At 37.4% G+C, this 70,070-nt stretch overlaps 8 protein-coding genes across 15 annotated transcripts; 4 read left to right on the plus strand and 4 right to left on the minus strand.

Annotated features, from left to right (window-relative positions):
• Positions 1-426: 426 nt before the first annotated feature.
• Positions 427-10,650, plus strand: LOC121777188 (dual specificity protein kinase YAK1 homolog). 2 transcript variants are annotated; one of them, XM_042174361.1, is made up of 18 exons: positions 428-1,071; positions 2,252-2,451; positions 3,181-3,334; positions 3,425-3,534; positions 3,634-3,703; positions 3,814-3,896; positions 3,983-4,061; positions 4,146-4,186; positions 4,731-4,853; positions 6,076-6,226; positions 7,281-7,395; positions 7,496-7,578; positions 7,665-7,739; positions 8,403-8,477; positions 8,563-9,335; positions 9,492-9,650; positions 10,073-10,248; positions 10,330-10,650. In XM_042174361.1, exons 1-18 carry the CDS (start codon positions 874-876, stop codon positions 10,407-10,409), a joined length of 2,745 nt encoding a protein of 914 aa, XP_042030295.1. In that variant the 5' UTR covers positions 428-873; the 3' UTR covers positions 10,410-10,650. The 2 variants fall into 2 exon arrangements, with proteins under 2 accessions (XP_042030296.1, XP_042030295.1); XM_042174362.1 differs by lacking the exon at positions 10,330-10,650 and having other exon boundaries at positions 427-1,071; positions 10,114-10,249.
• Positions 10,651-12,185: 1,535 nt separating this feature from the next.
• On the plus strand, positions 12,186-16,313 carry LOC121776281 (dnAJ-like protein slr0093). Of its 2 annotated transcripts, none has more exons than XM_042173449.1 (6): positions 12,186-12,423; positions 12,492-12,569; positions 12,635-12,710; positions 13,194-13,267; positions 13,367-13,450; positions 15,983-16,313. In XM_042173449.1, the coding sequence occupies exons 1-6, from the start codon at positions 12,391-12,393 to the stop codon at positions 15,998-16,000; spliced, it is 363 nt and encodes a 120-aa protein (XP_042029383.1). In that variant the 5' UTR covers positions 12,186-12,390; the 3' UTR covers positions 16,001-16,313. The 2 variants fall into 2 exon arrangements, with proteins under 2 accessions (XP_042029383.1, XP_042029384.1); XM_042173450.1 differs by having other exon boundaries at positions 12,188-12,423; positions 13,382-13,450.
• A 66-nt stretch (positions 16,314-16,379) lies between these two features.
• Positions 16,380-19,500, minus strand: LOC121776280 (uncharacterized sugar kinase slr0537-like). The gene is made up of 5 exons (XM_042173448.1): positions 19,065-19,500; positions 18,477-18,739; positions 18,137-18,254; positions 17,113-17,321; positions 16,380-16,994 (listed from the first exon to the last, which is right to left on the minus strand). Exons 1-5 carry the CDS (start codon positions 19,401-19,403, stop codon positions 16,535-16,537), a joined length of 1,389 nt encoding a protein of 462 aa, XP_042029382.1. The 5' UTR covers positions 19,404-19,500; the 3' UTR covers positions 16,380-16,534.
• A 102-nt stretch (positions 19,501-19,602) lies between these two features.
• LOC121776279 (probable inactive leucine-rich repeat receptor-like protein kinase At3g03770) lies at positions 19,603-23,258 on the minus strand. 2 transcript variants are annotated; one of them, XM_042173447.1, is made up of 7 exons: positions 22,703-23,258; positions 21,238-22,607; positions 21,030-21,163; positions 20,558-20,801; positions 20,262-20,473; positions 20,060-20,182; positions 19,603-19,985 (listed from the first exon to the last, which is right to left on the minus strand). In XM_042173447.1, exons 2-7 carry the CDS (start codon positions 22,592-22,594, stop codon positions 19,746-19,748), a joined length of 2,310 nt encoding a protein of 769 aa, XP_042029381.1. In that variant the 5' UTR covers positions 22,595-22,607; positions 22,703-23,258; the 3' UTR covers positions 19,603-19,745. The 2 variants fall into 2 exon arrangements, with proteins under 2 accessions (XP_042029381.1, XP_042029380.1); XM_042173446.1 differs by having other exon boundaries at positions 21,238-23,258.
• Positions 23,259-39,650: 16,392 nt separating this feature from the next.
• Positions 39,651-43,559, plus strand: LOC121775736 (putative ankyrin repeat protein RF_0381). Its single transcript, XM_042172770.1, has 4 exons — positions 39,651-40,059; positions 40,899-41,174; positions 41,425-41,562; positions 41,774-43,559. The coding sequence occupies exons 1-4, from the start codon at positions 39,724-39,726 to the stop codon at positions 43,301-43,303; spliced, it is 2,280 nt and encodes a 759-aa protein (XP_042028704.1). The 5' UTR covers positions 39,651-39,723; the 3' UTR covers positions 43,304-43,559.
• Positions 43,560-46,611: 3,052 nt separating this feature from the next.
• LOC121777021 (nematode resistance protein-like HSPRO1) lies at positions 46,612-47,064 on the plus strand. Its single transcript, XM_042174154.1, has one exon. It carries the CDS (start codon positions 46,752-46,754, stop codon positions 47,046-47,048), a length of 297 nt encoding a protein of 98 aa, XP_042030088.1. The 5' UTR covers positions 46,612-46,751; the 3' UTR covers positions 47,049-47,064.
• Positions 47,065-53,549: 6,485 nt separating this feature from the next.
• Positions 53,550-55,878, minus strand: LOC121776189 (kelch repeat-containing protein At3g27220-like). 5 transcript variants are annotated; one of them, XM_042173341.1, is made up of 7 exons: positions 55,530-55,732; positions 55,215-55,385; positions 54,915-55,112; positions 54,640-54,810; positions 54,249-54,354; positions 53,964-54,170; positions 53,550-53,884 (listed from the first exon to the last, which is right to left on the minus strand). In XM_042173341.1, exons 3-7 carry the CDS (start codon positions 55,076-55,078, stop codon positions 53,720-53,722), a joined length of 813 nt encoding a protein of 270 aa, XP_042029275.1. In that variant the 5' UTR covers positions 55,079-55,112; positions 55,215-55,385; positions 55,530-55,732; the 3' UTR covers positions 53,550-53,719. The 5 variants fall into 5 exon arrangements, with proteins under 5 accessions (XP_042029275.1, XP_042029274.1, XP_042029273.1 ...); XM_042173340.1 differs by having other exon boundaries at positions 54,915-55,097; positions 55,188-55,385; XM_042173339.1 differs by lacking the exon at positions 55,530-55,732 and adding an exon at positions 55,822-55,878 and having other exon boundaries at positions 54,915-55,385.
• A 7,698-nt stretch (positions 55,879-63,576) lies between these two features.
• On the minus strand, positions 63,577-64,460 carry LOC121776725 (phosphoglucomutase, cytoplasmic-like). Its single transcript, XM_042173901.1, has 2 exons — positions 64,255-64,460; positions 63,577-63,940 (listed from the first exon to the last, which is right to left on the minus strand). Exons 1-2 carry the CDS (start codon positions 64,458-64,460, stop codon positions 63,577-63,579), a joined length of 570 nt encoding a protein of 189 aa, XP_042029835.1.
• Between the last annotated feature and the right edge of the window lie 5,610 nt (positions 64,461-70,070).

Below are 70,070 nucleotides of genomic sequence, written 5' to 3' on the forward strand. Positions count from 1 at the left end.
AATATTAAAAAGGAAATTGCCAAAATATCAAGAATTTTGTCAAAACTATAACTAATCCCACAACTTAGAAAAATTCAATCATATCATAACTTCGTCATTTTTCTTAATTATTCCATTAATTTAGATTAGGAGGAAATCATGTACGTAAGATTTAGAAGGCAAAAGTCTAATCTCATACCCTTACTTTTTGTACTAAAGTCAATGGCTTTTGCATATACAAATTTGCCAAAAAATTATGGATTTCAATTTTTAAGTCATATCAGTATAATTATGGAGTTGCCCTATATTAATACAGCTGAAGATTCCTGTAACATTATTGGATTTATTATTTAAGTAATTTTGACAATAAATATAATGTGAAAAAATTGGGAGAAGAATGTTGAGACTGTAGTTTTACTGCTAATCCAAATAGAGTAACAGACACAGTAGTAGTTGTTCAATTACTGATTACCACAAAACACCCCACCCCTCACAGCGCCTTCATCCCTTTCCCCTCCAATTTTCTTAATTAATTCCTCCAAATTCAGATTGATTTCCTCCGATTTTCACTTCATCGCTCTATCTCTTTGATTTCTTCGTTTTCTCCCCCTTCTGGCCTCAGCTCGATCGATTCCCTCGTTTCGCCCTTCCCATTTCATTCTCTCTCTTTTTTTTTCCAGAAAAAAATAAAAAAAGAAATTTGTGTATTTGTTTATGTGCCTGATTTTGAAGATTCTTTCCTGAGTGGAGGAGGAGGATGGGATTACAATCTTCCGGTAAATTCCTCGAATTTGCTGGAGGAGTAAACCATACCATCCGAGTTTCTGACTTTCAATTCAACTGAATCTTTAAGCTATTTTTCGTCAATAAATTTAATTGAGGTAGGATTGAGTTATGGAGGAGGTCTCTGCTGCTGCTGTTGCTGCTGAGGAAGCTGAATCCCCGCAACTAAGCGAGAGTTCAACATCTTCGTCTTCCTCATCATCCAGGATAATCTCATGGCGCCCTAGGCTACTTGCCTTCCGACCTTATTCCCCAACTCTCCACACCAATACCAAGCCCCAACATCTTCGGGTGGTCGTCAAGAGACCGGTATCGTTTTTCATCTCTCATTGCATAGCTACAATCACTTAATCTACGATTTCAGTTTCTCCAAGTGCCTAATTTTTTAATTGGCTATGATCTGTCAAAGAATGTGGTTGTTGGTTTGGTTTGGTTGTTATGGTTCTTGTTACATTTCCTGTTTCACTATTGATCATGTATGCCGAGCATTTCATCCAGTTGATTATAATAGATCACATAAATTTATAGGTTGCATATGACATTAGGCAGCAGATGACAGTTGACTAGAAACTAGCCCTTGAAAGTAATTAGGAAGAGACCAAAGTTGGAGAACACATTAATGATGCTTCATATATTAACAGGTTACCTTTAGATGTTGTTTGGTTTGGTTGGTTTTAGATGATGTTGGCATCTGCAAGTGCTTGCTTATTCTGTTTTGAACAAAACTATGTTACATTTGACCATATAGATTCTGGACCATCTATGTATCATCAAATTATCAATACATAAATAAACTTGTATCAACCAATTAAACTTGTTGAGATTAAGTTGTCTCTGTATCAGTATAATATTTTAATTATTTATTGATAAATTCAAATGAGTAAGTTTGTAACGGCTGTGGTTGTACAAACACAAGAAATCAGGATATATTAGTCCTTTATTCATAAATCAATTCCAAAGTATAATCGCATAACTATACCATGCTATTTGAAGAGGATAAAAAGTAGTGGTCTAAACTTGGGCGTGGTTTGTGGATAAAGCATCACTTCATTTTGTGGAGACAGGTGGAGTAAGAATGAATTTCAGAAGCCTTAATAGTCAAATTCTTATGTAAAATTGTCATTGGCTTGTTGACTTGAAGAAAGGAAAGATTGTTTTTGGATAAGACAGAAAGTTCAAGAAACTGCCTCAATATTGTTGTCACTGGGAAGGAGGCCAAAAGATCAAGATATTCTGGTTATATATATGAACTGTGCATATATAATGACTGGTCATGATTCAGTTTTATTGACGGGGTGAATCGGGTGATATTACAATATATCCTCTATCAAGGAATTTATCTCCTTTCTGGCTTTGCTTTTGTTTTTCCCGACAAACTATTATTCTTATTGACATGCTGCTTATCTGCCATTCTTTTGCTAGGACTTCTTTCTGTAACCTTTGTTTGAACTTGTAGGTTCATTTTAGAAATTTTTTTTTATGGTTGCAGTTGGTTGCCCGCTTGACTAAGGATATTGTTGAGATATATCAATTATGCAACCCTCAGTTCTGTTATTCAGAAGAATTGAATCTAAAGAGGTTCTTGACGTCACCATCTGTTGGACTTTTGAATGATGGTTGCGATAATGAAAACTCAGACCTGATCCTGACCGTAAATTATTCCCTCGTTAACTCAAACTTAAATCAAAGGTATGCCTATCTCAATGTCTGGGGAATTTGCTCAAGGATTTGAAGGAATGTAAACCTTTTTTGGTAGCATTAAGCATTACGTCCTACTTTCATGTTTAAATCATTGATGTTACAACTCAGGATGATACATTTTGAACATATAGTGGTAATTAATTTAGTTAATAAAACAGGGGATTTTTATGAGTAGTGCACTGACCTTGTAATTTAGGGTCTATATCAAGATTCATTGGGTTTGACAGATACTATAGGGTTTCTAATTGTTACAGTTAGTTTATCTTGGCATGCCACTGGATTCCCATTTTAATATATTTCGCATTGATCAACATAATTGTTTGAATAAAATATCTTCCTGTCTGGAATTCTAAATAAGTATCAACCTAATGTTTATGGAACGAGGAAATGGCTAAATAAATCAATGAATGGATCCCAATGATATAAGTTTTTTTGTAAGAAAAATCTCACCATCTAGTCCCCGGTCAGTAATGAAGAAAAAGTAACAGAAAAACTGGATAGATCATCTTGGTTTTGGCATTCTGCCTGTATGAATTGCAGAGAAAAGTTTTACTACTTTATTAAAGTTTCTTTATCACGTAGTTACATATTATAAAAAATTATTTGACATCTGCCTTTTTACTCCTGCTCTTGTCCTCCCTTGCTAGGCTCTCTGCTTCTCACTTGTATGTAACATTGGATGTTGGCAAATGATTTTCCATCTACCTTTGTATGCAGGTACGTTGTGAAGGATGTTCTTGGCCAAGGCACCTTTGGGCAGGTTGCCAAGTGTTGGGTAGCAGAAATGAACAGTTTTGTTGCTGTCAAGATAATAAAAAATTTACCTGCTTTTTACCAGCAGGCACTTGTTGAAGTTTCTATCCTAACAACAGTAAGCCTGCTCTGGACTTGGTTTTGTCATTTTTTTGATTCGCCTTGAACTCTTTGTGGTAGGTTTTCAGCCTTTTGTTTCTTTATGCAGTTAAATAAGAAGTTTGATCCTGAGGATAAGCACCACATTGTCCGGATTTATGATTATTTTGTGTACCAGAATCACCTGTGCATTGTCTTTGAGCTGCTTGATGTTAATCTGTGAGTTCTTGGTCCACAAATAATCCATTTAGAGATAAGCCTTTTTTGCTTGACCACACCTGGGAACTTAGCTGCATTGCCTTGAGAATCTTGTATCAGGTATGAGCTTATCAAGTTGAATCATTTTAGAGGGTTGTCGTTGAGCATTGTGCAGCTATTCTCAAAACAGGTGATACTTTTTCCTTTCTCCAAGCTGGTGTGGATTTTAAGAAAGTTTATTCATGGAATGGACGGTTGAATTTGTCAATGTGTTATAAAATTGATTTCTTATTATTCTAGATATTGCGGGGTTTGGCTCTCATGAAAGATGCTGGCATAATTCATTGTGATCTAAAGCCAGAGAATATTCTGCTATCTACAAGGTGAGCTGCTCGATGATTTTGAACCCAACAAAGGTATGCATCTTATTGATCTTATATATCTAAAGTATTAAGTCATAAAATTACAGTGTGAAGCCAGCAGAAATCAAAATCATAGACTTTGGATCAGCTTGTAGAGAAGATCGTACTGTTTATTCTTATATACAGGTAAGCTTTTCTCAATTGGAATTTATAAATTTGTTGATACCAATTTGAGCTTGGTTTGATAAGCTAGTAACCTTGTTTTTGCAGAGTCGGTACTATAGATCACCAGAAGTTCTTCTTGGATACCAGTATCCTTGAAAATGATATAAACCCTGACCCCCTACCCCACAAAAAAATTGTCTTTTGTTGGGATACCCTGGACCTTGCCATAATGGAGAAGCTAGTCTTAATCATAGTACTTCTAATTGAGTAAAGGAAAACAAGTAGTCCCTCCGTCCCACCATAAGTGAGACGCTTCTTTTCTGCACAGGATTTAAGAAATTGATATTTAAAAAGTTAAGTGGAAAGAGAGTAAAGTAGTAGGAGAGATAGAGAGAGAGAGAGAAAAGTAGAGTGAAGAGAAAAAAAAAGTAGGTGAGAGAATAAAGTAAATGTATTATATTTTCTAAAAAGGGAAATGACTCGCTTATTGTGGGACACCCTAACAAAGAAAGTGACTCGCTTATGGTCGGACGGAGGAAGTATTTAATAGTCACTTACTCAGATTTTGAGGAACTAAATTCTTGGGCTACATTTGCTTTCTTCTTCCTCCGCTCTTTTTAGATGATTTATACTCATTTAACAAATTCTTTATGATGCAAAAGATGCTTTTGTAGACCTTAACCTGCATAGGTACACTACAGCTATTGACATGTGGTCATTTGGGTGCATCGTTGCTGAGTTATTTCTTGGGCTACCATTGTTTCCAGGAGTTTCAGAGTTTGATCTTCTGCGGAGAATGATTAAAATTCTTGGGTATGGTACATCCTTTTTCTTTTTCAGTTTTTCTGGAATTTAATTAACCGATGCTTTTAGGCAATCTTTTGACAAGTGGAAAGCGAAGGTTGATGTTAATGTTACTGGAGATTTTTATCTTAGTCCTTACCTCTTTGTTTCAGTTATTATCTTTGTTTGGGCATATTTCATTTTATGAAATGAATGCCAGTGTACTCTTCAGTTATTTGATACAACTACCCATATGTCCTCCCTTAAGGTTTGGGTTCTACTGTTTTTCTACTTGCTTACTCTAAATCACTTCCACTGTTTTTTATGCTTGCTATTGTAAATGACCCTGAAGGCCTGGCTGTTGATCTTTGTGGTCTATTGTCTAACAAAATAAATTAATGATATCTAATCCTGTTCTTGGGACAAAGATAGATTTAGTTAGGAAACTGGACACGTCTTGAAAACATAACGAGAAGATAGTTCAAATGATGTTAATTAAAATTTTGTACTTATTGGAACTGTTCTAATTTTGATAAGCTTTATATACTCATAAGTATAAGCATAGATTGGGAAAAGAAATTTGTCTAGTTGAGAAAAAGAAGGTTGACATGCTGTCCAATAGATAGTTACACACAGCTTAGATGATGCAATACACACTCCTGAAATGGCTGTTAGTTCTGTTTCCCACCCCAATGCGATCATAATCACACACTACCTAATGGCATTTCCACAGTCACCGTCATCCACTGCCATTTTCTAAACCTACAAATTTTGGTTAGCTAAATCTGCTCTCCAGCCTTTTCAGATTCAACTTTCTAAGATATAATATGTATTATATGTTATATGCCATGCGAGTAAAGGTGGTGCAGAAATGCTCCAGGATTGTCTACCACGAGTTCTTCTTTTCCTTGTTCCCATTTTAGAAATCTTTATATCAAATTTGCTTCAGATATGGTTCATGAATGAATTTTAACTCCATTATGAAGATGCTACCTTCAATCTAAAATTCAATGCTAAAATCTCCAAGTTTAGATATTTAGGCATATTCTCTTTACTTTATCTCTTGGAAAACATTATCAAGTTGAGCATAATCAAAGGTCCAATTTACCGTGCATTAATTTGATCAGAAACAGACCACCACAACATCTACAACAATAAAAACATCACATGTGGTGATCTCTGCTTTGTACAAAGTTTACTTTGCTCAGGTGTTAGCTATCTTGCAAGTTGACTTACTCTGCTAAATTGGCAGGGGTCAACCTCCTGATTATATTCTCAGGAAGGCAAAAAACACTAGCAAGTTTTTTAAGTTCATTGGGAGCATCAACCATGATGACAGAGATCAGAGTCAAAGAAGCAATTACAGCATGTATCAGGTCTTGACTGAAGAAGAATTTGCAGCTGTAAGTGCCTTTTAACTCGTAAGTTACAGCTTGGTGATTTTTATTGTTAGGGTTTTTTGTGTTTTCAATTAGGGAAAAATTGCCATTAATCATAACTTTTGGTTGACTTCTAGTTAATCCCATAACTTTCAAAATTGGCCAATTAAATAATGACTTTGTACATTTTGTACATTTCTTGTATACAATCAAAATTTTCATGAAATTTGTTGTGACTTTTGTACTTTTCATCATTATATCTTCACCGCTTACATAATACTCCCTCCGTCCCACTCTAAGTGACACAATTTCCTTTATGGGATGTCCCACTCTAAATGACACATTTCTAAACATAGAAACATCACTTTCTCTACTTTTCTCTCTCTTTTACTTTATTCACAAAACAACACTACATCAAATCTCGTGCCGAATTAGAAATGCTCCACATAAAGTGGGATGGAGGGAGTAATAATCTAGAAATCGACCACCATAGAACAATGCTAAATTTATCTAGAAGTTAACCAAAAATTATGATTTAATTGTATGGGACAACTGAGAAATGTACAAAAGTTATGATTTAACAAACTGATTTTGAAAGGTATCTGTATTTGTGTGCACAATAATATCTATGCATATACAAGTATGATATTTATTTATGGGTGTGCAGCTCTCTATATTAATTTTGAGGCCTGCTTCTTAGCTTCCTATTATCAATTTTCATTTGTACTACACTTTATTTTTTTGATCATATGTTTATTTCTTTTTATACCTGTATGTAGACAGATTGTTGTTTGAGATTTTGTATTATTTCACCATTCTTAGTTTCTCATGTTTATCCACAACTAGGTAAGGGCACATTGCTCTCTCGAACCATAGTAACGAGTTGTCAGTTGCTCTTGATGCATTTCCATGAAAATAATGATGCTTATGATATTACTTGCATCATACTTATGGTGGGTCCTGGTGCAATATTGAACTAAGTCTGCTGTTTTACTGATTCCCAGCCCTTGAATTTTATTTATGCTTTCACTAATTCTTTATGCTAGTTAATAGTTATTCTAATGCTTCTTTGATTCAGAGGGAATCGAAAAAACCTTCAATAGGAAAGGAGTACTTCAACCATATGAACCTCGAAGCTATTGTCACGAAGTACCCTTACAGAAAGAATTTGCCAGAGGAAGAAATTCTTAAAGGTTATCATGATACTCTTTCAAGAAGCTACATGGGGCATATTGACTGTATTTTTTTTATACATTATTTATTTGGATACATTATTGACTTCTACTTTTACAGAAAGTCAAATACGATTAGCGCTTATTGATTTCTTGAAGGGGCTCGTCGAATTTGATCCGGATAAAAGGTGGTCGCCTTTGCAGGTATTAATAACTTTGGCATCTCAATAAATATGGATCTATTAATTGATCTCTCTGTCTAATAGGATTTGATTATTAATGTGTTTTAGGCTTCCATGCATCCTTTTGTTACTGGGGAACCTTTTACAGGCCCTTATAAACCTGCTCCAAAGACCTCGCACATGGTGAGTAAGTATGGCTGAATTGCCTTCTATAATACTGTGTCAACATGGGTTTTTTCTTTTTTTGTTCTAGAATGAAACTTAGATTCCGTGTTTGTACTGAACTTTTTTTTTATTCCGTGTTTGGGAGAGACGCATGACCCTCATGCGTCTCCTTTTAATGAAACGCATGACGATTATGCGTTTTTGTGCAAATCACCCGGTCGGGTGTTTTGCCACTTGCAATCTCACAATTCGAAAAAATTGAGAGACGCATGTCCCTCATGCGTCTCTCACAAAGACGCATAATCGTCATGCGTTTCATTAAAAGGGGACGCATGAGGGTCATGCGTCTCTCCCAAACACGGAATAAAAAAAAAGTTCAGTACAAACACGGAATCTAAGTTTCATTCTAGAACAAAAATAGAAAAAACCAGTGTCAACATGCTTCTGTTCTTTCTTTTACCTTTTGGAAAATAAGAATTCTACCATTTTTGTTTGTGTGAGTTAAGGGTAGCCCATCAATGAAAATCCTTTGGTATTGATTGCGAGTCTGTGACAGCAACTGATAAAGATCTTGCTTGATACAGTCATTCCTCTATGTTAGCAATGTCCTGAATCATTCATTGATCTGTATCTACATGACCCTTCCTGGTTTCATCAAATTTTGTAAATTTCCTTTTTCAGCCTGTTACTCAAAATGCTAAGGTGGACCACCATCCTGCTGGGGGTCATTGGTTTGCAGCTGGTCTGTCCCCTAATGTAAGCTATTTTCATTCAATATATTCTGCACTCACTTTTGTTTATCTGGATGCAAAAAATTGACTTTGCAGGCCTTCTTATGTAGATATCAGGAAGGAATAGAGCTATGATGCCCAACAGCCAACATTACCAATTTGTGCCATATGGGCATCCAGGTAGTTATGGCAGTTTGGGAAGCCACGGCAGCTACAATGATGGCCTGGGGCTTGGAAGCAGTTATGGAAGTTTTGGTGACAACAACAATTTCCATGCATTTTATTCTCCGGCTGGTCCTTCTGGAATGAATCTCTACGCACACGGTGGTAACTCACTTCTTGGGAATAGTCCTGATACTAGGCGCATGATGCAACTACCGCACGGGAGTGGAATTGGTTTTAGCCCTGGAAATTTCGCACCTATGTCCCTTGGTTCTAGCCCTTCGCAGTTTACTCCTCCTAGCTCCTATGGTCAGATTTCAGCAGGTTCGCCCAGACATTACGGTCCTCCTTCTCCTAGAGGTAGTTGTCATGGATCTCCTTTAGGAAAGATGGCATCTGGAAGCCATTACAACAGAAGGAAGAACTGGTCCTATCATGGAAATTTACATTCCCAAGAGACTGCATCATCTTCTAACTGTCAAGGAAATATCGCCGATATGAACACTTGTCAGCCTGAGGGGAACTCTCCTGTATATGTAGGCTCTCAATCTCATCGACAGCCCAACTTTAATGCATCAACATGGAGACCTCAACAAGGAGGGAGGAGTGTAGCATCTAGTTACTCCTCTTCACACATGCAAACTGTCCAAGGGAGTGCAGTTGAAAAGCATGAGGCTAGTAACTCACTGCCTGATCCTGGAGACTGGGATCCGAATTATAGGTACGCATGTAACTGCAGTAATGTTATTTTGACATAAGAAACTTTAGTTGTTTGATGGTTGAGTTCTATTAATATAGATGTTCTGATTATCAAATGGATCTTCTTGTTATATGTTCATTGTTTTATACTACTATTACATTATTTTGTCTTTTTCAGTGAAGAACTTCTTTTACAAGAGGATAGTTCAGATGTGAACAGCATGACAAATCAATTTATCAAGGGGATGGACTTGGGCCAACCTTCAATGTCCATTGAACCACTGATTGGAGCTGGAAATTCAAGTCACATCTCCATTGCTGCTCTTTCTATGCAAAGGTAAGCTTTATATTCGCAGAATATATAAAGGGGACAGTCTTGAAATTTGTTTGATCCATTTTACTGCTTTTCTAAGATCATATTCTCCAGATGTACACCTGTTTCATCACTAGTTAAAAAATAAAATTGCAAATTATCTTAAATTTTTAACTAAAGATAATTGACAATATTATCCATTGACATGGCCTATGTGGACAAATATCTTCCACTATGATCAAGAATATCAGAAGTAAGAACTATGCTTGTAAGTTGTAAAACTATATAATTGATAATTGAACTACAAAGCCCTTGTTTTGACATCATTTGAAAACCCAAGCTGAATGGAACTGTTTAAAGATGATTGTGTTTTTGAAGCTTTCTTGTGCCTGGTGGTTGTTAATTGAGGCTCAGTTTAGTTTTTCTGTTGTTGGATCACAATTTAGGCATGACGGGCCTATTCAGTCGTTTTCTCTTGGCGAAGCAGGGAGTAATCCTGCAATCCATGGTTATGCCAATCAATCATATTTAACGCCTCATTTGGCGCCAAATTCTCCCAGCCGTTTGGGGCAACAGCCAGCTCAGCGACACAACATAGGGAGATCAACTCAATTTCATGAAGGTAAGTACCCCAATGATCAGTTTGAACATCTTGTCACCATTCCAATATGTTTTAACACAAACTTGGTATATCTACTTGCAGGAGGACATAGAGGGAACTACTCAGTCTCCAGCACACCTCCGGCTTTTCAAGGAAGAAAAGATTACAGAAGGAACGCGTGATGCATAATGTGAAATGAATGGTATAATGGGAGAAGTCCTTGCATCGGACCGGAGAAAGTCTTCATTATTTATACTAGTATTGAATTTCCTGGACTTGTGATTTTTTCCCTTTCCCTTTCCCTTTCCCTTTCTATTTTTTTTTCCTGAGTTTGTTGAGAAAAAAAATTACTATCGACATACATGTGTCTGTGGTTTCAAAAGGTTAAAAGAAAGAAGTTGATTTGAGGGTTGATATTGCTTAGTTGATGGAGCATAATATATTTTTTGTTTGTTAGTTATAATTGTTGGCACACGAACTGAACCTCGGACTGTTACACGCCTTTTTTCAACTAATCTTATTTTCTTAAGAAGTTGAACTGAACCAAGCACAACTTGGGCGTGCGAGTGTGGACATCATTTTTGCCCGATTCTAATTATAAAGAATCAATTCTTTTACTAAATTTATATTGTGGTATATAATCCTTCGTACTTCTCGGGTCCGCCATTAATTGCGAAAGTTGACTTGGCTTAGATTTTAAGAAATATTAAGAAAAATGAGTATTTTTTTTGTAGAATATGAGTTCTATTTTTATAGGATTAGTTAGTGAATGTAGGTCCACTACCATCATTAGTGGCATGACAAGTATTTATGGACAGATGAAAGGGAAACTACCGACAAATAATAACGAACAGAGGGAGTATTAGAGAAGTGAATTTTGCAGGGTAATACATTACACATAAAAATGTTTCACCTTTGTTTCATACTCAAAAAGTTTCATTTGTGTTTCAGGTTAGTACATTCCGTTTTTTGTTTGGATGCCGTTAACTCTTTGCCTAAGTGAAATACAAAATGTTTCATAATTGTTTCATATTGATACAAAAAGTTTTATCATTGTTTCATATAGGTACAAAAAATTTATCATTGTTTTATGTTTATGCGTCACATAAGTAAAAACTTAACGCCGGTTAAACAAAAATAACGGAAGGTACTAAACTAAACATGAATGGAACTTTTTGTATAATTTGTGTAAACTTCAAACATTTTGTATTAATATGAAACAAATGTGAAATATTTTGTACGAGTTATATATTTAGCCCGCATTACTTGTAGGTACATTGTAGGACAATTAGTTGTGCACTTGAGAAAAAAAATTACTGCTTTATATATAAATTTGTTGAGGTTCACTACAAAATCAATGGTAGTCTAGTGGTAATGTATTTGGTGAAACCTAAAGGTTGGATTAAAAATCCTACTTTATCAATTTGTTTTTATTTTCGATCTTTATTGTATTTTTTACATTTTATTGTATTCATTTTTCTTTTTTACTTTCTTTTTTCGATTAACATATTAATAATTGTATTATCATCTGATTTTCATTATTATAGAATTTTAATCCAAATATTACTTTATATTTTATTTCAATTTAATTGCAAAATAATTTAATAAGATTTCACAATAAATATTGAAATAAGAAATGAATAAAATATAAAAATAGGAAACCTATAAATATTAAGTAAAAGAATAATATAAATGGTTAAGTGAAAGAATGATGAGTTGTAGTTGTTGATTCTAAGATAATACTTCCTCCTATCTCCATTAATTGTTTCATTTTAGATTATAGTAAGAAAATTGAAACAAAAAAGTTAGTAAAATGGAATGAGATAATTAACAAGAATAAAATGAAATGATAAAATTGGACAACTAAATGGGGCGGAGGGAATAGTAAATTTGGTTAAAAAAAGTATAGCAAAAATAATAGTGAACATGGGCTGCGTTGGGTTGTATAGGCCACCTTTTTTTGTCTTTATCAATCGACAACCATTTCTCTCTATTTTCTTCTCCTCTCCTCTCCGATCCATTTTCACGTCTCTGCTTTTATTTACAGTTTTCTACAAAAATATCCTAAAAAAAGGAAAATTAAAACTCCCCAATATCCAGCTTCATTACACCTTGTGGTTGTTCTTCCATGAAACGAAATTATGAATCTTTCTCCATCTAATCATGGACTCCAATCTCAACTCCTCTTCTCACAAGGTTACTTCTACCCTCTTTTCTCTATTCATTTCCACCTCTCAATTTCATTTACTTGCTTCCTATTTCAGGATTATTACAAGATCTTACAAGTAGATTATGATGCAACCGACGACAAAATCCGATTGAATTACCGCAAGCTCGCTTTGGTACACACTTAACTCATCTTCTATTCTCTCTATTTCCTCTTCTAATTTTACTTGTTCATTTGCAGAAGTGGCATCCTGACAAACACAAGGGTGATGTTGCTGCCACCGCTATATTTCAAGAAATTAATGAAGCTTATTCTGGTAATTTTGTTTACTAATCGTTCCCATTTTGGAATTTTTGGGATTTCATCTCCAATTTTCAATCATAAGTCATGTTGTACCCCCTCCGTCCACAGTTAATTGAGTCTATTCGACTCCGCTCGGGTTTTAAGAAATATAATGTAAAGCAAGGTTGGAAAAGTTAGTGGAATGTGGGGTCCACTACCGAAAGTAGTAAAAAGTAAGGGTGTCAATTAATTATGGATGGACGAAAAAGGAAATTGGTGTCAATTATGGAGGGAGTAATACTCTACATCTAAGATCACCATTTAAGCATAGTTTGTGGGCAGAGCAAACAGTTAGTTGTCTTGTCTTTGCAAAATGGAATGGAATCAACTTTCCTTTAGCTGACCTAAAAATCCAGTGCCTTAAACATTATAAAGATATGTTGATTGGTAGAGAGAGCCCTCTTGTTTTCTGGGGTATAATGTTGTGAAGTCTCATTCCTATGTATATTCCTTGCAGTGTTGAGTGATCCGGATGAGAGACTCGAGTATGATTTGAATGGAAACTATGAGATTGACAAGTACAGCCTACGGGTTAGTATTTTGTGGCGTTGTCTTATCCAAGTTATGTTATGTAAACAGTTTGTTATTATTGTCAAAACTTTGATGCTTCTTAGCTAATAGTTTGATCAGCCTCTCCCTTTCCAGGAGTATTTATCGAGATTCAAAGGAATGATACTCACCTGCAGGTCTTGGCATCAGCCAAACATCAAAATGGTAAGCATGGTTATCTGTTTTGATGCTCAACTTCTCTTTTTCTTCTCAATTACGTTATGAAATTGCATGCCTGCATATAGCATGGCATGCTGCCAGAGTGTAGAATGAGAGAAATTAGAGCATCCACATCTGTGCTCTTGTCAACGACCACGGATCCGTGGGCCCGGACCCACTTTTTCGGCATGCTCTTAGGCAATAGCACAACACCCACATCCGTGCTCTTCCGCAAGGACGAGCACAAAGTCCCACCATTCCATTATTCAATTTAAATAAAAGCATTTCCACAAAATTAAAATACATTAAAAATACCCTGAATAATATTACAAAATACATTAAAAATTACATAATTAAAATCCTAAAATATAAAAATTACATAATTAAAATCATAAAAATAAAAATTACATAATTAAACTCCTAGTCAATAAAAAATACATAATTCAACTCCTAAAATCAAAAAAACCACTACGCGTGACCGAATTTCGCCTAAATGTGTTTGATTAGGTCTTCTTGTAACTCAACGTGGGTTCGAGTATCGCGTATTGTGTGCCTTATTTTGATCCTCTCACCCACCGTCGTATGCACACCTCGGTGTGGGGGAGACCTCGCGCTTGAGCTTCCGACTTCATCCTCGTCGTAAAAGCTAGCCGCCCTCGGTCCTTCGTCGGCTATAATCATGTTGTGTAAGATAATACACGTATACATGATGTCGGCGATATTTTTCACGTACCACAACCGAGACGGGGCCTTCACAATGTTGAATCGGGCTTGAAGGACCCCAAACGCTCTTTCGACGTCTTTCCGCGCGGACTCTTGACGCTGCGCAAAAAGAACTCGTTTCGGGTCTTGCAGGTTGCTGAGCGTCTTCACGAAAGTCGACCACCTTGGGTAGATACCATCGGCGAGATAGTAACCCATGTGGTATACATTTCCGTTGACGGTGAAGACGATCGCCGGTGCTACATCATTCAACACATCATTGAAGAGGGGTGAAGAATAGAGCACGTTCAAGTCGTTGTTGGATCCGGCAACACCGAAATATGCATGCCAAATCCATAGGCGGTAGTCGGCGACCGCTTCAAGGATAAGTGTTGGGCCGCCGCCTTTGTGGCCACTTAAGTGTTGCCCCCTCCAAGCAGTCGGTCAATTCTTCCACCTCCAATGCATGCAGTCAATGCTGCCAAGCATACCGTGAAAGCCATGGACTGTTTCGTGAAGACGAAGCAACCGTTGGCAATCATCGGTGGTGGGTGCCTGAAGGAATTCATTACCGAAAGCTGAACGAACGCCCTCGCAAAAATTTTTAATATAAAGGATTCCAGTGAACTCACCGACATGCAAATACTCGTCGAAGAGGTCGGCCGTTTGCCCAGTAGCGAGTTGTCGGATGGCACACATACACTTCTGCAACGCCAAGAGACTTTGCCGACCGGCTGCATCTGGACCTGTTTGGAAGTATTCAACACGGGCGGACAATGTGTTGACAATACGCATAAACAAGCGCTTTGACATGCGAAAACGGAAACCGCGGCTGGTCGGAAAAATAGTCGGCAACGAGCCTTTCGTGGGCACTCTTCCGGTCACGATGAATGTAGCGGCGAGTTGATCTAGTTGGTTGAGGAGGAGGGGCGGGGGTATTCGCTGCGACATATGCTTCATAAGCGGTACGATGTTGTTTGTAGTATTCTTGTTCTTCGCGCTCCGCCTCCCGCAATGAGATGGGTGAAATCCATTTGAGGTTTTGAGTGAGAGATGAAAGTGTAGATAAGTTGTATGAAAAATATGAATGAGAGATGAATGAACGATGATTTGATGTGAAAAATGGATGATGAATGTGTGTATTTATAGATGATTTTGGGGGAAAAAATCAAAAAATAAAAAAAATACAGAAAAACGGGCAAAAAAACGGCCATTTTTTTGGGATTGTGAAAATATTTTTTTTTGGATATTATTTTCGATTTAAAAAAAAAATTCCAATGGATATGTTGTTGGCCAATCAGAACGCGCCACGTCGCCTGCTCGCTGGCACGGACGTGCTCGATGCATCGAGCAGCGCTGTGCCAGCGGCGGACAGCGTCTCCGTGCCGTTGGCACGGACGGACGGACGCGTCCTTGCTCGCCGATGTGGATGCTCTTAATATGAAAGGGGAATGAAAAGAATATTATGTTTTAGTACAATAAAAACATCATATGAAAAAGGGATTTGCTTTCTCGCTCGAATTCAAGACATCAACTACTACATCTCACCATATGTGACTATTGAAGACAGCTTTGTCCATACACTTTTGTGTGTTTGCTGTGAATTTATATTGATGGCCTTGTTTATTTATAGTATTTGTTAGTGTTGCATGTGCTTCATCCCGTGCGTAGTTCCTTTGCCCTTATAGTTGAGCAAAACTAGAGTCGAGCGACAGTAATTGTCACAATAATGGAATAGCAGACTCAGAATTGAGTAGAAAGTAATACATAATCTATTTGCAGCTTGGCCAAAAACTCTTTTAAGTGTTTGTGTTTTCTTTTTGTTTCCTCGTGCAGGTCACAGCCACTTGTTGAACTTAATGATTCAAAAGAAAATTGAGGTTTGGAGGGGAGACATTTTATATCTACACCATTCTCCATCTCAATATTCTTTTGATGAGACAAATATTTGTATCATATTGTTAAGAAAAGCAATGCAGAAAAGTTGATGAAAACGCCATTCCGGCTAGTTATGCTGGCCTATTCTTCTTGTATTTCTTCATATGCTGTTGTTGTCTGTTATCGAAGAACAGGTCTAAGCAAACGAACAATAGGTTGAACTATCTGTGCAAAATTAACTAAACGACTATATAGTGGTTATGCAATTTTTGTTATTTCGCTGGTTGAATCGATTCGTTACTGTCACATATCAAGAAGCCAAAATCAACTCTCAATTAATAGACTGCTACATATCTGATGCTAGTAGATACACTGCTACATATCTCTCATAGTAGAAGAATAATACAATGTCATAACTAATTACTAGTTCCAAGATATACAGTGGGGTTATAAACAGCTAAAAATGTTCAATGGATCAACAAATTGGCATGAGATAGATTTTTCCTTAGATCACAAGCTGGAAATTTGATCAGAACCTACATCAGACCACCTAGCTGAGCTCTTGCCCTTGCAATGGAATGCGAACGACTCAGCCAACTTAGCAGCATCTTCTATCCCTAGCCGAGTTCCTTGCTGTCCAACAACTACAGATGCGACCTTCGAAGCTAAAGTACCAATACTTCTCAAATCAGATACACCACGTGACAAACCATATAATATGCCAGATGCATAGGCATCCCCAGCCCCACAAGTGTCCAGTGCTACGCAAGGGTTTGGAGGTATGTAAACAGATTCTCCCTTCACACCAAGATAAGAGCCTCTAGGACCGTCTGTCACGGAAACAAACGGGACAAAATGGCTTAGGTACCTAGTGGCTGAGATGGGGCTTTCTTTTGAGGAAAAATGACAAAAAGTTCTGGCTTCATCGCTGTTGGCAAAGATTATGTCTGCATAATTTGCCATGATGTCCCTAACAAATAAGTAGAAACTAAAAGTTATATCTCAGGCTGACAGATTGATTATATTACAGACAAACCTCAGACCAAATGAAGAGGATAGAAGAGTTAGGTAGGTCGCAAAATATTTACCAGAAGTCATCATAATGTCTTTCAATGCAGGTGACATCTGACGCTGTAATGGCGACAAGAGCACCACATTTGCGGGCCTCCTCACATGCCATAGAAATTGTTTTGATTGTGTCAGGAAATTCAAATAAGTATCCTTCAACAACTAATATACTTGTTTTGGACATCAAGTTAGCCAAGCATGAATCATAATTTACTCTTGACGATGTACCCTGATATCATTGACAGAACAATTTTAGAGAAATTCATGAAGCTATCTTATATAAAATTGAAGAACTGAAAAGAAAATTTGGGATAATGGATTAAACAACTATGGTAATATAGATGTTCCTGAGAAGGTCAAAATGTCAAAATGAAGAAAACTTATTTACAGTTGATATTGATCAATAAAATGAAATAAGTTCGACCACATCAAGAATGAAAAGGAGAGATCTATTATTTGAGACAATGTATTAATTAACTTCAAATATTATGGATATAGCTCATTTAAACAAGCCAAACAAATGGGTTCACTGTCTTACAATACATAAAAACGCCTAACTTGACCAATAATATGTCACCTTGAACCTTTGTTTTGTTTCATAACGTGCGCATTTTTCCTTTCAAGAGGTTTACCAAACTTCTGTCATGATGGGTGGGGGGGGGGGGGGGGGGACAGATTTCTCAACCTTTCTGAAAAGTATAATAACAATTGATCTAATAAAATATCTTCCATAACACATTTCATGATTTAGTTTTTTCATGGTCGGCAGTAACTGGAAGACCCCTGGCCTCACAGACATCTCCTATACTCATTATTATCATAGTTGTTTTGATTTTTGAATAATAAACCTTGACAGTGCTTGACTACATATTCCCTTCAGCCCCTGGCCTCACAGACATCTCCTATACTCATTATTATCATAGTTGTTTTGATTTTTGAATAATAAACCTTGACAGTGCTTGACTACATATTCCCTACTGTGCTGAACATCGCATAATCACAGGCATCTTAAACTTTACACTAACTATCTGAAATGCTACTGACCTGGTAAGCAAGCATTGTCCGTTGAGCATCTGGAGTTGTGAGAACAATAACTGTACCGGTAGTTCCATCCTTCACAGGTGCTGAAAGGAAATTTACATTTGCTCGCTGGAGTTTTGATCTATATTAACATTCACAAAAGTATGGTTAAGAAATGAGACTCAAACAACCTAGCTGTGGATAAATGGGTGACAGACAATATCAAAAGCACACCAACTACTTATTAACCTCAACTCATTGTAAACAAAGATGTGAAAAGAGTCTCGAAGTAAAAGTAATGGATGGTAGGAGTTGGAAACTGTAAGATTATGGAAAACACAAAAGACTATAAATCGGATCCTACCGGTAGAATCCACCAAAGGGATCACTTCCAACACTGCCTGCCATGGCAACATTCAGCGAAGGTCCTCCAATAGGTTGAGCACCAAGCCTTGCCAAAGCAACCAAGGTGTTGGAGAGAGAGCCACCAGCAGCAGCTTTATAGCTGCATCCATCCATGGCCCGTAAAACTCTACCTCTTTCTTCATGATTCACCACTTTCCTTGTGCCCTTTCCTAATCCGAGCCTATTAAGAAATTCGTCATCGACCATTCCCGAAAAGTCCACCTAGACAATGCAAATGAACTCTTCAAACTTTGCTCTCGTTAACATCCTCACAGGTAATGATCAGGTCTCAAATATTGAATAAGCAATACTATTAGCTTCGTAAGCAGTTTCCTATGTCGATAGCAAGTGGCATTAGGTTGAGGATTCTCATTTGATTCCTAATTTGTGATTTCCAATTCATTTATTCTAGTGATACTAGGCTGTTTAATCTACCAAGGGGCACAATTCCAAAATCATAAATCTGAGAAATTAGGGGAATTGGAGCAAAAACAAAGAAATTTGACAAATCCATAAATAATTAGGGCAAAGAGAGAGGGAATTATACCATAGCTTGGCCGAGGCCAAGGACGTGCCATGTGTCAGGCAAATTGTGGGGGAGAGGGCTGGGGGATTCATCGTCGTCGGAATCGGAAACTCCTAGGTCTCCAGCTTCGCAGTCGTCAACAGTAGAGCCGGCGTCGCTGCCACTCGACATAGAAGAAGGAGCAGAGGAGGAGGAAAAGTTGGAGTTGGAAAGCAAGGGAAGCGAGGCAGGAGAACGAATGGGTGTCCGATTAAAAAGGGGGAATGAATTGAGAGCGGGAGAAGGAGAAGAAAATTCGGATAGGGAGAAGAAAGGAGGGGGGAGTTTTCGGATTGAGAGAGAGGGGAGAGAGAGGGCCATGAGGAGAGGGCGAAGTCCGCGGCGGAGATGGTGGCTGCAGGCGATCAAGCCTACTCTCGAGACTCGCAATCTCCACCGCACAACTCCTCGCCCTAACCATTTATCTATTGAAATTAATAGGAATTATTTTGTCTTGGATTAAATTAGTGAAATAATTAATTATCAGATAATATAATACAGTACTACCTCATTTCACGCATTAGCAGACAGATGAATTGATTCAAGGAAAAAAAAATGAAATAGTGGAAATGAATGCATTTACATTTTTCCCATTCTAATATATCTCACTCTACTATAAGTTAATGAAAGAATTACAACAGGTGAATGGATCACAACAGGAGGCTAGCCGAAGCTGTGATGAGACGCGCTGTCCGACTTCTGGTCTGCATCGGCCGTGGCCTGCACCTGAGCAGCATACTGCAAGTTCCACAGCACGTCTTCAAACGAGGGGCGCCCCGAGGACTCACCCGATATGCATTTGTTCGTGATGGATATCACTATGGACAGCGACTCCTGTGAGCTCGTGGTTAGCACAATCGGATCCACTATCTTTCGCCTACCATCTTGGCTGCTGAACGATGTCTGCCATTCGTGTCGAAAGACAATCAAACCCCTAAACCATTACAAGAAAACAGCATACAAATATAGCTACATACCATCTCATTTAGCAGAAACGCTTCGCCCTTTCCATTTGTTACAGGACCTACCAATGACTCGAGTAGTATGAACCCGAAATTGTGAACATCGTCCTGCAACCTATCGACATGCTCTCCCTTTCCCTGCAAAAAAAAAAAAAAAACTCTGAATAGCTTTTTACAAGAATCAATATGACTCCAAGAGTGAGGGGGAGGAGCCTACATCAGATTTTTCAGTTTCATCTGCAATGATGGACATTCCGTAATCGCTAAGCTTTGCAATCCCGTGCTCGTCCATAAGTATGTTGTTCGTCTTCAGACGATTGCTCAGAGAAGGCGGAATAACCCCTGTATGCAGAAAATGGACTGCCTTGGCCGCACCAATAAGAACAGCCAATCTTTCCGGCCACTTCAGGACCTTCTCCGGAGAGTTTTCTGTGCACCAACACAGCCAAATTCCATCGTTTATAAAGTTAATAACCTTCGTGTTCTATAAAAGATAGGTGATGCGTGTAGTACCTGAAAGATGGGATCTGAAGTTTCCGTTAGGAACGAATTCTTGCACAAGGTACAACCTACGTACACTTGAGTCGTCCTGCATACCATCATCGATGCAATGGCCAAGAAGGGCGACCAAGTGAGGGTGACGAAGCTTTGAAAGCAAATCAAGCCGCAGCTTGAGGTTCTGAATCGAGCATTTTCTGTATAGACTTAAAGATCGTATAACAACAAAGCTTCCATTCTCTAACTTTCCCTTGTAAACCTGTTCAGGTGAAGCTACCATAGTAAGAAAGATAGCCTATGTGGTTAATGCAGCATATGCAAAATCACATCAACGAGTCGAAAACGAAAACTTGAAACTTGAATGAAACTTACTACTTACCTAAATGAAACTTGAAACAATGTCATTTTCACAAGCAGTACTTAAAAAAATGCTCAAGTTAAATTCAGTTAAAGAAAGGGGCAAAACACAATGTAGGTCCCGAGCTACCTTTCCGAAAGATCCCTCGCCCAAGAAAGTCGACTGATCAAAGTTTTTTGTAGCTTCTTCAAGTTCTGCTACAGTAAACACCCTATAGGATGGAGAACTTTGATTCCCAACTTTCGATGCTTCAGACATTATCCCTGATGGAAGGAAACATAAAAATTCAAGATGCAAAACATTGTAAGTGAATCATAATGTAGGAAAGGGAACATACTGGCACTTGCTATGAGATCGGGGGAAATTCCAGATGGTGGATCGTCTTGCTTAACCTTAGGTGCAATATGCTGAACTACTGAATGCTGTGTTTGGTGCCTTTTACAGAAAAACATAAGACCAACGAGCAAGAGGATTATCACTATAGCGACGATTCCTCCTATCACACCGGCCAGAATGATTATTTCCCTCGTTCTAGATCGTCCTTTGCCCTCAACATCTTTGCAGTATGCTGCAGAATGTTGATCTCTGGCATCAGCAGAGAAGCAATTCCCACTAATTTTGACTATTCTGTTATCTGCTGCAGTGTCCAAACAATTGGGAAGCTGACCAACCATTTTATTATCAGAAAGATCGATCAGACTAAGTCCGTCTCCACACTTGAGATGCTCAGGAAGTAATCCACTAAGAACATTGGATGAAAGATTCAAGTAACTAATATTCGGGAGAGAGAATAGCAGCGCAGGAGGGGTTCCACTAAGATGATTATTCGACAAATCAAGATGCTGAAGTTGATCCAACTTCACAAATTGTTCAGGTATGCCACCAGAAATCGAGTTCTTGCTTAGAAACACATTAGCAAGCCCTTTTGGCAGAGGGGGCAGTTCGGAATCTAATCTGTTCTCTCTCAAATCGAGCAGCTGCAAACTCGAGAGGCTGCTCAGATCAGGTAGCTTCCCAGTGAGCAAGTTGTGAGACATAACTAATTCAATCAATGTTGCAATTCTTGACACTGCAGAAGGAATCTCACCATTCAATCTGTTGTTCTTTAAGCTTAACACAGTGAGATTCGACCACGAATCCAACCACTCAGGTACGCTGCCATTGAAATAGTTCTCATCAAAGCTCAAAGTCCTTAGCTTAACCATTCTAGACATTTGAGAAGGAATGGGACCAAACAAGAAATTTGAACTCATGTCTAAAGCTTCAAGCAGATATAATCTATGGATTTTATCCGGCAATGGACCCCACAGGCCTAAAGACACTAAAGTAACAACCCTTAAGCTGGACAACCTCGTCAAAGTTGTGATGAAAGAATCCATAGAGAAACTCTGGGACAATGTAAGATTTGGAATTGCAAATCCATTGAATTCACTACTGACCTTTGCAGGCTTGTCTCCCATAATTCGAAGCTCGGTCACGGAATCATTCTCACATTTGATGGTGAGTTGTGGTGGAGAAGACAAATTGCAGAAATCAGCATTGTTATTTTCCCAAGTTCTCAGAGGCAGAGGGTACTCCAAATGCTTCCTAAGCTGGAGAAGAACCTGAGTTTCGTAGCTTTTCAGCTGATGAGTGCAACAAGCAAACAGCAGCCATGACAGAAACACCAAAACTGAGTAATTTGAAGGCCCCATTTGCTCAAAAGCCCTAAAGATTGCAGCTTTTGTTAGCATTCCATCAGCTACCTCTATCTCTCCAACACTTCAACACTCAAATTTATAAATTTGCAAAAGGGAACTCACAAGATTTCAGTAAAAGCCCTAAAGATTGCACCTTTTGGTTAGGGCTCCATTTCTCACCAACATCCAACTCTCAAAACTGCAAAAGAGCACTCAGGAAAAGCCTAATAAACAGCTGATGATTTCATGGAACAGGGCTAGAGATAAGATATTGGGAAACCATTAAAGAGGAGATGAAAGAAAGTGAATAATGTTGGATTCGGTAGAAGTAAAATTAGTGAAATTAGACAAGAAACATGGGGCAGACAGCATGAACAATCAAGAGAAATTCGATATATTAAGGCAAGTGCATCTACTGGGTGAAACTTGATGGTTTTATTAAGAGAAAGAATTTAACATAAATGGGAAAGACTTGGAACAAATGAAACTAATAATGAGAGGCGGTTGAAAGGGAAGAATCAGCATTTACTCCTACCACCAGCATAGATGCATTTATTCATGGAAGAAAAGTAGCAAAAATGGGAACTTCCGTTTGTCGTCTTTCGATGTGGCATTAATGGATGAGGTGAGATGGATTCAAGCAGTCAGACTGAGAGTGAAAGCGAGAGTATTAAGGATGGGAAACAAAAACCAGTCCACTGTTAAAATTGAAAACCTTAACTTTCACATCTATACACACAGACAAAGGCACAAAATAAGGTGTAATTATGATGTGTTAAAATTGTAAACACCTGACCTGACTACTGATTCTAGTGCAATTAACTGGATATATTACCATTTTTGTGAATTTTATCTTTTTTTTTGTATAGTAACATTCATAGGTTATGTGAAAATTTGAAATGAAAGCTGGTTTAGAAAAGGAGGGGTCTACACAGAAGGCAACAAATCCAAGTCACTGATTCCTTTTAAACTAGGGCTTTAGAGATTTAAATAACAATATTAAATAGGTTTAGCATGATGATTAGTCAGTCAAATTGCACAAAAACACATGTTAATCACTCTGTCATCAGAGCCTAACCCCACGTTTCCATTTCCGTTACCAATTGATTCTATTCCAAAAAGGGGCAACTTGGATATTAGTTTTGAGTAAATGCACAGAAAATGAATTTTCACTATGATAATAATTATATGTAATTTACATTATAGATACACCCTTGTGACCAAATCTTCATGGTGCGAACATATATGATATTAGTATTACTCCTTCAGTCCCACGGTAGGAGTCTTATTTGACTTCGACATAGATTTTAAAAAATGTAACAGAAAGTTAGTGAAAATGATAGTGGAACTAAGAGCATCCTCATCCATGCTCGGACCCACTTTTATTTATTTTTTACTCCCTGCTCTTCCCCAAGAGCACAACACCCGCATTCATGCTCTTCCGCAAGCACATGCTCAAGGGTCCCACCATTCTATATTCAATTTAAATAATAACATTTCCACAATATTAGAATGCATATCTGAAATACTATTACAAATTACTAAAAAATTAAAAATTACATAATTCAAATCCTAAAAATTACGATATTGTTCATAGTGTTCTTGTTCTTCGCGCTCCGCTTCCGCCATTATATCGGTGAAATCCATTTTTGAATTTTTAGAGAGGGTTTGAGTAAGAGAGGAAGATGGATGATGAATGTGTTGTATGAGAAAATGGTTGATGAATGTGTGTATTTATAGATGATTTTGGGATTAAATTTTTTTCAAAAAAATTTCAAAAAAACGGTAATAAACGACTATATTTTTTGGAAATCCGATTTTTTTTTAATTTTTGGTATTATTTTCGATTAAAAAAAAAGAAATTTCAACGGCATTGTCGTTGGCCAATCGCACGCTGCCTCGTCGCCATGCTCAGCGGCACGGACGTGCTCTTATTATCGAGCAGGGTCGTGCCGTTGGCACGAGCACAGCGGCGGACGGGGCTGTGTCGCGCCGCTGGCACTGACGCCGTCCGCCCCGAAGAGTGGTGATGGGGATGCTCTAAAATCATAAACTGAGACTCCTCAAGTGGGACAAGTGGGACGGAGGGGGTATTATTTTTTTCATTATAATTTCCTTGTGAATAAATTGTACTCGGTAGTAGTAGTACCTATCTCATGGAGAAAGAGAGTAAGATAGTAAATGACACTTTTCGTAATATTAATTGAGAGAGTAAGATAGTAAGTAAATGACACTTTTCAAAGTAATAATTGACATTTTAATCATGATAATTGACACCTTAAATACGTTTGCACGATGCGAACATCCTCGCAATTGGTGTATGTGTTCACCCATTGATATTGTCTTTGCCAACAAATACTAAAGCTTAAAGCATAGAATTTTGTTCTTTTGTCTTTCTTTCCAAAAGTTGACAATAAGTGAAACATATGTATGTGTGCAGTCTGTATGTGTGCAGTCAATGATGTGTCATGTGAGACATCCTCAATCAAATAAGGCCATCCACAACGCTGTCTCTATACCGTCTCTTAAACCGTCTCTTAACTACTATTTGAGCACTATTTGAGGGCCCCACTGTCCTTTTTTCCTCCATCTCTTAACTAAGAGACGGAGGCTGCAACGCTCCGTCTCTTAACCGTCTCTATACCGTCTCTTAATTACTATTCATTCAATTTAATTTATAATTTTTTTTAAAACCCAATTCAATTTAAACAAACACACTTTATTAAAATTAAAACAATATTACAACTTAACATTAAAAAAGCGAAGACATAATTAAAATTCTAAAAAAATAAAAATGACATAATTTAATATTCTCCGCCAAAGTTTTCCCAAATGTGCTCAATTAGATCCTCTTGGAGTTGGGTGTGGGCGCTAGAGTCGCGTGTCCTTGCCCGAATAGCCAACCGTTCTTGTATAGATGGATGCGCTCCACTTCGCGGCGGACTACTTGCAGTTGAGCTTCCGGGGGATTCGGGGTCGAACCAATTTCCGGCATCGGGTCCTTCGTCTCGGACAATCATGTTGTGCAAGATTATGCACGTATACATGATGTCGACCATGCTCTCCATGAACCACGAACGAGCCGGGGCTTTGATGATGTTGAAGCGCGCTTGGAGAACCCCGAACGCCCTCTCCACATCCTTGCGCGCAGCCTCCTGCTTCTGCGCAAAAAGAGCCTGCTTTGGGTTCGCTGGCCTGCCGCACGTCTTCACGAAGGTCGGCCACTTCGGGTAGATGCCGTCGGCGAGATAGTACCCCATTTTATACCGTCGGTTGTTGGCGACGAAGTTGATGGCCGGCGCTTTACCATCCAAAACTTCGGTAAAGAGGTCGGACTGTTGGAGCACGTTTACGTCGTTGTTCGAGCCAGGGACCCCGAAGTACGCGTGCCAGATCCAAAGTCGGTAGTCGGCAACGGCCTCGAGTACAACGGTTGGGTGGGTGCCTTTGTGGCCGCTCGTGTAGGAACCCCTCCAAGCCACCGGGCAATTCTTCCATTGCCAGTGCATGCAATCGACACTGCCAAGCATCCCGGGGAATCCGTGCACTTGTTCGTGCAGGTTGAGGAGGAACTGACAATCCTCCGTGGTTGGCCTCCGGAGAAATTCGTCACTGAAGGCTGCCCGGACGCCTCTGCAGAAGTTGAGCAAGCACAAGCGCCCAGTACTGTCTCCGATGTGCAGGTATTCGTCGAATATGTCGGCCGTTTGTCCAGTCGCAAGCTGCCGGATGGCTGCAGTACATTTCTGCAGCGTCGTGTGGCTGGGACGACCGACCGCGTCGAACCCTTCTCGGAAGAACTCCTCCCTGGCCGCCAAAGTATTCGCTATGTGGAGAAATAGCGGTTTCCGCATGCGGAAACGGCGACGGAAATAGGTATCTCCCCAAATCGGGTTATCGCAGAAGTAGTCGCGTACTAACCGTGCGGCGGCTTCCTCCCGGTTCCGATTGATGTACTTCCGGGAGCGTCGTGGGGGTGGTGCGGCTTCCTCCGCCTCTCGTCGTCGATCTTCTTCGAGTGATTGTTCCATTAATTGGCGCATTTGCTCAAAAGGATCCATTTGTTTGAGTTGATTGAAGATGGAAATTGGAGTGATAGAGAGGATTTGAGAGGAATAGATGTGTGTTTGTGTTTGAAATGAGTATGGAATAGAATTATTTATAGAGTAAAAAATTAAAAAATTAAAAAATGAAAATAAATATTTAACGGTAATATTACCGTTTGAAAAAAAAAAAAAAATTTATTAAAAATCGATTTTTTTTAAAAAAAAATGAATTATTGCGTCATCAGTGACGACGCCCACTCGCGGGCCAGCGAGTGGGCGTCACGCACGCATGGGGACGTGCCACGTGTCTCGGGCGCGTGGCGAGACAGCTCGTCTCGTGTCTCTCCGAGACGAGCTACGCGACGAGCCGGTCGCGAGCTGGAGACGAGATGGCCGCTGCAATGCGTCTCGCGGGGGTCTCGTCTCTCCGAGACGAGACGCGAGCCCGGCGCGAGACGCGTTGTGGATGGTCTAATAGTTCAGTAATGATAAAAGAAAAAGATGATGATGCCATAATTACAGATAACAGTGCTAACGGTCAATTAAAAACCTATAATGAGGGAATGTTGTAACCACTTTTTAGAAAGAATAATGTTATGCGGCCACGTTATGGCCAGTCATAAATTAATTAAATAATAAAAAAATTGATTTTTTTTTAAATTTTTGGTTTAATACTACTTGATTTTACTCTTATATCATCTTCATTATATGTTGCTTAACATGTTAGTGTTGCTCTTTCGTAGTTTTTGCTCAACTTATTACTACTGTCATTTCTTGATTGTTGCTCAACGTATACAGTAATTCGTGATATTAATGTGTTTTACGTAATGGAATTCAAAGATAAGTATCAACTCACAAGTCCATTCACACACATATAAGTTTATATCGGTAATTCTAATTTTTTTATACATGTAAATGGACTAAATTAACTCTTTATGGCCGGCCACATTATGGCCATTTAGCATCACTCTTTCAGAAAATTGTGAACAGAGATACCTACTAACAAGTAAAAACAAAATAAAGGGACCAATTTTAAAGAAAAAAAGAAGCTAAAAAGCTAAAAGCCAAAGCACCAAATTCATATCATTGTCGTCTATTAGCATAGTGGTACAAGGTTGGAACCGCAACAGAGCTATCATCGGAGTATAGAAAGGAGGTGTTCGATTTGCAAGATTGTATCCGAGATGAAATTTGTAGTGTGTTTGGTTAAAGAGATTGAATCCCACGACTCAATCCTAGATGGATAATCATGGAATAATTAGTCATAGCTAATCCCATATGACTTAAATAATCTCACCATCAATCCTAGATTATATCTTGATATTATTTTATCTTGGAAACCGAACACCACCAGAGGCGATCAAAAATATCATCCACTAATTGCAGAGTTAAGTTACAAATTAGTGAAGTATAAGAATCATAGTATCTCATTTCACAAGTTGTGTCTGCATGAGTAAAACATTTATAAGTTGAATGTAATAGCTTAACTTACTATCTCTTCTAGTATTTTATTCCTCACTCCTAGTCATTGCACACAATTTCTTAATCACCGTGTCTAAAAGTTTTGCATCAACTTAATTGGGACAGAGAAAGCATTATAGACTGATTGATAGACTCATAAGATCTTTTAGTAGATAGTAGCTTATAAACGTAATTATAAGTCTTTCTCAACTTAGATAAATGTGGACAATCTATCGCAATTATAAGTCATTCTCAACCTAGACAAATATAGACTGCCTATCACAAATAGTTGGTGGTGTTGATCTGAAGTTACTTTCTATCTTGGATTACTGGTGACACTGGGTGTGATACAACACTGAATGGATCACGTTGAGATACATACTCTTTGTTGTACAAATCAAGTACAAAGATCTTGCAATTATTCATTTTTTAAGTTATACAGGTAACATTGAATATACGGTGTCGGTCATACGCTACTTTGAATGTGTAGGTTTTTCGTCACCCAATATCATGGCTTCCTGAGTAGTAATGTATTGATAAGCATTTAAAATGGCTAGTATTGTTACTTAATAGAATTGTATCTCAGTTTATTGATAGATATTGTAGTAAAAAAAATATTCTGGTCAATGATTTATGCTACATAAACTTAGCTAATTAAAATTTACTATCAGTACAATGAATAAAAGTTACACTAGTTAATATTCCTTTAAAACTTTAATTAAATCAAGACTGGTTTAATTAAGTAGAAATCTAGGAAGAGGCAAATCCATATTTTATTGGATCCCTGTATGGATCAGATCATTCGGGATTCACTAATTACCGAGACCTCTTTTCGATTACACCGCTACTGAGAAGGCTAATCTCAGAGTTACAAGCCGAAATACAAAAGATTGATTACAGTATAAAACCTAAGTACAATCTACCTATCTAATGTTCAAGTTACAATCGAAAAACCCTAGCTAACCAGATCCTTGACCAGATCTGGACTGCAAGCTTACTTCGATTGGACTAACCTGCACACTTGAAAACCAAGTCAGAAACACCACATCTAGATCCTGGTGGATCTGAAATGAAAGAACAAACGAAAACACAGTGTAAAGCCAGATGACAGAGTCGATCGCTCAGGTCACAATGTGACTGTGCTCCGGGCCAAGGACCTCATCTATCACCACGATGTGTCCAAAGGAGCACCGGAAGACCGTCTGAATCAGAGATCTCTCCAGACCTCACCGATTATAACCAACGTTACTGTTTCAACACGCACCACACTTTCACACCGCAGGAACCTCTCAAGAAACCAGAACTCACAGATCCTCACAAGAACACGATGAAACCGCCTCCAGGTTAGCAGATCCAACAGCAAAGTTAGACCTAGAGCTGGACTTCGCAAGAAAACCAAAGCAGTTACCTCTGCTAGTGATTTCACAGGTCAAACACTCTCTGAATGCCAGAGAAGTGAACGGGAGAGAAGATCAAGGATGAAGAAGGAGAAAACCCTAGAATCGCCAGAGAGAGAAGCTAAAGATGAGAGAGAGAGAGAGAGAGAGAGAGAGAGAGAATAATCTCGAATATGGTAAGTGAGTGAAGAGTCTCAAACTTAGTCACTCACACAACAAACACAAATAAAATCCAACGGTGCAAAGGCAGGATCCGCGTGGAGTAGCGACGTGGCAGCCATCCAGCGCCTCAGTCCAAGGGTCACCGACTAAACGGGCCAGAGCCTTGGGCTCAGACTAAAATAGGCATTGGGCCTGAATAAAAGGTCGGCCTAATCCATCACTTAATCTGATATGGTCCATTTACACTCACAATCCCCAACCAAGCTCAATAAATACTTTATAAATATGGATAATTTGATCACAGTTCATGTGTATTGCATGAACAGTAGATTTGTATTGCATATATTGATGCAAATTCAATTGTTCGACATCAAGCATCGTGCCAACTTTGAGAGAGCCATGGATAGATAGTGGCCGAAGGTCGATTGTCGGGAGCACATATTTGAGCCATGAGGAAATTTCGCATCTTCTTGATGTTACTGATAACAACTCAAGGCAAAGTGGAGAAAAGAAAGAAACCAGAATGTAAACATTTAGCCTAACAAGATGATTTTCAAATCGTTTTTAAAGACTACAAATGTCTTCATTTTCGAAAGAGCTTCGTGTGGGCATCGTGCACCACCTCAACTGAAGTTTGATTGAGAAAGTTAAAATCGTTTTATAAAACTTGCACACTCCGAGACTTCCACTCGTCCGAGTGGTTCCTTAACTCCATTCCTGTTTCCAATTTTTCAATCTATTAAGCCTAGTTTTGGGGCATGTATGTTATTTTGCCATTCAAAGTAAAAGTAAATTTGTATTCCTTCTTTTGTAAAATAAGTTTTAGAGCAGGTTTTGCAGGGGTTAGTAGCTGAAAAGAAAGGAGATAACCTGCTCTGATACCATTTTAAAGATGGTAATCGAGAGAGGAGAGATTGGTAGTAGAAGACATTGTATTGTATTTCTTTTTCTTGTTACAATCTTTGAGAGTTGTTTGATTCCTATCTCATTACACCTCCTTCATCCCTTTCCTTTATCCAAATATTTTAGATTTAGTATCCTTTTGGTGCTAAATGAGTTGGATCACACTTGAGAAAAGTCTTGGACGAGTAATTCATGGATCAACTTTTTTTTCCCTCTTTTGTTAAGGTTTTTTTATTAGTGATGAGATTGTTCATTTGTTGTTGGATTGAGCTGATTTCTAGAACGTTTATTTTCATATGTGTTAGTTATCTATATGCAAATGATTGTAAAAAAAATACTCTATATATTCCATTAAAAATTAAACATTTCCTTTTTTGAATTGTTCTATTATACCCCATTCTCCTCAAAATACCATTTTGGGCCGTCCCCATAATTTGACTAGTCTAAATATAGAAAGTTTTCAACAAATAATAATCTTACACGTCATTTATAATGTGGACTCCACAATCCACTAGCACTCTCTCTTAATTTACTAATTGCACATTATAACTCGTGTCATATAAAATTTTCTCTAATTTTCAAGGACAGAGAGAGTAATTGGAAACAACATCGTCTGAAGTATTTTTTTTCTGTCTTACTTTATTATTTTACCATTTAACTTATAAAATAATACTATATAAAATTTTGTGGTGAAAAATAAATACTTCATGTTTAATGGGAAGAGAGAGTGGGGTGTGATCAATTGCTAACTTTCTTAAGTTGCTAGCTTGCTAACTCATCAATGTAGTGTATTAAAAATGTCAATATGATGACATTAAAATGTCATCACATAATTTTGTTGAACTTCAATATAATGTATTGATATTATCTGTTGACATTAATATTAGATTTAATCGGTCAACAATGTTAATTGTAGCGTCGAATGATTAATTCTGGGCAGCAATGTGGGCATGTTGGCCCAAATTGTGCTTCTCATATTCAGTTTATGGATCAAACTCTACAACCTGAACTTTTATTCTGAATTTACTCTTTTTCTTTTTGTCAAATCTTAATAAAAAGTTATTGACCACAATACGAAAAGGTTTTGGTCACCTAATATTTCAATCTTTTGGCCAAAAATTCAAGCCAGATTGATCAACCTAGGTTTAGCTGATAGAATGCATCTTAAAATACTTTTGATAGGTCCAACCGTCTAATACTTTGACAACTCTAATATTTCATTAAACAAATAATGTTTTTCACGATATTATCCATGACTTTGCTCCTTGTTGCTTAGTAGCCAGGATAAATTGTGCTTTTCTTTTAATTTGAATATGTCTAGTTAGGGTTGGAACGGTACGGTATACCGCGCCGAAATGGTCATACCGCATACCGTACCGTACCATGCGGTATGACCAAAAACCATACCTTTATCGTACCGTTTTTGTCGGTATACCAAAATTTAGATATCGTTACCGTACCGCTTTTATCGGTATACCGTACCGTGATTTCGGTATACCGCAATATGCTGTATACCGTGATTTCCGGTATATACCGCAAGCGGTATACCGTGTTATTTGCGGTATATACCGCAATTGCGGTATGATGCGGTATAACGCGGTATACCGCGGTATATACAAAATGCATACCTTTACCGTACCTAAAACTGTCGGTACGGTATACCGAAAATTTGGTATTTTCGGTATTTTTTCGGTACGGTAAGTGCGGTATTTCGGTATATTTTCCCAGAGTCTAGTATAGTAATTTAAAACATATAAATGTATTCCTATATATGGTGTTGCTAAAAGAACAAAGAAACATGTACCAATTGGTGCTTGTTCACTCTGTTCCAATTATATTGTATATTATTAAATAGGAACACACTATTTGTGTGGCATACTAAATCCTCACTTCAAGGTATCTACCATTGTTAATGAAAGGCTAAGTTTTCAATAATTTAGTAGATTAAGATTATGGCCTAATCATGACAAATAAATAAAACAGGATTATGATAAATGGCCCCACAGCCTCATTCTAAGTTTTGCCAAATGCCACAATCCCCTTATAAAGATATTGTTGCTTAGATGATGAGGTAAACCCACCAAATTGTGGGAAACAAAAAAATACTATCATAATTTAGAGAAAGACTTGAATAAAAAAGCAAGTTTAATTGATAGAAAGAGAGATTTTCAATCCTACTAATTAAACCGATCAACCCTATCAAACGCCAAATGATTGAATACACCTTTTAGGTATCGAAAGTGATAAATTAATGAAAGTTGGGTGTTGCTTTGGTGAAGACATGGACCCTCATTGAGGCGCTAACAATGTTCAAACTTTCAATTTATTAGCCTCAAATTGATATAATGGGAATTTACTTTTGTTAGAGTTGAACTTCAAATATACCTTTTATTATTATTATTATTATTTATATCACCAACTAATTAAATATAACTTGACTTTATTTTTTAAATCTGTAAATTCGAAATCAATTCATATATAGCTCATATTATATTTGTTTTTGAAAAATAACTCCAAAGTAAATAAGACTGAATTAGTTCAAAATTATAATTCAAATTTTTAAATGGTGGTAATAATAGTTTTTGTAATTCTAGAATAAATGAAATTTATTCTTCATAATAGAAAACCAAATCCTATTATAATTTTAAAAAATACTCCCTCCGTCCCGCACTACTCGCACATTTTCTTTTGGGCACGGAGATTAAGGAATGAGTGATAGACAAAGTCAACAATTACGGCTGTAGGTATAAATTGTTACTAAAAATGGAAAGAGTGCAAATAACTTGGGACGCCCAGAAAGGAAATAAGTGCAAGTAGTGCGGGACGGAGAGAGTATAAAATAATTAGAGAATAAAAAGATACAACCTTAATTTCAAATTGTCCATATGTGAGTGCATTTTCATAGGATGCCTATAGTAGTAGGACAATTACAAATTATGCGTTGAACATGGTTTGTTTTGTCTCTTTACGAATTATGGAGTATGATTGTATGGACCGTAATAAATAAATAAAAATCATCATTTGCTCTAAATCAGGACATTCTCATGTGAATCCTAATAGACCACAATCACTCTACTAAAATTTTAATTTTGTTAGCAATTTAACGTATTTTGACTTGCTAATACATATTGTTATATGAATTTATGCATTGCAATACGAGATTAAAGAATTAACAAATTAATTTAAGATCTAATATCATCTTAATATATTTTCTTCTCTTTTCTCTTCTCTAAACCTAATTAAGTTTATAATATAATGTTTCGTGACAATGAAGTATTCATGAGTGTCTTGTGCAACCTCACTTTTATGCTAAAACTTGCTAGTTAATCAAGCTTAACCAATTCATTATGCATAAAGATTTTTTATGTAAAAAGAAAAGATTAATTTATGCATATGTCAGCGTAACTAGAATAAATCCTTTTGTCTTGTAGTTGTAAGTGTGAATATAAAAATGTCCATTTTTTAGATATTAGTGATGGATTAAATGTTATTTATTCTATCTCACACACAGTGATATATAGTGGTCACGTGCCGGCGTGCGCAAATGCAGCCGAACCTCTCTTTCGCCATGTGGATTCGATTTAATTCTTTTTCTCACAATAATAAAATCTCTTTCTTATTTTCCGGCAAAATCAAAAGAAAAAAAAAGGCAATTTATTGGGAAGAAATTAGCAACTTTGTTCCATTTGTCTTTTTCTAATTCAGTCTTGTCTCGATTTAGTAAAAAGTTAATTGCATTGTTGTCTAATTAATTTGCTAAAAATGTTGGCCAACAATTAAACTTGACTTGTACTCCCTCCGTCCCGCACTACTTGCACTTATTTCCTTTCTGGGCGTCCCAAGTTATTTGCACTCTTTCCATTTTTAGTAACAATTTATACCTACAGCCGTAATTGTTGACTTTGTCTATCACTCATTCCTTAATCTCCGTGCCCAAAAGGAAATGTGCGAGTAGTGCGGGACGGAGGGAGTATATGGCTTGTCAAAGAAGTATTGACTGAAAAAAAATGTGAACCAGCTTTTATATAAAAAGGATACTTGTATATAAAAAAGATAAATATAATATTTTGAATTTATTAGAAAATTGAGGGCTCATGCAACCCCAATAAAACTGTGATGGCTCCTATTCCTACACAAATTATTTTTGAAGATGAATTGTAATGCATCTCCCCTTTCACGTCTTGACAACACCGACTCTATCCAATTATTTTTTCAATTCATGTGCCAAAAAATATTTATAAATTTATAATAGGATGAAAGGAGAGTATTTATAATACTGTAATTGTTTAAAGGTGAAAATGTACGATAACTAAATAGGGATGCGGCTTCACAAATTCAAGCTAAATATTGATTATAAATAAATAATACATTCTCAAATTCAGAATTTTTTTATGATAATATATTTGAATTCAAGTGGTTGATTTTAGACAGAGATATTTGCACGTAAATTGCTAAACTTTCACCAAATTCTGATTTTGCATAACGATTTTAAAATCATTCTCTAAATTATAAAAAAAATTAATTTGTTTTTATTTTATAATTATGGCAATGACATAACTTTATAACTTGGTTATATGGCATTTTGATAAAATTACATGCAATTTGAAATTTACAAAGAATTCCTAAGAATTTTCAGTATAAGTAAAAGATACACAGTACTTTTTAAAACAATTCAGAGTATCATCAAAATTAAAACTAAAACCTTTTCAAATAATTCAGAACATCTTCGTAGCATACGAATTTTGTATTGTGACTTAGTGAATCTATGTTATCAAATAACACTGTGATTAGACCTGCGAAATGTTATTTTGGATTTTGGATTGAGAATTTGGAATTTTTAAAAAAGGGGGCTGCTGATTTTGGGGAATTATATTTACGTTGATTTGCATTATTATGTTAGTATAAAAATAAACGTAAATATATATTTAAATTTCATGTACTTTTATCAAAATGGTATGTGGGTTTAATGGTGCCACTCACAAGTAAGTTACTAGTACTATAAGGCCATCCGCAACGCCGTCTCTTAACCGTCTCATCCCTTAACTATTCATAGGCTCCACTGTACTTTTCACTACATCTCTTAACTAAGAGACAGAATCTGCAACCCTCCATCTCTTATCCGTCTCTTAAGGCCACCCGCAACGCGTCACGCCGGTGGCCCGTAATCCGTCACGCCAGGACGAGACGGCGGCGTGACGCGTTGCAGAGCCCCGTCTCGTCCCCAGCCCGCCGAGCGTTCCGTCCCGCCGAGACGGATGGCGAGACGTCTCGCCACGCGCCGCGCGACTTGGCGCGCCCCAGCGCCATGCTTGACGCCCACTCGTCGGCCCCCGAGTGGGCATCGTCACGCAGACGCAATAAATCATTTTTTTAAAAAAATTCGAATTAAAAAAATGAAAAACGGTAATATTACCGTTTTTCTTTTTTTATTTATTATTTATTATTTTTTTACTCTATAAATACTCCTAATTCATCCTTATTTCACACACAAATACACATCTATTCTTCCCAAATCATCTCTATTTCCTCTCCAAAATTCATCTAATCTCTCATCACAAAATGTCCGGCGACGGAAACTCTGGCGGTGGCGGCTCCGGCGGGTTCGACATCAACGCGTTCGGCGACTGGGGGGCATGTACAATGTCCTGGGTGGTGGTTCCGGTTCGTCGACGCCGGGCACCCAGGGTTCGTTGACGCCGGGGGGTACAACCACCCCATTTTGATGTGGATGCATACCCCCGTCCCTCCGCCCTGAGGTATTCGCAGGGATTATCCCAGATTCGGGAGGCTTATTCCGTTGAACCCATTCCGAAAGAAGGCCGAGGCGGTGGAAGCTCCAGGACGGAGGCGTAGGCGGACGAGGAGGAGGATCTAGGCCAGCATCCGTACCGCCCCAAAGAAACGCTGGCGGTGTACAACGCTTGGATCAGCGTCTCGTACGATCCCATCGTCGGGAATCAACAATCCCGGAAGTGCTTCTGGGAAAAAGTCACCGAGGCCTACCACGAGATTAAGCCGAAGGGGGCTCGCCGCCGAACATATAAGATGCTCCGCGCTCACTTTGACCGAGTCGACAAAGAGTTCAAAATATTTTGCGCCATCTACAAGAGTGAAGCGGCTCATTACCAAAGCGGAGCCACGGGAGCCGATATTCTGAGGTCAGCTTTGCGAGTCTACTTCGACGACACCGCCAAACAATTCAAACATGTTGATGTTTGGGAGGTCGTCAAAAACGAGGAAAGGTGGGCCGGCAGTGTCCGGTCCAGCTCGGGCTCGACCTCGAAGTGCATGAAGCACACGGCTGGTGGCCAATACTCGTTTAGTGAGGGCGGTTCGGGCAGCGCCGCACAAGAGTTTGCCTCGCAGGAAGTTGAGGGCACGGCAGACGATGCCGGGGGTTCTCCCGTGGGCGCCGTCGGCCGCAAGGGAAAAATGAGCGAATGCGGCTAGAGGGAGGAGGGGCCGAGCCGAATCAAGCTAGACGAGCTCGGGCTCGGGGGCCCCCTCGAACTCCCTAATGTCCATGTACATGACCGCCACAATGGCGGACACTTCTCACATGACGCCTCCCCAATACCAAGTCTATCTTGTCAGAATTGAGTTTATGGCAAGACAACTTGGTATTCCGCCTCCAACTGGCTTCAGTGCACCTCCACCGCCTTCGGGGGATGATTCGCCGGCGGAGTAGTTTTTTTCATTTTCTATAAAATTGTATTTTAAATTATGTAATTTTTATTTTTTTAGGATTTTAATTATGTTTTTTTTTTATTTTTTGAATTTTAAGTTGTATTTTTATTTTATGTTGTAATTTTTTTTATTTAATGAAGTGTGTTTTTATTAATTGAATTTGGTTGGAAATAAAAATAAAAAATGAAATTGAATGAATAGTAATTTAAGAGACGTTTAAGGGACGAATAAGAGATGGGGGGTTGCAGGTTCCGTCCCTTAGTTAAGAGATGGAGTAAAAAGTATAGTGTGGCCCATGAATAGTAATTTAAGGGACGGTTAAGAGACGGATAAGAGATAGTGTTGCAGATGGTCTAATCATCTCTTAACTTACTATTCATTCAATTTCATTTTTTATTTTTATTTCCAACAAATTCAATTAATAAAAACACATTTCATTAAATAAAATAAAATTACAACTTAAAATTCTTTAAAAATAAAAAAATAATTAAAAATCCTAAAAAATGAAAAATACATAATTTAATTTCTTCCGCCAAATTTTGCCAAAATGTGCTCCATTAGATCATCTTGGAGTTGGGTGTGGGCGGTAGAATCACGTGTCCTTGCTCGAATAGACAACCGATCTTGCAAAGACGGATGCACTCCACTGCGAGGCGGACTACTTGCGGTAGAGCTTCCGGGGGTTTCAGGGTCGAACCAATTTCCCGCCTCAGGTCCTTCGTCGGCGACAATCATGTTGTGCAAGAGTATGCACATATACATGATGTCGACCATACTCTCCATGAACCACGTACGAACCAGGGCTTTGATAATGTTGAAGCGCGCTTGGAGAACCCGGAACGCCTTCTCCACATCCTTGCGAGCAGCCTCCTGCTTCTGCGCAAAAAGAGCCTGTTTTTCATTTATCGGCCTGTTGAACGTCTTCACGAAGGTTGGCCACTTCGGGTAGATGTCGTCGGTAAGATAGTACCTAATTTTATACCGTCGTTTGTTAGCGATGAAGTTGATAGCCGGCGCTTTACCATCCAAAACTTCGGTGAAGAGGTCAGATTGGTTGAGCACGTTGATGTCGTTGTTCGATCCGGGGACCCCAAAGTACGCATGTCAAATCCATAGCCTGTAGTCGACAACGGCCTCGAGTATAACGGTGGGGTGGGTGCCTTTGTGGCTGCTCGTGTATGACCCCCTCCACGCCACAAGGCAATTCTTCCATTGCCAATGCATGCAATCGACGCTGCCAAGCATCCCGGGGAATCCGTGCACTTCTTCGTGAAGGTGGAGCAGAAACTGACAATCGGCCGTGCTTGGCTTCCGGAGAAATTAGTCGGTGAAGGTTGCACGGACGCCTTTGCAGAATTGCATCAAACACATTCTCCCAGTGCTTTCTCCAATGTGGAGGTATTCGTCGAACAAATCCGCCATTTGTCCAGTCGCAAGCTGACGGATTACTGCAGCGCCGTGTGGCTGGGACGGCTAACGGCATTGAACCCTTCTTGGAAGAACTCTTCCCGGGCTGCCAATATATTTGCGATGTGGAGAAATAGCGGTAGCCGCATGCGGAAACGTTGACGGAAGTAGGTATCTCCCCATACCGGGGTATCACAGAAGTAGTCGCGTACTAACCTTACGGCGGCTTCCTCCCGGTTACGATGGATGTAAGTCCGGGATCGTCTTTGGGGCGACGCATCTTCCTCCGCCTCCCTACGTCGATCTTCTTCAAGTGATTCTTCCATTTTTCGACGCATTTGCTCAAATGGATCCATGAATGTATTAACTTTGGTAGAAGAATAAAAGAGATGATTTGAGATGAAAATTGGAGAGGAAATGGAGGTAATTTGAGAAGAATAGATGTGTGTTTGTGTGTAATGAGGATGAAATATGAGTATTTATAGAGTAAAAAAATAAAAAAAAAATAAAAAAAGGAAAATGACCATTGAACGGTCATATGACCGTTTTTAATTTTAATAATTTTTTTTATTAAATTCGAATTTAAAAAATGATTTATTGCGTCAGCGTGACGAAGCCCACTCGCAGGTCGGTGAGTGGGCGTCACGCATGGCGGCGGAGCGCGCCGTCTCGGAGGGACGGGCGTCTCGTCTTGGAGGGACGAGATAAGGGACACCCGCGAGACTCGTTGCGGGTGCCCTAAAGTTATGTAGATTAGTTGCAAATAAATACAGAAAAGTTTCGTAATTAATATGAAGATTTTATAATTATTACAAAATCAGAATTTATTGAGTATTTAGAATTTTACAAGCAAATGCTCCTTTTGGAAAAAAGAAAGTAAATGGTAATTAAAGCGATGCTTGAATAAAGGATTTCCTTTAATTTCTTTAAACATAAAAAATTAAAAGTGAATTTCAAAAACCACTCACGTAGTGAAAAAAGAAGTTATTTCCCCCTCCGTCTCTGGCGCTCACCTATTTCAATTTCTCTCCCTTTCTCTCTCTCTCTCAACCAACACTGCACCTCATCCACTCTCCTGCAAATGATGGTGCTGAGACACGGCGGCGGGGGAGGGAGCGGCGGATTTCTGGCTTCCAAGCAAGTTGTTCCGCTCAGCCACGATGCCGAGGTCTCATACCGCCTTCTACAGTCGTCGCTTTGCAATGATCTCAGATCGGCTCATCAATGCCTCGCCGATCCCTTCGTCGACGTCAACTGCGTCGGTGCAGTTTGCTTGAAGATGCGCAAAACCGGCGTCGTTTTGACAGAGGAATCTCCGAGCCAGGTGCGCGTCTGCTACGAGGAGTTCCGAACTGATGCTACGCCCTTGTTTGTTGCTGTTACTAATGGAAATTCGGCACTAGTCAGGCAATTACTGGTAAATTATCTCCTTCACCTTCACTTTTGTTTCACCCGCCTTAGTCTATCGATTTTGTTTCCTAAAGCAATGCTCCTATTATGGAAATACATCGTTCATCCTGGAATTCGGCAAATTCTGATCTGGATTTTCGATTTTTTAATTTATTGTTGCCGGATTTGCGCCTATATTATGCTGTTAGTTTCGTTTTGCATGATTAGAATCTCGATTGTTTCGTTTGGTTCAATTCAAAATTTCAAAGTTGATGTGCTGGTGTCGTTATTTATCTCTATCATTCGAAATGTGGACAGATGCTTTGGCATTGATTGTTGCTTGAAATCTCCTTGTGATTGATTTTTTACTTCTGATTATCGAGCTCTTGCCTCTAACCTTCCATAAACCGTATTGTGCTTTGTGATCTGAGTCGCTTTCTTATCCTATTAGAGTGGTTCATCGGATTGACTTAATTTCCCGTCACCGTCATTGTATTGTGTTGACTGTTATGTACACTACTCGTAGTCGTTTTACACTATTTAATTAGGGAAATCTGTTTATGAGGTGGGGGCCAGCTCCTTAATAATTCTCTGTATTGTTGCCTCAATTTACAAACAGACAGTGTATATACATAAGAGCTTTGCTTGTGTTTTATTATTTTTTTCTTCTTACTATATGTGAAGATGGTGCCGTCTGTTTGTACCAGAGGTTGTTTTTAAATTTTTTCTCAGCTCTATATGGACTAAAATAAAATGTTTTTATGCTGTTACTGACATTTTTTACAGAACTAATGTATTTTAAAGTAAAGGAAAATAAATTTTTATATCATACTGCAATGACCCAATGTAACCTTTCTGAAATCGCAGTGTGTTGGAGCTGATGTAAACCTACAACTCTTTAGGGGCTATGCAACGGCAGCAGCTGCTAGAGAGGGCCATTACGAAATCCTAGAGATCCTTCTCAAAGCTGGGGCATCTCAACCAGCTTGTGAGGAGGCACTGTTAGAGGTTAGCATCCATGGACACTCTCAGTTAGTGGAGCTGCTAATGGCATCTGACCTTATCAGACCGCATGTTGCCGTTCATGCTCTTGTTACTGCATGCAGTAGAGGATTTATTGAGGTCGTTGATACTCTCCTCAAGGTACATTTTGGATACACCTACACCAATTTGTATAGGCAACATATCTCTGATATATGGCTGTAAACTACCAGCATTATGAGGTTAAATGAATTAGCTGGTTATAATGCCTATCATGTACCAAATTAATTGGGAAGGGCATGTATGGTAAGTTTGTTCTAATAGGCAGAAGGAATGTGTTGCAACTCATCATACAGATCTTTGTTCATATCCATTTTATGATCTATCTAATTTAGTTGTTATTTACTGGCAGTGTGGAGTAGATGCCAATGCAACCGATCGTGTTTTGCTTCAATCTTGTAAGCCTTCTCTGCATACAAATGCCGATTGTACTGCACTTGTGGCTGCTGTTGTTAGTAGGCAGATTTCTGTGGTCCGGCTACTACTGAAGGTAATAAATTTAATGCTCATCAATGAATTTGGATCCTTGTATTAATTACGATTACTCGTGTGTGTCTCCACTCTCCATCTATACAACAAAATAACCAGATTGGACCATCACCTCTATATATTTGGAAATATCTTGATCTCATGCATTATTGTGGTCTCCAATAAACTTAACTAACATTTCCTTCTGAACTATCATATTTTCTACAAAAAAGGCTGGTGTCAGAACTGATGTGAAAGTGTACCTTGGAGCATGGTTATGGGATTTGGCTTCTGGTGAGGAATTTCGAGTTGGTGCAGGACTCGCTGAGCCTTATCCAATCACTTGGTGTGCTGTTGAATATTTTGAAGCAACCGGATCTATACTGGAGATGCTCCTTCAGTGCATCTCCCCTGATGCTCCTCATTTTGGAAGAACTCTACTCCACCATGCCATTCTATGCGACAATCAAGAGGCTGTGAACGTGCTTGTAAAATACTGTGCATGCATTGAGACATCAGTCATGACCACACAACAATCTCAGTTTCGTCCTATCCATATGGCTTCTCGTCTTGGATCTTCAACAATTCTTCATACTTTGATTGATTCAGGTTGTGATGTGAACTCCACAACAGAATCTGGTGAGACAGCAGCAATGATCTGCGCGGCATATATGCAGGAAGAATGCCTCCAAGCATTGGCAAAGGCAGGTGCTGACTTTGGCTTGGTTAACTTGGCTGGCCAATCAGCAGCTTCCATTGCTCGTTCTAATCGATGGTATGTCAGTTTCCAGCAAGTATTGCTCGACGTAATACGCAGCGGATCTATGCCTACATCCACCAACAAGTCTGTATTTTCACCCCTGTTGTTCGTGGCTGAATCTGGCAATGTTGTTAGCTTGAACGCTGTGATGGGACAAGCAGATACCGAGCTAGATGAGCAGGACGACAGAGGCTTCTCTGCGGTCATGATTGCTGCAGCAAAGGGTCACGTTGATGCTTTCAGGTTGCTCGTATATGCTGGTGCTGATGTCAAGCTATGCAACGTATCTGGTGAGACCGCCATCACACTTTCCAAACTCAACAAGCAGAGTGATCTATTCGAGAAGGTGATGTTGGAGTTTGCTCTGGAGAAGGGAAACCGCATCGCTGGAGGATTTTACGCTCTGCATTACGCAGCTCGTCGTGGAGACACGGACGCAGTGAACCTCTTAAAACGCAAGGGGTACGACATCAATGCTGCGGACGGGGAAGGCTACACGCCACTCATGCTGGCAGCAAGGGAAGGCAATGGCAAAATGTGCCAACTCCTCATCTCATCAGGGGCGGATATTGGCATGAAAAATGGCACGGGTGAAACTGCGCTATCGATCGCGAAGAAGCTTCACAACGAAGCAGAGGACGTGGTACTGGACGCGGTTGCATGCAAGGTGGTGACGGATGGCTCGCGGCTGAAAAAACACACCAAGGGAGGCAAGGGAGTGCCACACACGAAGCTCGTAGGAATGGTAGGAGCAACTGGGGTTCTGCGGTGGGGGAAGTCGAGCTGCAGGAATGTGATATGCCGGGAGGCGGAAGTAGGGCCGAGCTTGAGTTTCCAGCGGAATAGGAGGAGGAAGGGGGATGGCGATGAGGCGGGGATCTTTCGGGTTAGGACGATGAAGAATAAGGAGGTGCATTTTGTGTGTGAAGGAGGGGTGGAGGTGGCGGAGCTGTGGGTGCGTGGGATTAGGCTGTTGACCGGAGATGGTATTTTTGGTAAGTAGGAATTGTGTTGGGGATGGGAGGTGTATAGTTATGTTAGGAGTAGGTAGTGCTTCATCTCGAAGTATTTGTAATTTGGGAAATTATTTCTCTTACATTGTAAATTCAGTTGAGATTTTGGGAATTGGAATGGTGATTGCTGTATTCTTTAAACTAAAAAATGGAGAGCTTAAATTTAAACACGTTTTTTAATGGGAGCAAATGAAAAAGAGCAAGGGACCATCCATGGTAACTCCAAATGATAGCAAGGGCATAGCTTTGACACAGAGTATGCACGGAGAGATTACTTGGGGTGTAAATGCATGAAATGGCAACCCTATTTATAGGCGTAGTCCACACTGCATTGGAGCATATTGGAGTCAACACATTTATTCTGCCATCAATATTGTGTTGGTTGGAAAGTTGATATTAAACTATGATACACTAATCGGGCAATACAACCCAACGAAGTACGGAGAAAGTAAACGGAAATAAATTGAAAACAGAATTCGAAACAATAAACCGTAAAGATGTAATTGTAAGCCGAGTCGAGGAGTCCTCTTTCCGCAAGAAGAGATACGCCCCGGTAGTGCTCTCAGTTTGGCGTGTCGTCCCCAAAGATAAAACGGCTTCGTCTTGTTCGTTGCAGCACCGCAGACGGAACAAGCTCCGGCGAACGGGAGTGAGGCGGGGGCAGAGCTTCGACGGGAAGACAATGCAGAGAGAGGGAGAGAGCTATGCAAATGTGTTGTGTGTCTTATGTCTAGAATGCAGAGGATGCATGCCTATTTATAGGCCAAGTCCACCTGCAGGACATTGATGGAGTCAACAGCCATTATGTGTGTCATGATGGCTTGACTGTAACCGCCGGGGGTTATTGATTGGTGCACTAGCCAGTGGGAGCTGAAGAGACACGACGCACTTGGACACGCTACACGACGGGATACACCATAGACCCGTCGGGGTCCATCGGGGACCTTTTGTCTCCCGTTATGGGTCGGGGTCCAGCGGGGACCTTTTGACTCCCGTTGTGAGCCGGGGTCCAACGGGGACCTTTGGTCTCCTGTTATGCGTCGGGGATAGCTTGGAGTTTGGGGTGGTCTAAAAAGAACAAGCGGGGGGGTCACGGGTCACGGTGAGCGGGTCGCGGGCGGGCGGTGGCGCGCGCGCATGTGGGCTCTGTCATCCGTCTTATTCCACGATAATTATCACACATGATAATTCATCTGATTAAATACTTCATCAAAGAAGTCTATCATCCCCGATGTAAGATAATTAACACTTAGTTAATTAATCCCTTAGTCTTTTCACATAGCTCATTTCTAGCTTTATTGTGACCAATTTTAATATATTATTTCTCACTCGCCGGGAATCGGATTTGAGAAAATGAATATACTACGGTCATCTACTCGAAACTTAGATCGACGTTATTGCATTTAATTTCACAAAATTAAATGTCTTGTAACATTTATTATTAGTCAAAAATCATTTGACCAAACACGATTTCAAGACATTGGAGTGTATCAGTTGACGTTGTCATGTACGCGTTGAAAGCATGAATTATATGGATGTATCTGGACGCGTCTGACGTCATACTTGGATGACCCTTTTAATGTGCATGCATAGATAGCTACATGTCAAGCCACATTGTGTTGGGCTACGTGTCTATTGCAGGATCAAACTATGTTAATTGCTTCATTTCAGTGGTAAAAAAGATTAAGCCAAGCCCCACTTCCAAGTACACGGCCTCAACACGCAACCTTGGTTGTGGGGTTTTTACAACTCATTTTTGTGCACATTAATTACATACATGTAATAATTTGGCTATAAGTAATGTTTTAAAAACCGGCCCGGTAAGTGAACCGGCGACGTTACTGGTTCATGGTTCAACCGGTCCAACCACCGGTCTAACCGTTTTACTGTTGCAAATATATATAAAAATATATTAAATTTAGTAAATGATTTACAATTAATAATATATCACAAAACATTAAACCTTATAGATAATTAGTGATGTATAAATATAAATAATATTAAAATTTAGTAAATATATTCAGATATATATATATATATATATATATATATATATATATATATATATATATATATATATATATATATATATATATATAGAGGTCCATGATCAATTGAGATTTTTTAAGCTAATTGAGAAGTGAGATGCAATCTCAGCCACTCATTTTTATTAAATGAGTGGTCCAGATTTTGCCACACAAAAAATATTTTTAAATTAATTTATTATGAAAGGGTATAATGGTAATTTAAGTTAGAAACAAATGAAACAAGCGTGGTTTCAGCACTCCAATTCCATTCCCAATTTTCCTCCAATTCCATTCCCAATTTTCCTCCATTAAAGCAACGCCTGCACCAAATCTTCAACCAATTAGCCAATGGAAGGCGTTTCCGCCACCGTCTACCGAGGAAGCTCATGAGAAGATTATCCAAAGTAGGCGACTCGTCGCAGTAGTGGCTGCTCAGATCGGAGTAGCTGCGGAAGTGCTCCTCCTCCGGCGGCGTTCCGAAGGGGCACCTGCCGGTGTATGTCGGCGACGAGATGGAGCGATTCGTGGTGAGCCCGGAGCCTGACGTCAATATTTCTCTTCCAATTTTCAGGTTAGCATTCCTCGATTTTACCGATTCATTCATGAACTCTGTCGATCTCCAGCCGAAATTGATTTCAGATGTGGAGTTCATGTTTAATTTTGCATCCGCATGATTCCTTGTTTACTCCTAACCAGTGAATTAGGATTTTTTCCCTTTTCAGTTGCTTCTCCTATTTTCTAAACCATCAGAAGTTCTCATAAATAGCAATGTTTTTCAAATTTTAGTTTAAAGCTGAAAATTCTTATTGTTATTTTGTAGAAATTCCTGTTGAATCACCCGATCTTCGTGATGCTTCTGAATAAATCGACGTAGGAGTACGGGTACGAGCAGGAAGGCGACGGCCTCATCGATTTCGATGAATTCTGCAAGCTCTACGAGACCATGGATGGTGGCGGGGACGGAGACACCGAGGCAGCGGATGGGGATTTGAGAGATACGTTTGATGTGTTATTTTTTAGTTATTGACATTTTAATACGAGTTGTTGACATTTGATATTCTCGCTATTGATATGTGAATTATAAGTGTTGTTTTTTAGTTGTTGACATTTTAATATGAGCTGTTGACATTTGATATTCTCGATATTGAAATGCGAATTATAAGTGTTATTTTTTAGTTGTTGACATTTTAATACGAGTTGTTGACATTGATATTCTCGATATTGATATGTAAATTATAAGTGTTATTTTTTAGTTATTGACATTTTAATACGAGTTGTTGACATTTGCTATTCTGGATATTGACATGCAATGATTTTGTTTCTTTGATTGGATGTGGTGACATGCTATACTATCCTCTGTTTTTCTCCATTGAAGGCCTACAAGAGAGCTGCAGAATCACTGGAGAAGCTAATGGATGCCCCGAGGAAAGAGCTGCCGGACACCATGGCTGCCGTTCGATTATCTGGGATGGAGATCAGCGACTTGACAATGGAGCTCAGTGACAATGGTTCCGATTCAGAACTCTTCTGCTTTAGATCTCGCGAGCTCGTGGAGGTGACGAAATCATCCAAGGATCTGAGGCACAGTGTGCCGGCGGTGTTGGAGGTGGAGGTGGATCCGAGCGGTGGACCTAGGATACAGAATACGTCGATGGAGCTGTATAGGAGAAAGGAGGAATCCGCGAAAATCAATATCACAAGTTGTTGATAAGTTGTTAACATTTTGCTATAAGTTGTTGACATTTGATATGTAGGCAATTGACATGTGTTGTATGATCATAATGTCAGAACTTGTGTCAAATAAAAAAATTAAGATAAAATAGTTGTTACTTTTTAATTACAAGAATTGTTTTTGAGTTGTTGACACTATATACAAGTTGTTGACAAGCTATTGACATTTTGCTATAAGTTGTTGACAATTGATATGCAGGCTATTGACATGTGTTGTATGATCATGATGCCAGAACTTGTGTCAAATAAAAAAATTAAGATAAAATAGTTGTTATTTTTTAATTACAAGAATTGTTTTGAGTTGTTGACACTATATACAAGTTGTTGACAAGCTGTTGACATTTGATATACAAGTTGTTGATATTTTCATATAAGTTGTTGACATTTAATACGAAAGCTATTGACATGTATTGCATGATCATGATACCAGAACTTGTTTCAAATAAAAAAATTAAGAGAAAATAGTTGTTCTTTTTTAATTATAAGAATTGTTTTTGCGTTGTTGACATTTCAATACAAGTTGTTGAACTGATTGACATTTCATATATATTACATACTGCTAAGTTCAAAAGTCAGAAACCACAATAGTTCTCCATGGTTTGTGTGGGTAGTGTAGGTTTTAGGAAGAAGCCTTCACCAACCCAAAGTTCGATGAGTTTAGAGGCACGTATCTCACAATCTTCCGGGAATGCACCCAGGTAAAGGAAACAGCCTTGAAGTCTAGCGGGCAAGTAAAGGTAGCTGAGAGCCAAGATCTCTAAGTAGGAACCCTCCCCCATTGAAGCAGCATCAGCAGTATCTTTTCTGTCTCCTGAATGAGAAGACCACCAACCACAAACAGTGACAAAGGAAGACCTTTACATTTCTCGGCGATCGATCTTCCAATTTCCTTCAAGTGATGAGGAGGGCAGGGCAATGTAACATCATCATTATCATTTTTCAGCATATCACCGAAGGTAAGATAACAGAGCAACTGCCAGCTGTGCTCCAGCCCGAGCGGCTGCATCTCATGAAGTAAACTAGATTTTTCAGAAATTTATCAGTGACCTCCCGAAGCCTAGTGGTGAGAAGAATCCGGCTGTCGTTCTCCTTATCCGGCAAAGCGTGCGCGATCCACGATTAGAAACTTGAGATTGTAAAGCTCTTGATGCAGGCGCTGGAGCAACGTCTGCTCATCGCCCTGAGTGGCATAGTGGCTTGCTTGGTAGTTCTTGCTCTCCATGATTACTAGCAGTTCATGACCTCACCTATAATTTATTTACTACTATTAAATATCAAATGAACTTTGTAAATTTGTTAAATTTAGTCGTGCATAAAAAATATTATTCCGATAATTCATACTGAGAAACATGTTTTTACAAGCAGGACGAAATTAATTGATATCAAAATCATAAAAATAAAAAAATAAAAACACTTTGACGAACTTTCAGTAGCCAACTTCATTTAGAACTTTCATCAAACAGTTGGCAGAAAGATGCAACACTTACATACCGGCGCATAATTCGTGACGCTCTTCACACCTCCAGAACCACCGCGGCCAGCGCGATGGAACTCATCCTCAACGTATAAGCTGATCGGCACAGTCTCTTCCTGCAAATCACAACAATTAAACCTTATCCACAAACTCCTTAATATCCCCTTGATTCAATCGAATTAAAATTAAAAACGTAAACACAACCTTGAAATAGTTTCCAACTGGAGAAGTATACACCAAAAATGTGTACTCGGAAGATGGCGCCAGCCCCAAAACCAGCACCTCCCTATCAGCAGAGGCTGAATGTCAATTTGACTGTGTCAACAACAATTCTAATAAGTATACACTATGTCAATAACAAGTATATCATGTTTAAAGCAATCACAATTATCTTATTACTATTATATCAATTGTTAAAGTTTATAATGTCAACAATAATCCAAACAAGCATACACTATGTCAACAGTATACAATATCATCTCAATGACAAGTATATGCCGTTTATAGAAAACACAAGTATATTATCATAACTATGTCAATAGCTATTGTATGAAATGTCAATAATCTTACAAAATTTAAACAAATCCTTAACTGGAAGAAGATGCTTGTTCTCTTCCGTTTTTTTCCAGTAACATTGTTCATTTCCATCACTTCCGATTCTACCATCGCTAATCAACAAAAAAAAACAGTAGAAATTGAATTAAATAAAAAGTTGCGAGATCTCTACTGAAATCGCGAGATAAAAGCAAAATTCAGCATTGAAATGAGCAGAAATCAGTATTTTCAGATTTTTCCCCAAATGTTCAAGCATTTTGATAAAAACGGCGAAGCTAAGTTGAACCTCAAAATAGCTGATTCCTCGACTTTCTGGATTCTACACAGAGCTCCGACGACAAACGCGAACAACAACAGCGAAAACATAGGTAACGATTTCTCTCACTAAAAATCAGTTCACATCCAACACAATTGATAATACAAAGCCTAATACCTCCAAATCCATACTCGAATCAACAATTAAGCTTCCGGCGAAGCGACGACGTGAGAAGCGAAGGCCGTTCGGAGCTTCGTGCAGTAGGAGCGGCGAAGCGCGATGAACAGCGGCGACGTTAAACCGCGAGAGAGAGAGAGGGCGTGTCGGGAGGCGTGGTCGTCTCTGGCTTGATTGACGATCGACGAAGACGCTTGATGGTGGCGATATATATTAAAGAGGGTTTTAGGAAATAATTTCAAATCTAATTTTATTTTTTCCACCATTTGATTAATGAAATGACACTTATACCCCCGTGTTGACATAATGTGATAGCTATTGACATTTCATTAATCTTGTGGATTAGTGGCTGAGATTGCATCTCATTTCTCAATTTAGCTAAATAATCTCAACCTAACAACACCCTATATATATATATATATATATTTAATATTAGTTAGTCTAGATAAAAAATTTAATATTTCATGTATTAAAATAGATAATGTTTATATTAATTTAAGAAAATTTATTTCGTAAAATAATATATAATTAAATACGAATTAAGTACTTATTAATTAGTTTAGATAAGATTATTCATTAATGTCAATAGCTAGGGTATATAAATTAAGTATGTAATATAAAAAATTTATTTATAGTAAATAATGAATCTTATATGGTACTAATAATAATATAGATGGTAAGTAGAGCATCATTAAAATATAAAGGATGATAATTATATATATTATAATTAACAATTATATTAAAGAATAATAAAATTAAAATGAATTATTAGTTTTTGTAGATAAAATTAATGATTAATGTATAAAAATATTTAATGTTCAAATTGTTCAATGAGCCCATGTGGTGTAGTGGTAGATGTCTTCTTAACTAGAAGAGAGGTCATGAGTTCAACCTCTACCAACAACAAATTTTAAAATATTTTGAAAAAAAAATAGAAAATCGGTTTCCGGTTCACGGTCCAACCGGTCTGACCGGCCGGTTCCACCGATTCACGGCGGTTCAATGCAGTGGTGGTTTAAAGGGGTGAACCAAACCGGACTACCTACCGGTTCGCGGTCCGACCGGTCAAACCGACCGGTCCAGTCCGATTTTTAAAACATTGGCTATAAGTTTAATTAAGGCTCTTTTTTTCAATATGAGATTAATTAATTAATACACCACGATCATCTACTTGGAACGCAGATCAATTCTATATTATTAAATTTCACAAAATTAAATATTTCATCACTTATACGGCGTTAACCAAACTTAGATTCCTATAGATTTATTGTATATGTTGCAATAGTTGTATCAATTAGTTCTTCATTCTCTTTAGCTCAGATATTTAGACGCGTTTGATTTAAGTGATCAAATAGGCTACTTCTTAACTAAAATTTTTTTATGTGTACAAAGTTGAATTAATGAAAATAATTTTATATTTTTGTTAGAAGAATACTTAAGTACTCCGTACTCATTTTTTCACAGGGTAGTAACTAGTGTCATCCACAGCAACATATGAAATAAAATAGTACTAATTCAAATACTTGGTTAGGCTGTTGAACTGAATGAGAATGATATTATTGGTCGATGTGTTTCATTTGTGTGGAAGCAAAGTTAAAAAGGCAAAGAAAATGAATCCATAAAAGATGATACTCCAATTCTAATGGAAGCAAGAGGAGTCACACAAATAGGCAGGTCGAAGAGCAGCGACCTCGGCCTTAACGGTAGCTAATTGGCACTCCGCAACATTCAACTGTTGATGCAACACACTAACCATCCCGGCACACCCGTACACAGGGTCTTTGATCCTGCAGTAGGCCTCGTACCACAACGTCTCCGCTGCTTCCCCTCTACACCTCACCGGAAGATCCTGCTCTTCTCCAAAAAAACATCCATCAATTCACTACAAATATATATACTCCTCAAAAATGTGTATATTAACTAACCATTAATTACCTGCAGTATTTTTCCAACATTGCTGGCGCCATAAATCTTGTGAACATATTCAAAACGACGTGGTTTATTCGATGGAAAATATGGAGCAAAAATGCAATCTGAAAGACATCTCCTCCTCAAATGCTTGCATGCTGCACACCGGCTTGAATTCATTTTCTACTCCAATCTCTCTTGTATTTGCTTATTATGAAGATCCAACTTTAGGTTTTCGTATTTATAGTGAAAGATGCTTACATTTTTTAACGGCTAGTTCACATATGGAAATCTCATTAGATATGAAAGTCTTGATTGTTTAAATTGTGACAAATTTTCACTAAATTTTCTCAAATCATGCAAAAATTTGCATCATAATTTTACGTTTTCCTTTTTTACTTATTAGCTGGTTTCATATTTCCCACATGAAAACGTCTTTTCCTATTTTTACTTTACTATTGTTTGTCATAATGTAATAGTAGAAGAAAAACATAGTGTGTTAATAAAAAAAAACTTAATTGTTAATAAGCCTTTCGTTTCTTAGAATTATTAATTCACTACACTATTAATGAACCTCACCACATTTTTTTTACCTATTTCCATACTTGTTAAATATAACACTCACAACTTCATTCCTTCACTACAATATTTCTTACTTCAATTTATGCACTATGAAATCTAACTGAAATACACTGTTAATTAAAATTACATGGTTAAAATATACAATTAATAAAAAAATACATAAGAGCATCTATCCGCCAGAAATTCATTTTCTTCCCGTCATGTCAACATTTTAAATCCAACCACAACACCTGCAATAAGAAAGGCTCAAAATCACTCACAACTTATTTCGCCATTTTTAATGTTTTTGAGTTAAGCAAACAAAATAAATGCAAAATAACATAGATTTTAAATATACAATATTTAAAACTACATAATTTTAAAAAATTATGAATAACATATATAAAAAAAAGAAAAAAAATTCAAATCCGACAACAGGTATAAACCACAATAGGGATGGAAAACCTGCTGCTCACGGGCAGCGGCGCAGAGCCCACCGCCCACGTGGCTGAAACCACCCGGCGTCCCCCCTTTTCAACACATGCAATAGAGCCCCGAAAACTGCCGCACCCGGCTAGATATGGGCTATAGTGTGAATGGCCTAATCAAAATACGCAATTCATTAAAAAATCACTCCCCTCCGTCAATACAAAATAGACAAGTTTTTACCATTTTGGGGTGTTCATCAAAATTTGATTAATTCTAAAAATTGAAAGTTTTAAACCAATCCTAACGCTACACATCATTGTAAATGTGGACCCTACAATCCACTAACACTACTTCCACCTCTCTTAGTTTGCCAATTATGCATTAAAACCCATGTTTTTTACAACTTGGTCTATTTTTTTTTGGACGAAGGGAGTATATGATTAATATCCTAATATACAATATCCTTTTTGTATTCTAATCAAACTATGTCCGTAATTTTATTAAATATAGATTTTCTTAAAATGTTAATTTAATTAAACAAATAAATAATGAATATTTGTAATGAATATTAAATAATTAATAATGAAAAAAAAGACAAAATAAAAATGGCAATATAGAAAAAGAAAAACTAAAAATGACGAGGAACGAAACATTTATAGTGCGATCTTTACATGTTTGGTTCCTCTGAAACATAGTGAAAGACAGATGTTGTAGGTGCTCTGAAATGCCGATTGTTGGTCAAATTTCTCGTAGTTTTATCTTTCGATTTTGTTTACTTCTAATTTAATAGATGTGTTATGTTTTTTAATTTATTAGATCAATTAAATACATTAAATGTATAGTTTCACACATGTTTCTAAATACGCCAATATTTTGAAAAAAGGAATTCTAATTTCAATAATCAAAATGCTCACTATTTAACAGAGGATTCAACCTGTATATTGATTTCCGCTTAGAGGGGTATGCACTATGCAGTTTGATTTGCAATTTCTTATCTATCAAGTTTAATTCAAATTGATGCAAAATATCTAGTCATGAATTCACGCATGCTGCAATGCAATTAAATAATACTGTAGATTCATATAAATTCACGTATGTTTCTAAGTAGTTGTTTCAAGTGTTGAAGACTCCATATAAATTCATATAAATTCTGTAGATGAAGTTACAACTTTTCTCACATATATTACTTTCAATGAAAATAATTGATTAGTTTGAAATTTGAAACAAAAATGTGTTTTGTATGTGAAATTGGAGAACAAAAAGTTACAAATTATAAGGAAAAAAAACATTAGAAGCTCAACTTAGTTCTCCACATTTCAGCAATCACTTTCTTTGGTTGTGGATTATCTTCACCTCTGTCTCTCTGCCCAGATGTGAAATACAACCATCCATCCCAAAAACCGGCCAACGTCGTCTTCACCCTGAACGGCCTCCTCCCCATCACAGACCATTGCTGCACCATTCACATTATCATACTATGTCAATTCATTACTTCCACATGTTAGAGCTGAATTTGATTCAAACATACATACCATGGTATCCAAATGAAATTGGAATATCTCTCCCACTAGGATCATCCTTTTACTCACCGGGTGCTTCTCTGTCGTCCCTCCCATTATGACAATCGAGTTATTCCAAATAATCCAAGACGATTCTATGTGGGAATCGGGTTTGGGCATGGGGTTCACAGCTTTCCACTTCATCTCACCATCAAGCATGTAGACATCCCCGTATACCACCTGAACAAGACGCAAGAAAATAGTAAAACACGAGATCAATCTAGGTACAACTCACAGGATACTCGTCTTGTGTTCTACCTCATGCCTCCTTGAGCATTTGAAAATAGGTGACCCGGGTTTTGGCATGAAATCACCCTCTTGACCGCCAATCACAAAAAGACTATCGCCAACCGCAACACAAGCCCTATTCACATATTCCAAGTTACTACCTTCGTCAACAAAAAAAAAACAGACTTGTTTTTCTCTTTTACGCCATCTCTATCTATTTATAGTAATACTAAGTTTCACTCTATAATGAGGTGGGTCCAATTTCCACTAACAATACTTCAATCAACTTTTCTCTCTATCTCAATCTTTACTTTACCAATTTCGTCGACTGCCAAGCCTATTTTTTTAAGACGGAAGCATTACTATTCATCTTCTCACGAATAAACTAAAACTTGCAGATAAAAAGGAAGCCTTTTTTTACCTATGAGGTCCCCCTCGGGGCAGGGGTACCTCTTTTCGACATTCATTCTCGATTGCTCTACCATTCTCCACTGCAATGCTCCAATGGTCGGTTGCAGGTGTATGCCGATTCTCTTTGCTTCCACCCATTACATGTAGTCTTCCCCTCCATATCTGAGTTGCTGGAGCATATCTAAACCATCATCACATTCACCAAGTTATTGTTTTTCAGTTCAAAACAAAGTAATCTTGATATATATATAAGGAGCTATAGCTAGAGTGATCTAGTAGTACTACCTAGCAGCTGGTAACGAGGGAATGCTCTCCCACTTCCTCGTCTTTGTGTCAAGGACAAAGGAAAGAGCCACGGGAGGGGCTGTGCACTGAGGGCCATGCTGTCCAGACACAATGTACACATATCTTCTCCCATCACTCGCCACTCCCAAATGGGAATTCGCCATTTCTTTTGGCGTCTCGAATCTTTCAGTCCAATTTCTAGCCATAAATTTATAGACATCGACATGGGAATGCACTTACCAAAGAAGCATGACATCATAACAAAGAACTCACATTGATTTATGCATTCAAAGAGCTTACATGATCTAGGGTTCCATATCCGGAGAAAACGTAAAGAAGATCCTCAATCTGAATGGCAGAACCATCCAAACGCGGTACAGGCGCTGAAGCCATTTGCTCCCATTCTAATTCTGGAGCTGGTAGATCAGCAAATGTACCTGATAATTCCAGCTCATGTTCATTACTATTCCCCTGCGATCATCAAATAACTCTTTCATTCAGGCATTTCCACAAACAGGTAGTACCTTACAACACAAAACATCACATTTTGAACCATCACTAGTGATCAAACCAACCAATTGCAAAATCTATAGATGCAAAATTCAATACACAAACCACATCACTAATGCTGAAACTCAATCGATGCAAAATTCAGAGGCCGGCCAATCAATCAATCAACTAATGTAATCTTCCATATTTTCACATTTCTATACATAGTGTATGTAATTTAATAGTGATTCAACCTTACAAATATAGGGTAATTAAGTAAAAAAATTATAGTTAATAAAAAATCGGTTTAAATAAAAACCGGTTTAAAATGTGAGGGCATATTGTATATTAATTTATCTTTATTCGTACAAATAATACTGATTCATTCAGTAAATTTACAATTAAATATCTACATTACCACATTGATTCGACCTTATTCTAGGACTACATTTACAGATTTACTTTTCCAATTTGCTGCCACACTATGAAACCTTTTATATGAAACTCAAACTAAGATGAATATTCTATATTTACTTCTTTTTATTCTTACAATTCTATCAATATAATTTATCTAAATTACACATTAAGCTCACAGTACCATTCTATATTAAGTTAAATATTTCAATGAGATTTGATTATTAATATATATATTTAGATATGAAATATACTTCTACCGTCACAAAAAGTATGCACTTTTGGTTGGATACAAATTTTAATGTATAATTGGTGAAGTAAGAGAAAGATAAAAAGAAAAAATAATTAAAATATTGTTAATGGAGAATGAGTCTAATCACAATAGAGAGAATAGAGTTTCTAAAATTAGAAAGTGAATACTCTTGTGGGACGGAAGAAGTATTATTTATGTATTTGGAATGAGTTTTTTAATTTCAAGATTTTCATGTATGTATTTTTTAAGTATTAATGTTATTCTAATTATTAATTTATTAAATTTTATGGTACATGACATTTATTTAATAGTATAAGTCAATTATATTAATCGGTTGTATCTGAAATGAGTTTTTTAATTTTAATATATTTATATATGTTTTATTATTATTATTATTATTATCAATATTAATGTTATTTTATTATCATTTTATTATATTTTACATGGCATTTTATTTAATATAAGTCAATTAAATTCATTGATCCGTTATCTGAATAAAGCCAATTGATCTAATAGTTTATTTTGTTTTATTATTAAACCATCTATTTTACTATAATATATCAACCTATTTAAAACATCCACTAATTATATTCTATTAATTTAGTGAAACCATTAATCATAATTTAGTAATTACTATTAAATAAACTTCATATGTGCTTCATTTCAAATTGAAAGTTATAACGATTATCTAATGCACAATCCACCTCAAAGCCCATATAGTTCAATAAATAAATATTAGGGTTAGTTTTATAAATTTATGATGTTTGAATCAAATTGATTATTAAATTTTTTTTTATAATGAACACTAAACTTTATATTTTATATTATTGGTAATTTAATTCAATCTCACTAATCATTTTATTCCATAGAACAATTAAAATGCTACATAGTAGTAATATTCCTTTTTTATGTTAAGTTTATATATGTACCTTTCCTTCTTTATTCTATCTTATGGAAAATAGAGGACAAAGGAAATTTATAACTTAATTAGAATCAATGATGAAAATCTTCATCTTTCTCAATAATCCATGTTACGAGGATTTAAAAATTGTGGTGCAGTCGTAGTAATCCCTCTTGAATTTAGATAACACATGACTAATCGATCCATTAGGAGGTTGTTAAAATTGTAAGCTAATCCATTGAAGCAATTGAAAAGTTTATCATATGTACGGTATCATAAAAATTTAGCTTTTCTAAACATCAACAGTGGGTTGAATATTTGACTCTGATAACTAAATTAAGTCTGAAAATATTTTCATAAAATTATTAAAGACTAAAGTCCCAATTTGGTCCTTAACATATTGCGTTTTTTTTTTTGGTCCAAAACATTATCTTTTGAATTATTCGGTCCCTGTGAAATCAGATCACATTTGGTCCATTTTAGACGGTGCCGTCAAATTTTTGACGATTTTAATTATCGGGTCACAAATCCGTCACTAATTCGTCACTAACTGGGAGAAACTGATCCGTCACTAATCCGTCACTAATCCGTCATTTTCGGAAGGCCGAGGTGCGGTGGACGTAGCACTCTGACGGATTAGTGACGGATTTGTGACCCGATATTTAAAAAGTCAAAAATTTGACAGAACCGTCCAAAATGCACTAAATGTGATCCGATTTCAAATGTTAGGGACCGAATAATTCAAAAGATAATGTTTTGGACCAAAATAAAAAAAACGTAATATGTTAAGGACCAAATTGAGACTTTAATCATTATTAAATTAATTAAGACTGATCTGAAACATTTGAATTTTTCAGCATTGAGTCTGCATTCGTAACGAATTCAACGGTAACATTAATTTTGATTCAGAAAGTGGTGGAACCTCATATTTCGAATTCTGATCCGAAATATTAGAATTCCCTGACAAAAAATTTAACTACAGCGATTCTAGTGCTTATCTTCGTTAAAATATTTAATTATTTTTTTTCTCCATATGCTTTATCTAATAACTCCTCTTAAAATCCCGTGGAAATCTTGAGTGGGACGGAGGGATTATTACTCCTTCCGTCCCATAGTAATGTGTGTATTTAGAATGAAATGAGAATTAATACAAAATTGGTAAAGTAAGGGTGCTGAGGAAAATGTTAGTTAAAATAGTGTAAGTGGATAATTGACCCACATTATTATTAGTGTATAGTGAGTTGGTGGGTCACATTAGTATAAGCTATAAAAAAATTGATATATATGAATAATGAGTTGGGGACAATTTTTCATAAAGGAAAATACTCATATTTTTATAGGATGGAGGGAATAATTTATAATTAATAATTATTAATACTACATTATCACAAATGCAGAAGGTTAAACTCAATAGATGCAACATTCAGAGGCCAATCAATCCATCATCACCAACCACTTGTTTTTCGGTGTCGATTTTGGGTTTCGAAACAACCAAGATTTGATTTTTCTCCCGATCCTAGTTCGAAAACGGTGAGGAGTAAGAAGAAGAAGGAAGTGTAGGAGGCCCAGAAGAAATCGAGGGTTAAAGTATCTAAAAATGGATTAAATTCGGTTATCTTTCAGAAAATAAGATTAAGGCATGCAAATTTTTAAGATTTCAAATTCCATTTTTTTTTATCTTATTTTTCTCGCACCATTTATCTAGGGATTAAACATTGCCGCCACAGCGCCTAAGATACATATGTTTTTCACCAAACAGTCTTTCTACAACATTTAGTAATCTATCATTAATAATAATAGGCTAATTCACGACTTTGCTACTCAATTTAAATATGGTGAAAAATAAACTATTAACTTTAAACGAGTATCAAAATTTTCACAATCCCGAAGTGCGTGATGAAATTAAATCTTATGTGGAGGCTCTAATGACTCCTTGGCCAATTAACATTCTGCAAGATCCGAAAAAAAGGGCAGCCAATTAACCCTGAAATTATTATTCATCAATAGGTGAATATAGTATATAAATTACTACTACATAGATAAGATATTCTAGTAAATCACAGCCATAAATTGAAACTGAAGTAGGTGTAAAACACAACACATGGAGTAATTAATTAAACAGAAGAATAAACACAAGAAAATATATACGTCTCTTCTCATCTACTCCCAATTCCACATAAATATCCAAGCATGCAACACAACTCCCACAAAACATCAACCAATCAAACAAATTGTACTAATTTAAACATATGTATTGGTGTACTAGGTTTCGAGAGACGATCTTGAGAAAGTGATGGGTTCTCTCGTCGCAGCCGCTGTATATATGGAGGGAGCATTCCCAAAAAAATACTCCTTAATTAAAAATGTTTGTATGGACGTGATTTCCAATTTAATTTGGCAATACTTATATAAAGCTAATCTTTCCCTAAGCCTATAAATACTTGATTTGGAAAACTTAATTATTTACAAAATTAATGCACACGTTAATTTTTTCAAAAACTATTGCACACGTTAATTTCCTTTATTATAAAGTAGTAGTTGCTCAATATAGATTGACCACTAAATAAAATGGATCTTTTTAAAAGTAATGAGAATAATACTCATTAAGTTTAAAATTATACTACATACTAGTGTAATACCCACAGACCATTATTTAGTTTTATATTATTCTAATTTTTAAAAAGTTAAGCAATGTATACATATTCTCATAATGGGACTCTATGATATAATATTCTTATGTACAAATTCATAAAAGAATAACATTTTTAATTTAAATGTATGCAACGACAATTTAGCGTTGTACAAAATAATACTGATATATTAAGTAAATTAGTATCTAGCCTGTGCTACGCACAACATATTGTATTTTTCTTTAAAAAATGTTTAAATTAAATCGTAATTGGATGATGAGGTTAATAGTTCAAAAATGTATATTATTGAAAGTTGACAGTCAAAAAATTCTTAGGTATTATTGAAACAATGGTTAGGAAATTTAAATATTTTATAAAGTTAAAACATACTTAAAATATGTGTGTAGGTATTATTTAAGTATAGGATTAACTAATAAGAGATTTATAAATTTTAAAATTAAACCCAATGCACATATACTTATTTATGATGGGATTTGATCAAATGCAAACTCTAAATATTGTACAACCTCCAAACTATGATCTGGACCGTTAGAAAATATCAACAAATGACAAAATAACATCAACAAAAAATGTCAACACAGTGTCAACAGTTGATGCTGTGTTGAAACTATATTGCCATTTTCTATTGTTATTATTTTGTCATCTGTTGACGTCTTAAAATTTTAGTATTGTCAAACATTAAAAACTATAACTATAATCCTGCACAAAAATTTGCTAAAAGAAAGAAAACATGTTTTAATGAATAAAAGACCATATGTTTCCCCACATAGAAATATGAAAGTGCTTTTATCAACATAATAATTGTGCATTGATAAAGAGAGAAAATATAAGTTATAATTTAATTTTCTTTTTATCCTTTTTTTTGTCTCTGTTAATTAAAACACACAATAAAATTATATTAATTGTTAGAAAAAACAAAATTAGAAAAAGCAAAGAAAAAGTTTGGCTATAAAAATCAATGCTAACAAAAGTAATTTAATTTTAATCAATTCATGAACAAATACAAATAGAAAAACTATGGCGGATAGCACAAATGTATATGATGAATATAACTAAATTTATCATCACTAGTTATTTTATTTTTATTTGAGTTATTTATTATTTCAAATGCTCATTTTGTAAACTTGTATTCCGTTTTTTGATTTTCAATTTTTTTATCATTCTTAATTTTAATAAAGCACTCCATAAAAATAGACTCTTATTTTATTTTTAATATATACAAATTAAAGATAGGAGTAGATGTAAGAAAAAGTGTGCAAGCAGTTTGTTCGATAACTAAGATATGAAAAAAAGGAGAACAAAGATATGAAAAAAATAGACCCTTAAAAAGCAGTGTGCTTTTTAATAAATATAAGTCAATAACTGATAGATAAAAAAAAGAGAACAAAGAAAAGAAGCATTAAACAAACACTGCAAATTGCAAATTACATTTTTGTTTCTAGAAAGATGATCAATGTATAACTAATATTAAGTGCATAACTAGAGAACAAATCTCAGTCATTTGATCAAAACGATCTAGTTCACTATATGGGCGTTTTAGTTCACAATATGAATTTAAAATCAATGAGTGAACCAAAAATACCTTTATAGTGAAGTATTTACTCCATCAAAGATTTAGTTAACTGTAATGACATTTTGGTTCACTCCTTCGTATAGTGAACTAAATTATAATTATAGTGATCTAAATTCGTGTTTTCTAGTTATGCATTTAAGTAGTGGTTTTCTTAGATCACTACCTTTGAGGAGATTTTATTCTAGGGCTACATTTACCTTCCCCATTTGCAACGTCTAAAACCAGTTAAATCGAACTCAAACTAAAATGAATATTCTATATTCACTTCTTTTTAATTTTACAATTCTATCAATATAATTTATCTAAATTACACATTAAGTCCACAATACTTCATCAATTGACAATTCTATACTAATTTAAATATTACGGTAAGATTTGATTATTGATATATTTAGGCACTAAATAGGAGTATATTTTTTACGTATTCGGAATAAGTTTTTTAGTTCAAGATTTTCATGTATGTAATTTTTAGTATTAATGTTATTCTAATTATTAATTTATTAAATTTTATGGTACATGGAATTTTATTTAATATAAGTCGATTAAATTCATCGGTTCATTATCAAAGTAAAGCCAATTAACATGTATTTACATATGACATAGTATATTTTTATGTATCTGAAATGACTTTTTAAATTTTTATTATATGTATTTTATTATTATTAATGTTATTCTATTATCTTTTCACAAAATTTTACCTGGCATTTTATTTGATACTATATAAGTCAATTAAATTCATTGATCCATTATATGAATAAATCCTATTAATTTAATAGCTAATTTTACTTTATTAGTAAACCATCTATTTTATAATATATCAACCTATTTAAAATATCAACTAATTATAATCTATTAATTTAGTGAAACCATTAATCATAAGTTAGTAATTACTCCATTAAATAAACCTCACGTGTGTTTCATTTCAAATTGAAAGTTATTACTATTATCTAATGCACAATCCACCCAAAGCCCGTATAGTTCAATACATTTAAAAAAATGAATACTAAATTTTATATTTTAGATTATTTGTGATTTAATTCAATTTGACTAATTATTTTACTCCACGGGACAATTAAAATGCTACATAGTACTGCATTTTATATTTATGTTAAAGTTTATATACTACTACTCCATCCGTCCCACATTACTTGAAACGTTTTTTTTGACACATGATTTAAGAAAGATGTTTTTAGTGAGTTAAATAAAATAGAGGAGAGAATAAAGTAAGAGAAAGAAGAGATAGTAAAGTAAAATAAAGAATAAAATAGGTAAGATTAGATATTTTATTTTTAGTCAAAAAAAGAAATGATTCAATTAACTTGGGACAACCCAAAATGGAATACGTCTCAAGTAACTTGAGACGGAGAGAGTATTATCATTCATTTTATGTTCTACTTCTACCTTATGGAAAATAGATAATAAAGCAAATGAATAACTAAATTTGAATCAATCAACAAGGGCAAAAAAAACTTAATCTTCAAAAAACTTAATCTTCCTCAATAATCCATCTTACGAGGATTTAAAAATTATCGTGCAGCCTGATATCGAAGGTCCATTCGCGGAGGAGTCTCCGTCGAGCAACCGATGAACAAAGACGGAAAAGTAAATTGCAGAAAGATAAAATATGGAACGATAAAAGATAATTATATTTCTTCAATGACTAATTCAAAAGATAACAAAGGCTCTTATTTATAATAGGAATAACCTAACTTAATGACCAAGAAATAGAAAAGATATGCTAAATCAATTGTATAATATTAAATAATAGAGATATGGGATATTCTGTGGATATACACGTATCAAATCCCCCACGGTTGAAATTCACTTTGTCCTCAAGGTGGAAACCACGACAAAACGAAGAGTGTGGCGAGCAAAAGCTTTGGCGAGGTATCCCCACCTAGATCAAATGTATGCGTATGCCCACCAACTCTCTCATTCCTCGGCACATCAAGCAAAACATCAACAAAATACTTCTCTCCTTCCCGTCTCTCACCAATATGATCTCTTACCACAAACTCCAAAAACTCATCAATATATCTAGTATCTCCCCTAACTCTCCCACTCATCCTAAACTTGATCCAGCAAAGCCAAGGTACAAATTCACCCACGTCAAAACTACTCAACAAAACACCCAATTCTTCTAAAACCTTCCTGAGCTCCTTCTCATTACCATTTCCCTTTGCCTTCTTTGGTGCCCCATTGTTGCATTCATCAGAGTTATCATCCTCAGACACCATATCATCACTTAAGAGCAGATCCAATAAATTAAAAGCAGACTCTTGACGGTTTTGCTTAATTGCAGCGTCTAAAACTCTCTCCTCATCCATTGATATTCTAAGAGCAAGAGCAAGTTTCGGCTCCAAGTGTGTAGTCATGGCATCTCAAAGAACATCAAGAGCAGCTAATGTGGGCATGCTCCGTGCAACTCCTTTAAGTCCACCGGGAAAATAGGATATAGGTTGAACAACATATGCAGCTATAATAACAACAAAATCAGATGGGGCGACAAAGAACCCTTTTCCGAATTCCATATTGTGGTCAACATCTCCATCTGCTGCCGCACCAAACTCTGGCGGGTCCAGATTGTTGTCTGACTTGCTCAACCCCACACGAGCCACTAGTTCCCTTGCATATGTCAGATTATGATCAGGATGTCCTCTGCCAAAATCTTTTTTGGGAGCACAATTAAGCAAGGAGCTTTCCTTTGCACCCAACTCTTCCACAATTATTCGTCTAGCATAAGCTCTAGCAACACAAATGAAGTGCATAATAGCAGAAAGATAATTTTAGAGATATAAAATAGCTTCCTAAAAGTCTGGAAATCTGAAATAGACTCTCTTAATTTGACATAGTCACTTGCTGGCTCAAAAACATCAACGTCAATCTGCTCGGATGCACCAATAAAGTTACCCAATTCAATTTTGGAGATACCCACCCCAGGTAGGTCTTCAACAACATCCTCCCGAAGGTCACCATGCTCCTCATCGTTGTTCTTAGAATCTTACATATCAGTAACTCCCGAGAGTTCAACCGAAGTGTATTAGCTTTCTTCCAAGTACCTTTTGAAGTCTTGAATATCATCAACAAACAACTCCTTCCTCGAAAACAAATTAGCTCCCTTTAATACCGTAGCACTCTCCTCTGCCAACCTTGCAAACCGCCTTGTTCCACAAACTTGCTCAAGTGTGTTGTCTTCCACAACGGCTGCATTCCTTTGGCTCGCAGCGCCTGAATGAGCAGGAGTCGACAATACATCCTTCTGCATTATAGTCCTCGACCATGGCTCGGTTGATGACCGAGAGTTACTTACCTGCAACATCTCGTCAACCCCTTCAACTTGTCCCACCCGTGCATTATGATTGTGATTATTCAGCGCCCAAAAATGGAGCTTGTTAGGGTTTTTTATACTAGAAATCACCTTTCGAGTGATTGGATACTGTAAAACTCTAATGGTTATTTTCCAATAAATGCAACAGATTATTTTTGTCATAATGTTGTTATGTTTTACATTTAATGGTTTTTTATTACATATTTAAATGTATGAGCAAACGTAACAAAGTCTAAGTCTTTGTTTTAGTAGACCGGTTGTGGGCGTCGTCCAATTTAAGGTAACACGGTCAGTTCTAAACAAAGAAAAATAAGAATTTCACAACCTAGATAGGCCTAGACTACCTATCGCGAAAGGTTGCAATGCCAGCCCGATTATATCTAAACCTTATTGAAATAAGATGACGTTGGTGTGGTATAGCACTGAATGGATCTAACTGCAAGACGAGTCTTTATGCTATCTACTGAAAGACGAGGTCTTGAAAATTAATTTCTTAATCAATGTACGTTAGCATTGAGCATACGATATTGAGGATCCACTACTTTGACTTACCAAAGGTGCGGGTTTTTTGTAACCCAACGATCCAGGTATATTGGGTAGTGGTGATCATTATCTAGAGGTGCTAGGATTGCTATTATGTTGAAACGTGCGCGAGGAGAGTCTCGTTTGATAACATCCACAAGAGGAGCTCGAAACGAGGTTTTATTATTCGGAACCTAGCTAGTTGGAGTTTGATTACTCTATGAATAATAAATAAGAGTTTGTTGCTAAGTCCACTCTTGGAATTCGAAATATGTTAATTAATTAAGTCTATAGCAGACATTAATTGATTAATGGATGTTTCCATCTTAAGCGCGGGACATGAATCAAATGCAATTAAAGGAAACCCAGAATACTTGTAATTTCTGATTTGGAAGGCAGTGCAATATTACTTCTGTAGTGGCTGCTCGTAATATTCCAATATAAGCTTATATTAAATTGTGGGTTTAATTTAATTAGTAAAAAGCTAATTGGGTGAGACATGTTCCAAATTCTTCCTTAGATCCCTGACTGGGCCCAATATGTGACTTATATAAATAGGAGAATAAAGGAGACAGAAAATATAACAATTTATTATCAAAATTTTCGTCCCCCTCTAAAGAGAGAGCTCGAAATTTGTGCCTCCTCCGTGAGCTGAGTTCTGTCTTCCATTATTCGAGTCCTAGTACGTTGGTGAGATTTGCCCATACAAATATCAGCGTATAGTCCGGGACACCAGTCAGAAGATCCGAGGTCTTGTATTGAAGATCTTCACGTAGAGACGGAGCAAGCCATCATCGATTCTTGATTGAATCAACAAGCTAAATTGGCTAATTCCGTAGTAAGCATGTTTTAGGGATTTTATGTGCTAGAGCATGTTTTAATTCAAGTTATGAGCATGATACATGTGATAATTACGCGAATAGATTTTGTCTAAATAATCTGCTAAATAGATCAAATTCATGTGATCCGTTTTGAACGCATGCTTCCGCTGCCAGCCTCTTCAGTTGGTATCAGAGCCAGTCTTTGGCTCTGATTATTTGGATTTAAATTTCGCGAAATTCATGTATGCATGTGTTATTTGATTGCGAAGCATGTTCTTGGTGTTTTTGTTTAATTTTATGCATGATGAACTCAAGAACTATGCATGATGAAGCACTGTTGCACGGTGTAGGGTGCAACCGAGTAGTGCGACGCTGAACGGAGGGGCTGGTGGATGATGAACGTTGCAGCATGTGGATCGCCCAAGCGACGTTCCTTTGCATCCATCCGGGACACCACTTGGTCGACATCTGCGGTCAAGCTCTCAAGCTGTGAAACCAAGGCAGCCATCGATAAATTCGGTTCGAAATCGGACGTAACCGGATCCGTTGAGTGACATTTCCAATCTGGTGGATCAGGCGGTTGCGGATCGGACACCAAAGAGGGCCTTGGGGTGCTAAATGTTAGCGCTGGAATTGGGCACGCCGGATCTGGGTAGGAGTACACAATTTGCACGTCTTGCTGGGGTACCAACACGATGTGTGGCTCGGCATGGGCAGTGGCGAGAGAAACAGTCTGTCATATTGTGAGACCTGTCGGGCAGCCTGGTGGCGCTGGGCGTGGGAATTGTGCAGCTGCTCCGTGGCGGTGCGAGGAGTGAGGTAATCTACTTGGTTGAGATAATGTAACGCCTGCCTTTTTCCTTTCATTTTGGGGATATTTTTTTCTCTCTTTCAATATCTCCATCTTCCCTAAAATCTCCCCAACCACCAAATCCATCAATATCTATCAATTTTGCCTATATATATCCAATCAATCCCACAGTCTTTCTACACATAAATTCAATACCAAGAAAACAAAGAGTGAGAGAGTTAGAGAAGAAAAAACCGAGAGAGTTAGAAAGGAGAGAAGCGGCGGCGCCGATTGCCGCTGAGGTAGGAGGGAGAAGGCAAACAACGACGAGCCGTCGAGGAGCAGCAACAACTGTTCAGTAGTTCTGGGCGGCTTCGAATGGCAGCAACGATGTTTCTGACGTCGGTGATGGCACCGCCGGCAGTCAGCGAAAGATAGAGAAGAGGAGACGGCGGCTGATGCCACTACACGAGCAGCAGACAGCAGCGGCCTCACGAAGGAGGGTCGGTGGCAGCGGTGACAGAGAGACCAGACTGGACGGACGCGGGTGGCGGCGCTGTGCAGAAAAGAGGTAAATAGAGCAACGACGGAGAGACAGAGGTGCCGCGAATTGAGAGAAGAAGGAGAGTAGAGATTCCAATTTTGTAAGTCTCCTGATTTTGATATGAGAGAGAGAGAAAGAGATTGTTGTTCCAGATTTTTGAGAAGGAGAATGATTTGAAGAAGAAGAAGAAGACAATAAAGGGGCTCGCTGTTTTATTTTCTTCCAAAAGTGAGTAGACTCAGTTTGATTTGGGTTGCTGTACCATTTTTTTATTTGGGCTAATGTACTAATTTTTGATTTGGGCCTAGAGTGATTTAGCTGGTTGGGCCCAGTCTATTAATTATAGTTGAGCCATTGATTTTCTCCAAGGAAGTTTTACTCGTGAATTGTTTGGACTGGATTTTGAGCTCAAGAATGATGGGAACACGACGATCGACTTCGAAAATAAATGAAGAAGAAGAGAAGCATGGACTCAAGGAAGGGAATTCTCCACGAATCAAATTGAAGTGGAAGTAAGGAATTCAAATTCAGAAAAAATTAAATGATTGAGGTGAGCTTTCTTTTTAAATAAGGGGTTATGCCCTAAGTATATTTTTATGTGAAAATGATATGAATATTGGTCATGCCGTGTTTTGTTTTATTCTATGGAACCTATCTGATGTGGCTTATGCCATCAATGGATAATCGAATTCGGGTCTGTCTAGGGAGTGAGTCCCTATTCAGGCTAGTGTACACCTATGGAGATCGTGAGCCGTCTTTTTGGGTCGGCCGGTCTAGTGACTTGGAATGTGGCCACATTCCTTGTCATCAATGGATCAGATATGGTAGACATCTATTGGAAAATGACTGATCAGTCGAATTTTACAATGAAAATGATTTTAGTGTCTTGGGCGATTTCTAAAGTTAAAACCCGAGGTCACTCAATGGTGGCATGATAAATACTTTTTATAAAATGTTTTCGGCATGAGTCCACTGGGCGCATCAAGCACTCAGCCCTGCATTTCATTTTAAAAATATACAGGTTGAGCGTGACGGGTGCGGCGGGTGTTGAGCAGACCATTGAAGAAATTTAAGTGTGTAGAATGTATCATGTCTTCACACGTGGCATATTCCTTCTCTCAAATGCCTCTGCTAAGTAGTTGTCCTTCTTTTGAGTTCTTGTATCGCTGAGATAATAATCATTTTTGAGTTGTTGATTGTTGAGATACTCTGATTTTATTCGAGTTATTCCCATTTATTTCAAGCATTGGTCGAGTTGTGTTGTTTTCCCCTTTCTTCCCCGCTTCTTTAATCCTCCCCTAGTCGCGATCAACCGTGTTTTCTATCCTTATAAAATGCGGGCGTGACAGATAATATCTGACGTTGGTGTATGACATGTTGACGTCGATTCGGAGGAAGAGATATGATGAAAGCACCAGATGATACGAGTAAAATTGTATCAGAGAATAATGGCAAGAATTCACCGGATATCGAAGGTCCGTTCGTGAAGGAGTCTCCGTCGAGCAACCGATGAACAAAGACGGAAAAGTAAATTGCAAAAAGATATAATACGGAACAATAAAAGATAATTATATTTCTTCAATGATTAATTCAAAATTCAAAAGATAACAAATGCTCCTATTTATAATAGCAATAACCTAACCTAATGACCAAGAAATAGAAAAGATATGCTAAATCAATTATATATATTAAATAATAGAGATATGAGATATTCTGTTGATACTTGTATCACAGCTCGTAGTAATCCCTCTAGAATTCGATAACACATATCTAATCGATCCATTACGAGGTTGTTAAAATTGTAAGCTAATCCATTTTTTTGATAAACCAAAATCTCAAACCACAAAAGTGGTGAGGAGTAGTACAAGAAAGAAACAAACCAACAACTACAACAAGAGAAACACAAACACAAACATAAACGACATGACAACACCCCAAGAGCTGACAAGAAGAGAAGGCAACAAGAGACAAGGCCAGAAGAGAAAAAGCCAAATACTAACCGGTAACACCAAAGCAACTAGCGTCCAGGGACCGCTCGAAATCACAGCAGACACCAATAGGAGAAGAAACAAGCACTTCCCCAACAAGTCGTCTTCTACGTGGGCTCGTTCCCCTTGTCTACCTTTTGATATCCTCAAAGTTTTCCATAACATGTCGTGGTGAAAATCGAAACTCCGAGTACCATCCTTTCATCCAAAATTCAAGGAGCTAATTTTTTTTTCTCAAAATCCCAGTTAGGCTTGAACTTTAGGGAAATGATCTTATTCCGGATATCCCATATTGACCAAGAAATAACATAGAACAAGGCAATCCAAATTTGTTTTTCAACCTTACTAAGAGGAATGCCAAGCCATGACATGAGGCAAGCTCCTGGCTGATTAGGAAGACAAAAGGAGATATTCCACTGAGCACTGCAATAGTACCAGAAGTTGTTTGAGATCCTGCAGCTGAAAAAGATATGTTCAATAGTTTCTGAGTCCACTTTACAGAACGTACATCGATCGTCTTCCACTCCAGTCACACCGAATTTGAATAATCAATCTTTGGTGTTTAATCTTCCTTGGAGAATAAATCACACCTGCAATTGAGCTTTAGGCGAGGCAAGATTCCTCCAAGCTAATCGCTTGTGGTCTGTAGCTGTTTCATCCTTCCCTGTGAGTTTCGTGACCTGTAAGACAAAGTTAGAAAACCGAGAAAGATTTCGAAGGAAGCTAAGACCAAACTCTGACATCCCTCGTGTTTTTTCTCAAACAGATGCGATTCACGGCTGATATGAATTCCCCGAAAAGCTCCTCATCCCAAGCAAACAACTTTCTTCTCCAAAAGAATGACCATTTCCAGCTTCCCAAAACCCATTCACCCATATCCGC

The sequence above is a fragment of the Salvia splendens genome, chromosome 18 (assembly GCF_004379255.2).
Source record: "Salvia splendens isolate huo1 chromosome 18, SspV2, whole genome shotgun sequence".
Lineage (NCBI taxonomy): Eukaryota > Viridiplantae > Streptophyta > Magnoliopsida > Lamiales > Lamiaceae > Salvia > Salvia splendens.

Bases quoted from the DNA above. Each gene is read 5' to 3' on its own strand.
- LOC121776189 (XM_042173339.1), bottom strand. From the start codon at position 55,120: ATGGCTAGAAATTGGACTGAAAGATTCGAGACGCCAAAAGAAATGGCG. The intron at 54,355-54,639 runs GTAAAAAAAGGC...ATATGTGAATAG, and splicing joins CCCCGAGGGGGACCTCATAG to GGCTTGTGTTGCGGTTGGCG. The intron at 53,885-53,963 runs GTATGTATGTTT...TGAATGGTGCAG, and splicing joins AATTTCATTTGGATACCATG to CAATGGTCTGTGATGGGGAG.
- LOC121777188 (XM_042174361.1), top strand. From the start codon at position 874: ATGGAGGAGGTCTCTGCTGCTGCTGTTGCTGCTGAGGAAGCTGAATCC. The intron at 4,187-4,730 runs GTATCCTTGAAA...TAACCTGCATAG, and splicing joins GAAGTTCTTCTTGGATACCA to GTACACTACAGCTATTGACA. The intron at 8,478-8,562 runs GTAAGCTATTTT...CTTCTTATGTAG, and splicing joins CAGCTGGTCTGTCCCCTAAT to ATATCAGGAAGGAATAGAGC.
- LOC121775736 (XM_042172770.1), top strand. From the start codon at position 39,724: ATGATGGTGCTGAGACACGGCGGCGGGGGAGGGAGCGGCGGATTTCTG. The intron at 40,060-40,898 runs GTAAATTATCTC...CTGAAATCGCAG, and splicing joins CACTAGTCAGGCAATTACTG to TGTGTTGGAGCTGATGTAAA. The intron at 41,175-41,424 runs GTACATTTTGGA...ATTTACTGGCAG, and splicing joins TCGTTGATACTCTCCTCAAG to TGTGGAGTAGATGCCAATGC.
- LOC121777021 (XM_042174154.1), top strand. From the start codon at position 46,752: ATGGATGCCCCGAGGAAAGAGCTGCCGGACACCATGGCTGCCGTTCGA.
- LOC121776279 (XM_042173446.1), bottom strand. From the start codon at position 22,633: ATGCTAACAAAAGCTGCAATCTTTAGGGCTTTTGAGCAAATGGGGCCT. The intron at 20,802-21,029 runs GTAGCTCGGGAC...TCACCTGAACAG, and splicing joins GCGAGGGATCTTTCGGAAAG to GTTTACAAGGGAAAGTTAGA. The intron at 20,474-20,557 runs GTACTACACGCA...GTTGGTGCACAG, and splicing joins CTTCAGATCCCATCTTTCAG to AAAACTCTCCGGAGAAGGTC.
- LOC121776281 (XM_042173449.1), top strand. From the start codon at position 12,391: ATGGACTCCAATCTCAACTCCTCTTCTCACAAG. The intron at 12,711-13,193 runs GTAATTTTGTTT...TATTCCTTGCAG, and splicing joins AATTAATGAAGCTTATTCTG to TGTTGAGTGATCCGGATGAG. The intron at 13,268-13,366 runs GTTAGTATTTTG...TAGTTTGATCAG, and splicing joins TTGACAAGTACAGCCTACGG to CCTCTCCCTTTCCAGGAGTA.
- LOC121776280 (XM_042173448.1), bottom strand. From the start codon at position 19,403: ATGGCCCTCTCTCTCCCCTCTCTCTCAATCCGAAAACTCCCCCCTCCT. The intron at 18,740-19,064 runs GTATAATTCCCT...TGCATTGTCTAG, and splicing joins TTGGCCTCGGCCAAGCTATG to GTGGACTTTTCGGGAATGGT. The intron at 16,995-17,112 runs GTAAATATTTTG...CTTATTTGTTAG, and splicing joins AGACATTATGATGACTTCTG to GGACATCATGGCAAATTATG.
- LOC121776725 (XM_042173901.1), bottom strand. From the start codon at position 64,460: ATGCAGAAGGATGTATTGTCGACTCCTGCTCATTCAGGCGCTGCGAGC. The intron at 63,941-64,254 runs GTACTTGGAAGA...TTGTGTTGCTAG, and splicing joins GATATTCAAGACTTCAAAAG to AGCTTATGCTAGACGAATAA.